General features: G+C 33.7%; 1 protein-coding gene across 1 annotated transcript; it reads left to right on the forward strand.

Annotated features, from left to right (window-relative positions):
* Positions 1-15,197: 15,197 nt before the first annotated feature.
* On the forward strand, positions 15,198-50,464 carry LOC142238789 (uncharacterized). Its single transcript, XM_075310512.1, has 11 exons — positions 15,198-15,329; positions 19,162-19,620; positions 23,410-23,556; positions 24,893-25,268; positions 25,328-25,493; positions 32,617-32,696; positions 39,980-40,093; positions 41,876-42,213; positions 42,942-43,060; positions 49,832-49,940; positions 50,007-50,464. The coding sequence occupies exons 1-11, from the start codon at positions 15,239-15,241 to the stop codon at positions 50,054-50,056; spliced, it is 2,049 nt and encodes a 682-aa protein (XP_075166627.1). The 5' UTR covers positions 15,198-15,238; the 3' UTR covers positions 50,057-50,464.
* The last annotated feature ends 21,625 nt before the right edge of the window (positions 50,465-72,089 follow it).

Raw genomic sequence — 72,089 nt, forward strand, 5'->3', positions numbered from 1 at the left:
ATATAGCATAGTTTGCAGCGCCCAGTATTAAGTTGACATTACCGCTCTAAAATGGTTTGCCTTTTACTTTTCTTTAATAATTCATTTTAAAGAAAATAAATTTTTTCAATTGTTTTAGCTGCAAAACTCGAACTTAATGCCCGCTTTTATAGTTGAAGGTGTCCGTCAACTCCTCTTGGACTACTTATTAATAAGGAGGAACTAAACTTTGTTTTTATACATTTTACTGTTTAATTTTTCATTATTTCCTCCTTTGTTCATTTTAATGTCCCAACTCTAAAAAGAGTATAGTGCCCTTTCGTTATTTTTATGAAGATCCCTTTGTAATTTTTGTATATATTCCACCGTTCTTTTTTTAATTTCCTTTGCCTGAATATTTTGACTTACTCCTCGTACGTTCCGATTTGAACCAAGAAAAAAATTGTGCCTATAATGCCAAAATGATAAACAAAACACATGTCCACACATACACTGAAAAAAATATTTACGTGATATTAAAGATTACGCTACCTCAATTTTAGGATGCGAAATTTACAAAAGATTAAGGTCAACTTTCTTTAAAATAATGAAATTTCAATTAAAATAAAGTTATAATCTTAGCTTCAAAATTTTTTTTCATTAAATTTAGAACACAAATTTTGTAAATTTGCATCCCTCCGTTTGGGTCGCATGCCTTTGAACTAAGGCTAATTTCCCTTAAAGTAAAGAAAAACATTTTTGATTTAAAGAAATTGTCCATAAATTAACTGAAATATAGAAACTTTACATTTAAGATAAAAACGCTTCAAATATAGGCTAAGACTTATTTTGAGGATTTAGCGCTTTTGGTTTAAAGTTTTTTTGGAATAAAGAAAACATTTTTTACTTTGAAGTATCCGTTATAATTTGGATTTTTGAAGTGGCATTTGTTTGTACGTGAGTACCTTTATTAATAAACCGTGAAAAGAGACTGAAAATTAGATAAATGAGATCTGTATCCTAATTTTAATTTTATTGGTCCTAGATTTAAAGCCAGATAGGTCGCTAAAAAATTTCTTTATTTTAAAGAAGCCGCATCTTTGACTCGAAATCAAGACCAAAATCCTTAAGGAAAGGTCAAAATCTTTGGATCTAAGTAAACTTTTTTTGAGTGTACATAAAATGCTGCACTCAAAGCGAAAACACATGCTGTTTTTTCAAATGTCTATTCTCTTGGTTCCGATTGTCTATTCTCTTTACTCCGAATACTCATTCTAATATTCAAATTAAATAATATTTGGACTTAGGCATATCAAATGTTTGGCCTTATCATAAAACAGTTGTCCGAAACAACATACAAGCGGTTTCACAGAAATTGCTTTCTTTTGATTCTCTCGCTGTGTTGTGTTGATATCTTTCGTCAACCCTTCCGGTTTACATCTCTATTTCTTTCTCTATACTCTCTCTGTGGCTCTCTGAATAAAATATCACAACATATATATATGTTTACTCGAAACTTGTAAATTTATATATGTTTATATTCACACATATATTTATGAAACATTCATGCCACAAACATTATATATTCTAACACCGTGGTGCAATGGTTAGCATGCCCGCCTTGCATACACAAGGTCGTGGGTTCGATTCCTGCTTCGACCGAACACCAAAAAGTTTTTCAGCGGTGGATTATCCCACCTCAGTAATGCTGGTGACATTTCTGAGGATTTCAAAACTTCTCTAAGTGGTTTCACTGCAATGTGGAACGCCGTTCGGACTCGGCTATAAAAAGGAGGTCCCTTGTCATTGAGCTTAACATGGAAGCGGGCAGCACTCAGTGATAAGAGAGAAGTTCACCAATGTGGAATCACAATGGACTGATACCTAACATATTAACATATGTGTCCCAAACATTTAGAGTTAGTTTAGGAACATTACATGTTTACACTTAAATATATTGTGTTTAAAAATTGTGCCGGAAACACATTTTGTTTATATCGGAACATATGAAAAACATATTTTTCTAACAGTGTGGTCGGATCTTTGAGCTGATATCAAAACCAACTTACTGACAGTTTATCGAAGAAATTTTACAATTTCAATTTCAATTTAGATTAAATTAAAATAAGCTAGATTATATTGAATTGTTTCGATAGTACCTGGCGAGTTTTCGTGTATTCTACTACAAATAGTTTTGTTTGTTTGTCTTTGATTTCCTTATCGCATCTGTGCGATTTGTCATGTAAGGATGTAATCGGAATAGAATAACAATTCAAATAGCCGATATTGGATTTTTTCAAAATTTGAAAAAGATAACTTTCGACACGAAGGTAAAGTCGACTTTTGACATTTGCGGTTATAGAAAAGTCGACTTTTGTCAGATAACTTTACTTGAATCCCTATTCTCAGACATTACACTCCATAGAAGTTTGTTTCTTAAGTCTTTTGTTTGCCTTTATCAAACGCAGACGACAAATCTACATTTGGCAATTTTTAAATTCACTTCATTGACTTTTGATACCTTCGAAAATCGATTCAGATAACTAATCGATTTTTTAATGTTGAACAAAATCAACTTGTAACGAAAATGTGGTAAAGTTGCCTTTGAATTGAAAGGAGATAATGACATAAATTTTTTATGGAAATTGTGAGAAAATGGATAAACAATATATGTTACGCGCAGCCCAGACTGACGATACGTAAGTCGGTTAATCGACTTTCTCAACAAATCGACATATCAAAATCGGTTTTGACAATCCGAAACACATCGTACTAATCGACTTTTCTGTTTTTACCTTGACCAAAAAATAAAAAACTTCTAACGAAAAATTCAAAAAATAATTGAATCAATTTAATTTAGAGGAAACTGTGTGTACACTGAAAAAAGCATGCCCGGTTCCAAAGATTTTGTCTTTACTTTAAAAATTTTGGTATTGATTCCGAGCCAAAGAAACGGAGAATACAAGTAAGGATACTTTTAAGACACAATTCTCTTTTAAATTTGGGTTTGTGTACTAGGAAGTAAATTTTAATTTTTCGCTTTTTCAGCGCTTTTCTTCATATGACAACAAAGTCCTTTAAAAATGAGTTAAAGACAACTTTATTTTCCAAATTAAGACTCGACTTCCAGTAGAAATTATGGTATGGTATGGACAAGGAAAAAAACTTTATATTAGAGAAATACGTCTTCTACGCTAAGCAAAATTTGCATTCGTATTTTACAGATATGAAATCATTGACCTCACGGCAATATTTTTTTCAGTATAGAATTGGTTTCATTTAGTTTTAATTTACTCTGAATGAAATTATAATAAACTGAACTAAATTTTTTTTAAGTTTAAACGAAAGTAAACCATATAATCAGAATGTCATATAATTGCAATCAATTTTGATAGAAGTATTTTTTGTAGCAATTGTAATTTTTAGAACCACATTACCATTCACTTACTATTAGCATGTCCTTGACAAATTGATGTTCCAAAGAATACCAGGATAAGTAGAAATTTATGACAGAGATATGTCATGGTCTCGTTCCAATTAATTTATTCAATTTCTTTTTAATTTTTAATGCACTTGTAGTAAAATTTGCGAGTTCTTAATATGGAAATTATTACATGAAATATGCCATACTCTTTATGTTTATATGATAGTTTGCCCAAAACTTCCCGTAATTGGAAATGGAATAAACTTTTGTTTAAAAAATTCGAAATACTCTCAAGTGTCTACCGAATGACTTTACGGATGTCTCTACATTGTGCTCATGAACCCCGCCGATTATCAACTGGCCATGAGAATTAAATTTTATGAATTGTTCAAAATTTGTAATATTTCTAAAAAAAAAAAATAAATAAATAAATAAAATTGAAAACAAAATCTCAACTGGATTTCGACCTTTCTAAAGAAACCCTGCCAAAGAACATTTACGGTGAACGAACTGAAAGAGTATAATTATGAGTTTAAAAATGCACTTTCTACAAACTGGAATGGGTTAGAAATTTGCCAATGACTTGATTGAAATTAATTTGTTATAACTTTCGCGAAGTACTTAACCAAAAAACACAAAAATTCAAACAAATATTTTTGTATGTATTTGTTTATTTACTTTTGTTATATTTTTGTTGTTATTTTTACAAAAAAAAAGTTCGTAAAACAAGTGGCCGTACAATGGGGTTCAATGTATTCTAAAGCAGGCCAAAATTTTCGTTTTATTCCCAACAAGTATATACGGCAGATAGAGAAAAAAAGAAGCTGATTACATACGTATATAATTCAGTTTGACAAAATTTTCTATAGAAATAAAATTTTGATAATAAATAAAATTTTGACGAAATTTTCTATAGAAATAAAATTTTGACGAAATTTTCTATAGTAATAAAATTTTGACAAAATTTACTATAGAAATAAAATTTTGGTAGATTATTTTTGGGGATCGGCTATATATAACTATAGACCGATATGGACCAATTTGGCATGGTTGTTAGCGGCCATATACTAGCGCAATGTACCACATTTCAATCGGATCGGGTGAATTTTGCTCTTCCAAGGGGTTCCGGAGTTCAAATCTGGGGTCGGTTTATATGGGGGGGTATATGTAGTTATGGACCGATATAGACCAATTCCTGCATGTTTGTTAGAGACCATATACTAACACCATGTACCAAATTTCAACTGAATCGGATGAATTTTGCTCATCCACGAGGCTGCGGAGGTCAAATCTGGAGATCGTTTTATATGGGGGCTCTATATAATTATGGACCGATGTGGGCCAATTTTTGCATGGTTGTTCGAGACCATATACTAACACCACGTACCAAATTTCAACCGAATCGGATGAATTTTGCTCATCCACGAGGCTGCGGAGGTCAAATCTGGAGATCGGTTTATATGGGGGCTCTATATAATAATGGACCGATGTGGACCAATTTTTGCATGGTTGTTAGAGACCACATACTTACACCGTGTACTAAATTTCAGCCGGATCGGATGAAATTTTCGTTTCTTAGAGGCTCCGCAAGCCAAATCTGGGGATCGGTTTATATGTACTAAATTTCAGCCGGATTGGATGAAATATGCTTCTCTTAGAGGTTCCACAAGCCCAATTTGCGGATCGGTTTATATGGGGACTATAGATAATTATGGAACGATGTGGACCAATTTTTGCGTGGTTATCAGCGGCCATATACTAACATCATGTACCAAATTCCAGCCGGATCGGATGAACGGACGGACGGGCATGCTTAGATCGGCTCAGAATTTCACCACGACCCAGAATATATATATACTTTATGGGGTTTTAGAGCAATATTTCGATGTGTTACAAACGGAATGACAAAGTTAATATGGTGGAGGATATAAAAATGGTAAGAATGAATTGGTTACATGGTTACATGATTATAACTGAATTCTGATGACCATTCCGTTCCGTAAACCATCGGAATATCGATCTCCGATTATATGAAGCATTTATTCTTGAAAGTCCTTTTTTCTGTACATAGATCAAGTTCGCAGATTGGCAATGTCGGTCAAGATTTTGATATATCTCCCGATTTGAATCCTTTATCTTCTTTACACCGCAACTTCTATCCGATTTGATCGAAATTGAATATCTAGAGATGTTTTAGGTCCACAAATATGTGTGCAAAATATGGAGTGTGTGGGTCGATTTTTTGGGCTTCTACATACAGTAGTTTTTTCGATTTGCCAGAAATTGAAATTCTAGACGTATTTTAGGTCCACAAATAGGTATAGACCCTGTAATATGATTTATTGGGCTTCTAGATAAAGCAATCTTTATTCGATTTGTTTGAAATTGGAAATCTAGACGCATTTTAGGTCCACAAACAGACTTTCCGAATATGGTGTATGGTATGTTTATGTTAAATAAAGTTTCTTTACATCGGCTCGTGAACGTCCAAATGCCTTGCTTGTGTGTTGATGGCTATAACGATAAATGTTTGTCCGCGGAATAATTTGAATAATTTCTTCTACATTGTTTGTTTTACAGAAAAAGATGCTACACGGAAAAAAACAGTGAACACGCCAGGAAGAAAAATTTTGGTTAATTTAAAAACAAAATTAGATAATTTCTAGAAAATTTTAACTAAACAGTATTACAAACGCTGACATCACGCCGATATGACAAAAATAAATAAAAAGTAAAAGAATGTTTTTAGTGCCATACGAAGTTCAAGATGGGCGCATTTACAGTAAAATGTAAAAATTTAAAGAAATAAACATAAGATTTCCATGACATAATTTGAGTGTAAGAACTAAAACATCCCGTGGAAGTGTGAACGATGTGAGGGAAGATGCAATTAGCCAGAAAAGAAAAAATGAAGTTGGTCTTTAAGGAACTGTTTTTGCATTCTGTAAAATAATCAAAGTTTATCACAAAAAGTATATACTTTTCTTCCAACAACATCCTCACAGCGAAAAGCAAATGCGAAACGATATTTGTTTGTCTAAAACTTCGTTTGGGGGGAAATAATTATTTTTTTTACGTGTAGTCATCTTTAATCTGCATAAAAATGCGTCCAGAAATATTGCTCTAGACTTGAAGTAACAGGTTGGCTGATAAGTCCCCGGTCTGACACACAGATGGCGTCGCTAGTATTAAATTCATTTTTTTTTATATAGTAACAACCTTTAAATGATTCGTGTCAAAATTTGACGTCTGTAAGTCAATTAGTTTGTGAGATAGAGCGTCTTTTGTGAAGCAACTTTTGTTATTGTGAAAAAAATGGAAAAAAGGAATTTCGTGTTTTGATAAAATACTGGGAAAAATACGGTGGAAGCAAAAACTTGGCTTGATAATGAGTTTCCGGACTCTGCCCCAGGGAAATCAACAATAATTGATTGGTATGCAAAATTCAAGCGTGGTGAAATGACCACGGAGGATGGTGAACGCAGTGGACGCCCGAAAGAGGTGGTTACCGACGAGAACATAAAAAAAATCCACAAAATGATTTTGAATGACGAAAAATGAAGTTGATCGAGATAGCAGAGGCCTTAAAGATATCAAAGGAACGTGTTGGTCATATCATTCATCTATATTTGGATATGCGGAAGCTCTGTGCACAATGGGTGCCGCGCGAGCTCACATTTGACCAAAAACAACAACGTGTTGATGATTCTGAGCGGTGTTTGCAACTGTTAACTCGTAATACACCCGAGTTTTTCCATCGATATGTGACAATGGATGAAACACTACACTCCTGAGTCCAATCGACAGTCCCCTGAGTGGACAGCGACCGGTGAACCGAAGCGTGGAAAGACTCAAAAGTCCGCTGGCAAAGTAATGGCCTCTGTTTTTTGGGATGCGCATGGAATAATTTTTATCGATTATCTTGAGAAGGGAAAAACCATCAACAGTGACTATTATATGGCGTTATTGGAGCGTTTGAAGGTCGAAATCACGGCAAAACTGCCCCATATGAAGAAGAAACAAGTATATATGACCGTAAGTTCGGCCAGGCCGAATCTTATGTACCTCCACCATGGGTTGCGTAGAAACTTCTACGAAAGACTGTCATCCACAATCGAATTATTTGGGTTGTGGTATCTTAAAACTTCTTAACATCGTTTTCTAAATTGTGAGTTAGTCCATACGTGGTATATATTAGACAAAAAAGGTATGTATAGGTAAGTCTACAAATAATTACGACTCGATATGGACTTTTGCACGGTACATAGAGAGCCAGAATTGAAATATGGGGGTCGCTTATATGGGGGCTATATACAATTATGAACTTGATATGGACCAATTTTTTGTGATTGGGGATCGATTTATCTGAGGGCTATATATAACTATAGACCGTTATGGACTTAGTTATGCATGGTTGTTAACGGCCATATACTAGCACAATGTACCAAATTTCAACTGACTCGGATGAAATTTGCTCCTCCAAGTGGCTCTAAAACCAAATATCGGGATCGGTTTATATGGGGCCTATATATGATTATGGACTGATATCGACCACTTTTGGCAAGGTTGTTAAATATCATATACTACCACCACGTACCAAATTTCAACCAGATCGGATGAATTTTGCTTCTCCAAAAAGGCACCGGAGGTCAAATCTGGGGATCTATTTATATGGGGGCTATATATAATTATGGAGTGATATGAACCAATTCCTGCATGGTTGTTGGATACCATATACTAACATCACGTACCAAATTTCAACCGAATCGGATGAATTTTGCTCTTCCAGGGGGCTCCGGAGTACAAATCTGGGGATCGGTTTATATGGGCTATATATAATTATGGACCGATTTCGACCTATTTGTGCGTGGGTGTTTGAGGCCATATATTAACACCACGTACCAAATTTCAACTGAATCAAATGAATTTTGGTTTTCCAAGAGGCTCCGGAGGTCAAATCTGGTGATTGGTTTGTATGGGGGCTATATATAATTATGGACCGATGTGGACCAATTTTTGCATGGATGTTATAGACCATATACCAACAACATGTACCAAATTTCAGCCGGATCGGACGAAGTTAGAGGCTCCGAAAGCCAAATCGGGGGATCGGTTTATATGGGGGCTATATATAATTATGGACCGATGTCGACCAATTTTTGCGTGGTTGTTAGAGACCATATACTAACACCATGTTCCAAATTTCAGCCGGATCGGATGAAATTTGCTTCTCTTAGAGGGTCTGCAAGCCAAATTTGGGTGTCCGTTTATATGGGGGCTATACGTAAAAGTGGACCGATATGGCCCATTTGCAATACAATTCGACCTACATCAATAGCAACTACTTGTGCCAAGATTCAAGTCGATAGCTTATTTCGTTCGGAAGTTAGCGTGATTTCAACAGACGGACGGACGGACGGACATGCTCAGATCGACTGAGAATTTCACCACGACCCAGAATACATATACTTTATGGGGTCTTAGAGCAATATTTCGATGTGTTACAAACGGAATGACAAAGTTAATATAATCCCATCCTATGGTGGAGGGTATAAAAAGTGTTGTTCCACCAAGACAACGTGCCGATCAACAAGTCATTGAGAAAAATTCATGAATTGGGCTTCGAATTGCTTCCCCACACAACGTTTTCTCCAGATCTGGCCCCCAGCGACTTTTTCTTGTTCTCAGACCTCAAAAGGATGCTCGCAGGGAAAAAATTTGTCTGCAATGAAGAGGTGATCGCTGAAACTGGGGCCAATTTTGTGGCAAAACCGAAGGAGTACTACCAAAATGGTATCAAAAATTTGGAAGGTCGTTATAATCGTTGTATCGCTCTTGAAGGGAACTATGTTGAATAATAGAAACGAATTTTGACAAAAAAATAGGTTTTTCTTTGTTAGACCGGGGACTTATCAGCCAACCTGTTAATACTAACAAACAAGTATATACAGCAGTAAGTTCGGCATGGCCGAATCTTAAATACCCACCACCATGAATCAAATATTATAGTTTCCTTTCAAATTACAGGGGGATTTGATGACTCCCAAGCAGATCAGTTCAACCAGTACACTTCCAGAAGATAAATTTAAAGATTTTACCTATGAAGACTATATCAGATTCTGGATTTATAAGAACCATTTTTGTTTGAGTTTTAGATGAATCATTAACATCTGTTGTAAGAGTACAAGAAAATAATGAAATAACGCCTTGATTTGCAATCTAAAATCTATAGAGAAGTAATATCTGGAAATTGTACATTCAGTTTCAAACAATTTTCATTATCAGTGCGCCTTCTATACCCTCAAGAAGTGAAATCGGTCTATATGGAGGCCTTATCAAATGAACCGATAAAAAAACTAAATCCGATACACGTTTTTGTGAGTCTTAAGTACCAGTATATTTACATTTTCAGGCAAATCGGATAAAATCTTCGGTTTCTTTAAACCCAAGGAGTTAAATCGGGAGGTCAGTCTTATGGAGACTATACTAAAATATGCAGCGATACTCACAATTTTCTCTTCAAGCAAATTGGGTATACGGTTTCTAGAATCCCAAACAATAAAATCATTTCTTGCACATCCTTTTTTGTAAATTGGATAAAAAGTACGGTTTATATACAGTGCTGTTCAAAACATTTGCAACCACATTCCCTGTTGAAAATAAACCGTTATTATAATGAAAATAAAAATATTAAAACCAAACTTTTAATGCAATGTTGTTGCTTATTATGTCAATTTTAAATCCATTGTTTTATTAACTTACACTTGTGCTGGAGGTTATGATCGCGCTGAATAACCCATGCAGGCGGCATTATCACAATAGCAATATCACATGGGACAAAATGTTTTTGTATACTTCTGACAGCACAATAGGTTAAAGTGGAAGCCAGATTGAGATACAGGCTCACTTAGACTATTCAGTCCATTGTGATAAACAATACCCTCGACTCTATAAATCGGGTCAATAAGTTTTCCAGAAAAACACTCCCAGACCATAATATTGCCCCCACCATGATTGACGGAACTTTTTGTTTTTCTTCGATTAGGGCTTTCCTTTTAGCCTTCATACTAAATTTCCAGCATCAGAGCCATGCAAGTGAAACTTTGATTCGTGGAAAAATATAACACATTTCCACTGCTCCTCAGACCATTTAAGGTATTTTTGTGAAAATTGAAGGCGTGCAAACCTAATTTTACTGGAAATAAGTGGTTTTTGACATTTTTGTTTAATCGCACTCCGACTTCTAAAGCCCTACATTTGATCGCTATGGTTGATATATCCAGAGTAACTTAATTTTTTACTCCTTTACATGATATTTGAGTGAATTGGTACATAGTTCATTTGATTATATGATCTTCTACAGGGTGCTACACCGAAAAAAAGTGAACTGTTTTATAGGAAGAATGAACTACCTCGCACGAAAATTGAACTAAATTTTGCTCCACATTTTGAGATTTCCACAAAGCGTTGTTAAAACCAGGAAAATTTAGTGCCCTGTTGTACTTTTTAACTGCAGTTCACGAAACTACATCCTCTCATAGAAGAAAAATGAACTAAAAATAAAGAGGAAAATCATTGGCGCCAAATCATCACCATTTTAACTATATAGTAGTTTATTCTTACTATTTTTGGGAATCGTACGAAAATCTTCGTTTGCTTCAGTTCATATTGAACTTATGTGTACGGTCATTGAACTTTATACCCATGCAAATATTTTGAACAGCACAAGAAGTAAAAACGGGAGATCGGTCTATATGGGGCTATACCAAAACATGAACCTATACTCATCATTTTCGGCATACCTTTTTATTGTCCTAAAATATCTCTAGATTTCTAATTTCAGGCAGACTGGATAAAAACTTCAGTTTCTATAAGCCAAAGAAGTAAAATCGGAGATCGGTCTATATAAAAAACATGGACCGATACTCACTATTTTCGGCACAAATTTTTATGGTCCTAAAATATCTCTAGATTTTCAATTTTAAGCAAATTGGATAAAAACTACGGTTTCCATAAGCCCAAGGAGCAAAATCGGGAGATCGGTCTATATGGGGGCTATAGCAAAACATGGACCGATACTCACCACTTTTGGCACACCTCTTTATGGTCCTAAAATACCATAGATTTCCAATTTCAGGCAAGCTGTATAAAAACTACGGATTCTTGAAGCCCAAGACCCCAAATCGGGAGGTCTGTTTATATGGGGACTATATCAAAACCTGGACCGATATAGCCCATCTTCGAACTTGCCTGTAAACAAAAGAAGAGTTCAGCTCGATTGCTTCATTATTGAAGACTATATCGTCTTAGAATTTCTCCCTGATCAGGAATATATCGGCTTTATATAGAGACGGAAATCGATATTTCGATGTTACAAACGGAATGACAAACTTATTATACCCCCGTCACCATTTTATTGTGGTGGGTATAAAAATTTAAAAAATTTGGATTTTGATATAGCCCATCTATATTAATGTGTATCGAACGATTTGCAAGACTCAATTGCGGTGGTACACCAATACTTTGGGATTGGGTTGGTGTAATAATATATAGTTAATTTAATTTTTTTCCTGCTTGGTTAGATAATAATCGTTGTTTTTTTTTTTTTTTTAATGAGATGGAAACATGATTATTGTCCAATTAGTTTTGTATTAAGTTTATGGAATACTAGAATACCTTAGAAATTAATTATTTTTAATTAATTGCACTAAAAAAAAAAGTGAACCTTCTATTTCACTAAAGTCAATTTAACTTTACTTTAGTTCATGCAATTATTTTGTTTGGAGAAAGTCTTCTTTACCCAAATAATTAGATAAATGAACTAAAAAACAAAGATTTACTTAATTTGTATTTCTCACAAAATAGTTAATTATTTCTTTAAATTTGTAAATTGTATTGCGCCCATCTTGAACTTCATATCAGGGATTTGGAGCGGAGCGGTTCGGAGCGAACCCTTTTTTGGCCGGAGCGGAGCGCGAGCGATATTTTTAAAACCCGGAATGGGAGCGGATCAATTTCCAAAAAAACCGCTCCGCTCCGAAAAACAAATATTAGATTTAATCAAATGCGATGATAGTTTCTTTTTATTTCGTTTGCTCTGGTATAAATTTTGCACAAAGAGTACAATTGATAGTGTGGTAATGAGGTCAAATTTGGTTAAAATCGGTTAAAATTTAGATATAGCTCCCATATATATCATTCGCCCGATATCCACTTATACGGCCCCAGAAGCCAGAGGCCAAAGTTGTACTCCAATTTACATGAAGTTTTATACAGGGAGTAGAACTAATATTCCTATTATACAGGGAGTAGAACTAATATTCCTATTATGCATGCCAAATTTGGTTGACATCGGTTCAGATTTATATATAGCTCCCATATATATTTTTCGCCCGATTTTGATTCATATGACCATGGAGACCAAAGTTTCACTCCAAATATTTTGAAATTGTGCGCAGAGAGTACAATTAGCATTTTAGCAAAGTGTGCCAAAGTTGGACAAAATCAGTTAAGATTGAGACTAAACCTCCATATACTATATGTTTTTCCGTTTTAGGCAAATATGGCCAAAATACACACATTTTCAATTTAAAATCGCCACTACTAAGTGCAAAGATTACTCAAATTTTCCCATACTTCTAATACGTATCTAACGACCGATAAATCATAATTGCACACATAATTGTTGTTCTGAGAAACCGACAGAATCTAGACCCCAACCTCCAGATTTCCAATTTCATGCAAATTGGATAAAAAATTCAGTTTCTATAAGCCAAAGAAGTAAAATCGGGAGATCGGTCTATATGGGGGCTGTACCAAAACATCGACCAATACTCACCATTTTCAGCACCCTTCTCTACGGCTCTAAAATATCTTTAGATTTCTAATTTCAGGCAAATTGGATAAAAACTTCTTCTAAGACCCCAAATCGGGAGATCGGTTTATATGGGAGCTATATAAAAACCTGGACCGATATATCCCATCTTCGAACTTAGCCTGTGTGCAGACAAAAGATGAATCAGTGTCAAATTTCAGGACAATAGCGCTATTATTGAAGGCGGTAGCGTGATTACCACAGACGGACGGACATGCTTATATCGTCTTACAATTTCTTCCTGATCAAAAATATACATACTTTATATAGGCGAAAATCGATATGATACAAACGGAATGGCAAACTTATTATACCCAAATCACCATTCTATAATGGTGGGTATAAAAAATAATTTTCTTTGAGAAGCAGCGGAGCGAATTTTTTTCCGGAGCCGAGCGATTTTTTTTCTCCGGAGCGGGAGCGGAGCGAAAAAATGGACCGCTCCGGATCAATTTAGAGTAGCCATTTTATTTCCATTACGGTAAATTTTTGTGTGAAATAATAAAATTTACTTGTTTCAGTAAAAAAAATCCTAAACTGAAAGCAGTTGGGAATAGTTCATTAACTAGAATAAGGCATGGAATTTTACTAATACTGTTTTCTTCGCTGGGTATAAGAATTTACTACTGAACAAGAAAATTTTATTAACTGATAACAAAATAAACAAAAAACCGAACTAAAACCAAGTTTCCTCAAATTTAGTAAAATTTCTTCTAAACTGATAATTCTGACTTCCTTTATTATAGAAAGCTTATCATACATACGAATAACACTTGGCATAGACAAATATCTTAGTTCATTCGTACTAAGAAGTATTCAATCCTTTCAAAACTTAAGGAAACACACTTGTTAGAATATAGAAAATTTTCATATATTTCTTTTATCTACATGTAATCGATACCTGTCATCGATGTAATCGATATGTTTGCGTGTGGGTTGTTTTTTTGTTTTGTTTAGTTGAAATCGTGTTGTTATGGTATACGGAGAGATTGTTAAAAATAATTTAGTAAAATAATATAATAAATAACAAATAAAATATATAAAATATTTGTTATATTAAATTAGTGAGAAAAATTTTCTTTTTTTTTTTTTGAAAATTATTAAATATAAACAACAAACAATACGTCTATCAATGTTCGTGATGGTGTATAAAGAAAAAAAAAAAAACAGAAGAATAACAACCCCTTCATTCGTCTTCATTTTGGAATCTTCAATTATCAGGTAATATCCAGTGACGCCAACCTTTTGTGAAAAAATAGTTTATGATTTTTTTATATTTGTAGGTATTGAAATTGTAAAAGGAGGACAAAATCGTTAGGCAGCAACTTATTTAAAATGTGAAAAGCACAAGAATAAGAAAAAATGCGTTTTACAGTTGACAAGATTACATGGAAATTGGAAATAGTGGAATAATAAAGTAATATTTCAAGGTCAGTCGATGCTGTTGATTCTTAATAAATATATTTAATATATTAATAAAACATGTCTTTTATTGAAGAAAAAATTGCTTATATAAATAAATAAAAATTTTATTTAAAAACGAGGATAAGCAGTTCTAATTTTGAAGCAAAAGGTTTACCACAAATATGTAAGATTTGTCCAAATGAATGAAAAAAGTTCAATAAAATCATTCCACATATAAATTCAATTCATTTAATTTTTTTTTTTCATTCTGTAGTATAGTGGTACATAAATATAGGAAAATGTTAACTAATATATGGAATTCTACATAATTTCTACGAAAATCACATCGTTCAAACAAATACAAAATGTCTTTGGCGCTATAAGTTCAACTTTCAACTTTCTTCACAATGAGTTCATTTTAACTTAAAGAAGGGGTCACTTTTTTATGGGTGTAGTCTTCCTGGTGGGTTCACTGTTTTTTCAGTGTAGTATATTATTATGCAGTGCCCTTAGAAAGAACAGATGCAATTGTGATAGTTTAGATTGTCAGTTCGATTTTATATGTTTAGCTAGGCACAATGGGAAGCGCAATAGTCCTTAAGAAAATTGAATATCAAGCATTTCTATTATTAGTGTTTCTCAACTATTGTAATGCAGAGAACGTTGATGGTAAGTAAACGCCTTAAAAAGCAGAGAAGAAGGATCTAATGCCATCAAGTGGTTAGGGTATAATAACTTTGATTCACACACGAAAACAAGTGCCTCGTAATTTATGACAAGTTTTTAACTTCAATTTAGTTATTCGCTCTTCTACCCAGTTAGTTAAAACTTCAAGAGTTTTATGAAAATCTCGTAATAATTATTATTTTTAATTCTTTTGCAATTCCTGCATCTACTTAAAATTAGTTAAAAATTTTACTTAAAGTGGTGTGCTTTGATATACTTTGAAATTACAAAGATTTGGTCAGATTTTCGTGCCAGTAACAAAATTTTTTACTTACACGTATTGCAAAATGTTTTCATATCAGTCAGTTCAATTTTGTAAAAATTAATGATTGTTTTTCTTAAATGGTAGTAAAAATGACCATGATTTGGTTTTTAAGACCGTAAAACTGTCAGTAAGTTCATAAAACTTTCACTAAGTTCATTTTTTTAAATGGTTCACGAAATTTTTACCAATTTTAAAGGAATAAATAAAAGCCAACCACAAATATTGATTCTGGACCTACTTAGAGTCACGATGCCACACTCAAATAAAGTGAACTCTTTATTTCACTAAAGCCAATTTAACTTTATTTTAGTTCATGCAATTATTAAGTTTTGGAGAAAGTTTCCTTTACTCTAAAAATTTTTTACATACGTTAGTTAAATGAACTAAAAAAATTATACACAAATTAAGCATAAAGATTCACTAATATCGTATTTCTCACAAAATACTTCATTATTTCTTTAAATTTGTAAATTTTATTACCAATGCGTCCATCATGAACTTCGTATGGGACTAAAGACGTACTAGAGTCAATGCACCTTGGTACATTCGAAACTCTGATCTTCACAGAGATTTACAAGTGAAGCCTATTGTAGAAGAAATATCATCTGCTGCGCAGGGTCACGCTAATAAATTACGATACCATGTAAACTCCAGTTTCAACACCATATTCCAAAACTATCTACCGATAAGAAGGTTACAGAGGACAACCCCCATGGGTATAGTCATCTAATATTTATTCAATAAACCAAACTAGAGATAAATTCTTGAACTTCTTCTCAAATTTGTATTCTTTGCTATATATTTTAGCAGTAAGATAATGAACTACGAATTGAAAATTACTAGATGAGTTTCATACTCAGTTGTATTGTAAATAAAAATTAAAAAAAAAAACAACAAGTATATATGGCCGTACGTTCGGCCAGGCCGAATCTTAGTACCCTCCACCATGGATTGCGTAGAAACTTCTACTAAAGACGGTTATTCACAATTCAATTATTGGGTTGCGGCCGATGGCAAGGCATCTTAAAACTTCTTAACATCATGTTCTAAATTGTAAGTTAGTCCATGCAGGATATATAGTAGACAAAAGAAAGTTCGATTAAATACGTATATATTCAGTCCTTGACCGATATATAGGGAAGAAATAATTACGAACCGATATGAACTTTTGTGCGGTATTTATAGTGCCAGAATTGAAATATGGGGGTCGCTTTATATGGGGGCTATATACAATTATGAACACGAGACTACCAAAAATGGCACATTTTTTACTGTTTGGTAGATTGGTAGAATTCTTGATGTTTGGAAGATTTTGCAAAATATTCCACTCCAACTATGAAATGCTTCATAAATTTTTCTATAGAAATAACATTTTGACAAAATTTTCTACAGAAATAAAATTTTGAAAAAATTTTCTATAGAAATAAAATTTTGACAAAATTTTGTATAGAAATTATATTTGAACAAATTTCGGAAAGACATAAAATGTTGACAAAATTTTCTATAGAAATAAAATTTTGACAAAATTGTCTACAGCAATGTAAAATTTTAACAACATTTTCTATGGTAGATTATTTTTAGCTCGAGTGGCAATCGTGATTTTTCTGTGATTGGGGATCGGTTTATTTGGGGGCTATATATAATATAGATCGATACGGACCAATTTTGGCATGGTTGCTATAGGCCATACACTAGCGAAATGTACCAAATTTCAAATGGATCGGATGAATTTTGCCCCGTCAAGAGGCTCTGGAGGTCAAATATGGGGATCGGTTTATATGGGGGCTATATATATTTATGACCATATACTAACACCACGCACCAAATTTCAACCGGATCGTATGAATTCTGCTCCTCCAAGAGGCTTCGGGGGGATCGGTTTATATGGGGGCAATATATAATTATGGACCGATATATACCAATTCTGGCGTGGTTGTTAGAGACCATATACTAACACCATGTACCAAATTTCAGCCAGATCGGATGAAATATGCTTCTCTTAGAGGCTCCGCAAGCTAAATCTCGGGGCCAGTTTATATGTGGCTATACGTAAAAGTGAACCGATATTGCCCATTTGCTAGACCTACATCAATAATAACTACTTGTGCCAAGTTTTCAACAGACGGACATGCTTAGATCGACTGAGAATTTCACCACGACACCATATATATATATATATATACATATATATATATATATATATATATATATATATATATATATATATATATATATATATATATATATATATATATATATATATATATATATATATATATATATATATATATATATATATATATATATATATATATATATATATATATATATATATATATATATATATATATATATATATATATATATTGAACAGGTGAAAAAAAATTAATTACGTCTAATACATTTTCTTGAATTTGTCGAAAAATATTTACCAATTTTTTTTTTGTGATATCGGCGCGATGTCAGCGTTTGTTATACTGTTTCGTTAAAATTTTCTTAAAATATTCAAAATTTTCTAAAATTAACCAAAAGTTTTCTTACTGGTGGGTTCACTGTTTTTTCAGTGCGCCTCGATGCAATAGTTAATCTGTGACATCAGCAAAATTTGAGCCACAACTACATAACTTCTCTCTCGACATCGCTGAGAGGGATGATATTGCTTGCCCAAAATCCAAATTTTCATCAAATATAACTTACTGAACAAATTTTTATAGTTTTTCACCACGCTGAAAAACTAAAAATTTTTTGAAGTGTCATTGGAATTTTTTACATGTGATTGTTAGTAGCAGTTGGATATCACCTCATGGTTAAGTTGGATGTCATCTCATGGTTACGCTCACCATTCACAGTTACATTACGATTGGTATCATCTTTTAAAATGTACGTTCCAATGATGCCCATAAAACGCCACCAAACTATTACTTTTTCTGGGTGCTATGGTGGCTTTTGCAATGCTTCTGGCTTATTTTCACTCCAAAATCGATGATTACCTAACCTAACCTAAGACCATTCATGGGTAAATTATGGACCAAACTGAAGAAAGGAGATATTTGACAGTCAAACAACTCTAACGAAACGTACGTCAGTTCTTTAAGCCAGTATTGCCAACAACATAATAGCAAAAAATCTATCTTTATAACCCTAAGTTAAGTGTTGATTTACACAGGACAAAAATATTACCAACTTTTTCCAATTAAAATTGTAATTGAATTTAAAAAGCATATTCAATTAACAATTTCATTGGTTCAATAAATTGTTTAATTTAAACAAGAATCAAACACAACAACTAATTGCATTAATTATTATTAGTTATTTAATTTTTTGTTTAATAATTAATTTTTTAATTGGCTTTGGTGATTGATACGATCATTTCTGTGATTGAAGACATTTCAATTAAAAATTAATTGGATCAATTAATTTCGTGATTGGAGACAAAAATATAAATTAAAATATAGCATATTATAGAATTATTGAAATGATTGTAATTATTACTCTATTGATTATTTTCAGTTTCCCAATACCACCACCACATGCCCCTATTATATGAAATGGACGACTATAAAGCATGCATGCAACAACCATCTAATACATATTGTTGGATTTATATGGAAATTCAACCCGATAATGATTCAACTTTATTTCATGAAATCAGGAAACACTACAATGCTTCTGTCTTCCATTACCGCTATGATCAATTATATCGCGGAGTGTGTACATCTAATATTAAACGAAGCGTCAAAAGTATTAGCCCACATCAACAGGATTCCGATTATCGCACTACACTGCCAGAAACGGATAATATGCAATGGAGTCGAAAGCTTTTTAAAATTTCCCAAAATCAAAAGTCGATTTCTCAATATCATCACCTTATACATACCCATGTAGATTCGGAAATGCAAAACACATTCAATGTAAGTGTGAAGACTTTTGTTAGATACTGTGAGAACCCAAAGGAGCCCATAGAGAAAGGTAAGACGTGGTAAAATAATTGGGTTAGAGTCAATTCTAAACGTCAAAGTCACGGATACAATAAATAATAAAAACACAAAAACAGTTAGAGTAGAGTTAGCATCCTTTAAGCTATTCTAAATGTCAAATCAGTCTGAACCAGAGAATGAAGCCGCCGAGACGCGCCGTCGATTTGTAAACATGAAAATTTGACATGGTTTACAATCTTTTGTAAAAATAACGTTACTTTTTCAAAAAACACAAATAGAAAACAAACAACAAATATAAAACAAAATCTAAAAAGGAAATGAAATTCAGAAATATACTTTTTTGTTACAAGTCCTCAAAGTGTCGCCATTAACAAGAAACAAGTATATAAAGCAGTCAGTTCGACCGGGCCGAATCTTGAATACCCACCACCATGAATCAAATATTATAGTTTCCTTTGAAATTTCAGGGGGGTTTTATGAGAGATATTCTGCCAAGCAGAGCAGTTCAACCAGTACACTTCCCGACCATAAATATAAAGATTTTACCTATGAAGACTATACAAGATTCTGGATTTATAAGAACCATTTTTGTTTGAGTTGTAGAGAAATCATTAACATCTCTTGTAAGTGTGCAAGATAATGATGAAATTACGCCTTGATTTTAAATCGAAAATATGTAGATCTTCATCCTCATTATTTAAACGATTACGAGAAGTAAAATCTGGAAATTTTAATTCAGTTTCAAGCAAATTTCATGATCAGTGCGCCTTCTATACCCTCAAGAAGTGAAATCGGCCTATATGGAGGCTAGAGTGACCGCAACTTATATGGGACAAAAATTTCGGAATCTTGTTCGTCTTAACCCCACAAAACGAATCCCCTTTCCAGATATTGGGATAGCCAAAATTTGAGCCCGATTAAACGACGTTAACACGTGCCGCTCGTCGCTCAAAATTTGAAAAAAACTAATGTTTTGGCCAAAAAGTTGACGTATTGAGCCATAACTCGAGAACTATAAATAATAAAAACACGCACGATATCACAAACGATGGCTTATTTTGTCCTTAAAAATTTATGTTATGAACAAAATTGTTGTAACTCTGAGTCAAACCGAGTTACGCCAGCCTTATCTTCGAAAACGCGACCTGGTGCCACTAGGAGCATTCGCCTCAACCCCACAAATCGAATACCCTTTCCAGATATTGGGATAGCCAAAATTTGAGCCCGATAAAACGACTTTATATAGTCGGAACAATAATTTCTAAATTTTATTTCTAAAATTTACAAAATTTTATTTGTGTGGATGATAGTTAACCCTTTCACTACCGATGACCACCTAGGAGGACATTTGAAAACGACACCAATCTCTATTTCACCACTTAGTTTCGATTTATTTCTCGATGTTATTTGAAAGTAAAGACTTTAATCTAAATAACCTATAAATATATTCCATATTGGTGAGTACTAATATGCATTTTTATAAACTTCTTTAACAATAAACAAAACATACGAAATTTTGAGTCCATTTTTATACCCTCCACCATAGGATGGGGGGTATATTAACTTTGTCATTCCGTTTATAACACATCGAAATATTGCTCTAAGACCCCATAAAGTATATATATTCTGGGTCGTTGTGAAATTCTGAGTCGCTCTGAGCATGTCCGTCCGTTTATCCGTCTGTTGAAATCACGCTAACTTCCGAACGAAACAAGCTATCGACTTGAAACTTGCCACAAGTAGTTGTTATTGATGTAGGTCGGATGGTATTGCAAATGGGCCATATCGGTCCACTTTTACGTATAGCCCCCATATAAACTGATCCCCCGATTTGGCTTGCGGAGCCTCTAAGAGAACCAAATTTCATCCGATCCGGCTGAAATTTGGTACATGGTGTTAGTATATGGTCTCTAACAACCATGCAAAAATTGGTTCACATCGGTCTATAATTATATATAGCCCCCATATAAATCGATCCCCCGATTTGGCTTGCGGAGCCTCTAAGAGAAGCAAATTTCATCCGATCCGACTGAAATTTGGTACATGGTGTTAGTATATGGTCTCTAACAACCATGCAAAAATTGGTTCACATCGGTCCATAATTATATATAGCCCCCATATAAATCGATCCCCCGATTTGGCTTGCGGAGCCTCTAAGAGAAGCAAATTTCATACGATCCGACTGAAATTTGGTACATGGTGTTAGTATATGGTCTCTAACAACCATGCAAAAATTGGTTCACATCATTCCATAATTATATATAGCCCCTATATAAACCGATCCCCCGATTTTGCTTGCAGAAAAACATGATGTTAGTATATGGCCTCAAACACCCATGCAAAAATTGGTCGATATCGGTCCATAATTATATATAGGCCCCATATAAACCGATCCCCAGATTTGACTTCCGGAGCCTCTTGGAAGACCGAAATTCATCTGATTCAGTTGAAATTTGGTACGTGATGTTAATATATGGCCTCAAACACCCATGCAAAAATTGGTCGATATCGGTCCATAATTATATATAGGCCCCATATAAACCGATCCCCAGATTTGACCTCCGGAGCACCTTGGAAGAGCAAAATTCTTCCCATTCGGTTGAAATTTGGTACGTGATGTTAGTATATGGTATTCAACAACCATGCAGGAATTGGTTCCTATCAGTCCATAATTATATATAGCTCCCATATAAACCGATCGCCAGATTTGACCTCCGGTGCCTTTTGGAGAAGCAAAATTCATCCGATCTCGTTGAAATTTGGTACGTGGTGGTAGTTTATGATATTTAAGAACCATGCCAAAAGTGGTCCATATCAGTCCATAATCATTTATAGCCCCCATATAGACCGATCACGAGATTTGGTTTTAGAGCCTCTTGGAGGAGCAAATTTCATCCGAATGAGTTGAAATTTGGTACTTTGTGCTAGTATATGGCCGTTAACAACCATGCCTAACTAGGTCCATATCGGTCTATAGTTATATATAGCCCTCAGATAAATCGATCCGCAATCACACAAAAATTGGTCCATATCAAGTTCATAATTGTATATAGCCCCCATATAAGCGACCCCCATATTTCAATTCTGGCTCTCTACGTACCGTGCAAAAAGTCCATATCGATTCGTAATTATTTGTAGACTTAACTATATATAACTTTTTGTCTAATATATACCACGTATGGACTAACTCACAATTTAGAAAACGATGTTAAGAAGTTTTAAGATACCACAACCCAAGTAATTCGATTGTGAATGACAGTCTTTCGTAGAAGTTTCTACGCAATCCATGGTGGAGGGTACATAAGATTCGGCCTGGCCGAACTTACGGTCGTATATACTTGTTATTCAATAATATATACTATAATCAACACAAACAATTATGTGTGAACAAAATTGAGAGGTATAATATTCTTTGGCGTCCTTTGTAAATTATCCTTTTTGGGTGAAAAATCCCAAACCATTAAAAAATTGGCAAAATTTTAATTTGCTCAAATTTATTTGTTTTTGGTTTTAGTTCAAGAACTATCACCAATACCTGTACACAATTTTTAACTTGACCAAACATAATTCAATTATTTTTTAAAAATAGTTCTAGTAAAAACAGATAGGAGCACATATTTTTTGACGTTTTCAAAACACTGTGCATCACCGGATGCAAAAATTTAGTGTCTGCCGCCGTCGATAAAAATGGGGCGGCTTCATTCTCTGATAGGAACATAATACCACCTTCACACTAAGCACAAAATTGTAAGAAATTGCAATAAAGGTTTTCTCTATATTTTTTTGGTTAATTTTTTTTCTGTTCCCAAAATTCCAACAGGTTTTGGATACTCGTTCACTATATATTTGTTCATAATCATTATTGGTTTGAATTTATTTTCAACAATTTATGATTTTCATGCGAAATTATGTAACACCGAGAATGCCGAAAACCACAATTATTACGATAAAGACCACAAAACTAATGGTAAGTTGTTTCAATATATTTTAAAAAAATAAGTTATATAAAATAAGTAAGTTCCGCCGGGACGACTGTTACGTACCCACTACCAACTTAACCCTATTCGTACCAACTCAACCCTATTGGTATACAGAGAAGATATCACCAAAATATTTCCAATTAAAAAGGTTATTGAAGCTGAGATTTTTTTCAATTACTATACAATTTACTTCTTAATCAAGATAGAAATATTAAGTTAATTAGTTCAATGATTGAACATTTTTAAATTTTAAATTAAAAAATTAATTGATACAATTAGTTTCTTAGTCAAACTCGGAAGACTACACCAGCTAAAAAAGTGATGGCAATTTTTTTAAATTTTTAATTGAAAATTTGTTTAAAAAACCATTTTTTTTATATTATAAAAACACTAAGGCACTGAAGGATGTAATTGAAAATAGTTACGTTTTCAATTAAAACAGTTTAGGGAGTTTTGCAATCAACATTAATTAAATTTTTAATTGAATATTAGACTTTTAAAAATAATTACCTTAAAATGATTGCATTTTAATTTACCTTATTCTAAATAAAATATCTAGAAATTTTACTTTCATTTTCGAGCAAGGCGCCTTACCTTCCGTCAAAAAGTGAAATAGTGTGATCGATTTATGTAGAGGCTTTAACAAAAATGGACCGATGAAAAATAAATTTGACGCAGGTCTATGTGGGCCTATAATAGCTCTAGATTGCCAATTTTAGGCAAATCGTATACAAGCAACGATTTCTAGAAGCCCAAGAAGTCAAATCGGGAGATATGTCTATATGAGGGCTATATGGTAATGTGGACCGATACTTGTGTGTGCAAGCAAAACGGATTTAAAATTGCGATTCCCAAAAATAGTAATATTAGGTTTTTATACACCCAGAGAAGGAATATGATCACCTCAACCATGTTTCAAGAGCAAAATGTTATTTTTAATGGTGACCATGTAACATGTTTGTCGCAACAATTTTATTTTCTCGGAGATTAAGTGTACTTGTTTTCTTTACTTTCAGTTCATGTTTTATTCCATTAAAGGATTTACAGTTAAAAAGTACAACGGGGCATTAAATTTTCCTGGTTTTAAGAACGTTTTATGGAAATCTCAATTTAGTTCAATTTTCTCTCGTGGTAGTTCATTCTTTCTATAAAAGAGTTCACTTTTTTTTGCTGTATATAAAACTCAGATATTTGTGCAATTAAGCATGAAAGTTAACATATTTAACCATGGGGTAATCAAGCAAATACTGTACTAATAGTTTTAATCTCTTATCGGGACAAAACAATCCAAACCTAACATTATTTACCTTTCTGCCATTTCAGGTAAAAAATTGTTAACTGCCTTCTCTTTGGTTCGTAATTATCGACGCATAGTAGCCCCTAACGTTAGTACAGTGGGTAAAGATTTGAGTTTCATCGATGGTGTAAGAACTTTACTTTCATTTACTATTGTCTGCGAACATATTGGATTTACAATAATATCCATGCCAATCTCAAATCCCAGCACAGTGGAATATTTTTATACTAATGCTCTGTATCATTGGTTGCTTAATATTATAGTATGCATTGAAATATTTTTCCTTTTGAGTGGTCTTTTTCTAAGTATAAAATTCTACAAAAATGAGTATGTAACAGCTAAGACAAGCATGAAGGAATGTTTCTATATTTATATCCGATTGATGATTTCCCGATATCTCAGGTGAGGACAATTAATGCCTCTATTAGCCACGAAACTGAAGTTATTTGTCTTTTATGCAGATATATTCCATCTTTATTATTGTTAATAGTGGTCTCGGCTAACATTTACATTCATCTGCATAATGGGCCGTTGTGGAGAAACACTTTTGAACCCCAAGTTACATTGTGTAGCGACTATTGGTTGTCAAATCTCTTGATGATCAATACAACCAATTTCAATAAAATGGTAAGTCCATATTGGCCGATGTAACTTAATATTTATTTAAAGACACATCAATATACATACCAAGCAAAACAAAAGGCACAACTTTAAAAGCACTTCCAAAATTGTCCTAAATATCTTTTATTCAAACTACACTGAAAAAACAGTGAACCCACCAGGAAAGAAAATTTTAGTTAATTGTTGAAAAATTTGATTAATTGTAAAAAATTTTAACTAAACAGTATTATAAACGCAGATGTCGCTCCGATTTCGCAAAAACAAGTAAAAAATTTTCGACAAATTTGAGAAGATTTATCAGACAAAATTATTATTTTTCACTTATTAAAGAAAATTTCGTAGTTTGAAGGAAAAAATTGGAGTTCAAAATTGCAAAAATGTCTTTAGTGCCATACGAAGTTCATGATGGACGCATTATTGGTAAAATTTACAAATATTAAGGAATTCTGAACTATTTGGTGGGAGACACGAATTTAGTTCATCTTTATACTTCAATTGTGTATAATTTTTTCTTCTGCTTTAGTTAAGTTAACTTACATACGCAAAAAATTGTTAATGGCATGGAAACTTTCTTAAAACGTAATAATTCCATGAACTAAAAGAGAATAAAATCAGCTTTAGTGAAATATAGGGTTCACTTTTTTTTGAGTGTACACAGGAAATTCTTTTAATTTAATTTTTTATAAATCGCTTTTTTCATATGTTTAATCGGTCATTTTAATTTTTATTGTTTCAAATAGGTTAAAAACAGAGTAAGAATTAATTAAATGTTACAAACGAAATCCAAATTTAGTATTTGGTAAATGCTAAATCCATTCTAGAAAAAAGTGCATTTTAAAAATATTTGATTATCGTTAGAATGCATTAAAAATAAAAATTATTAATTATTTAGTTCATATCGAAAACATAGAATTCGGATCAAATCTTAAGAAATGATACAAATTCAGTGCAAAGGCTGTTGAAAACCGTCCTATGACAAGCCCATGTTAAATTCATCGCTTTGGCGTCAATTTTGCACCACTTCCAGATCCAAAAAGAACATTATTACTACTTTTTTGGTGACGCTTGTGTTGCTGGGTAGGTTAAAAACAGAAAAATTCTTTAAACTTTGTATATGGGGAAAAGTGCAATTTGCATTAAAATTAGATGGCAGATATTTTCACAAGCAGATCAGTTCAACCAGTACGCTTCCCACAGATAAATGTAAAGATTTTATCTAGAGAAGACTAGATCAGATTCTGAATTCATAAGAACCATTTTTTTGTTTGAGTTTTAGAGGAATCCTAAACATCTCTTGTAAGTGTGCAAGAAAATGATTAAATAACGCCTCAGGTTAGGTTAGGCTAGGTTATGTGGCAGCCGTATGTATCACGCTCACTTAGACTATTCAGTCCATTGTGATACCACATTGGTGAACTTCTCTCTTATCACTGAGTGCTGCCCGATTCCATGTTAAGCTCAATGACAAGACACATTAATTTGTAGGTCTAGAATGTAGACCCGAAATCGGATGGCCGGTTTATAAGGGGGCTATATCAAAAACTGTACCGATACTCAATATATTCGGCACACCCCTTTATGGTCCTAGAATACCTGTAGAATTCCAATTTCAGGGAAATTGGGGAAAAAAACTACGGATTGTAGAAGCCCAAGAAGTAAAATCGGGAAATCGGTTTATATGGGGGCTATATCGATAATCACCATTTTCGGCACATCTCTTTATTTTCCTAGAGTACCTCTACATTTCCAATTTCAGGCAAATTGGGTAAAAACTACGGATTCTAGATGACCAAGAAGTAAAATCGGGAGATCGGTCTATATAGGGGCTATATCAAAATATGGGCCGCTACTCACCATTTCCGACACACGTCTTTATGGTCCTAGAATACCTCTAGATTTTAAATTTCAGGCAAATTGGATAAAATCTACGGATTCTAGAAGCTCAAGAAGGAAAATCGGGAGATCGGTCTATATGGGGGCTATATTACAACATGGATCGATACTCACCATTTTCTGCACACCTCTTTATGGTCCCAGAATACCTCTAGATTTCCAATTTCAGGCAAACTGGATAGAAAATACACTTTCTAGACGCTCAAGAAGCAAAATCGGGAAATCGGTCCATATGGAGGCTATACCAAAACATCGACCTATAGACACCATTTTCGGTACACTTTTTGATGGTCCTAAAATACCTCTAGATTTCCAATTTAAGGCAAATTGGATAAAAACTACAGTTTTTATAAGCTCAAGACCCCAAATCGGGAGGTCGGTTTATATGGGGACTATGCCAAAACTTGGACCGATATAACTCATCTTCGAACTTGACCTGCCTGCAAACAAAAGACGAATCTGTACCAAATTTCAGGACGAAAGCGCCATTATTGAAGGCTGTAGCGCGATTACAACAGACAGACGGACATGCTTATATCGTCTTAGAATTTCTCCCTGATCAAGAATATATATATACTTTATATAGGCGGAAATCGATATTTCAATGTGTAACAAAAGGAATCACAAAATTATTATACCCCCGTCACCATTCTATGGTGGTGGGTGTAAAAAAAAACAACTTAAAGCCTTTATTAAACTGTTTTCACATCCTGTAAAATAGTCAACTTTTATCACAAATATGTATTTTTTCCCGAAAAAAACTTTTTACGTGTAGCAAACGTTAAACGATATTTATTTGTCTAAAATTTCGTTTCAAAGGAAAGAATTATTTTTTGCTGTATGTTTCAGTCGTAGTTCTATACAAAACGTCACTTTAACACGTGATTGTTATTGACAGGGTAAATTTACTTTTTAGGATACGACTTGGACCCATTTTAATCCTCATGAACCAGTCTGGGACAAACTCGTAGCAAACTGTGTCGTTTTGAGCATCCGATTCGTAGGATAGTCTTGCGAGTGTATATACGAATGTTTATTTATTTACAAAATACTGTTTGAATAGAATCCATATTAATATACTTAATAACATAAACTAATGTAAAAACAAGTAAGGAAAGTCTAAAGTCGGGCGGGGCCGACTATATTATACCCTTCGCCCCTATGTAGGCCAACATTTGTGTTACCATCTCAACTATTTCACATTTGCTGGAAGCTATATAAAGGAGACAATTTTTTTATACCCTCCATCATAGGATGGGGGTATATTAACTTTGTCATTCCGTTTGTAACCATCGAAATATTGCTCTAAGACCCCATAAAGTATATATATTCTGGGTCGTGGTGAAATTCTGAGTCTATCTAAGCATGTCCGTCCGTCCGTCCGTCTGTTGAAATCACGCTAACTTCCGAACGAAACAAGCTATCGACTTGAAACTTGGCACAAGTAGTTGTTATCGATGTAGGTCGGATGGTATTGAAAATGGGCCATATCGGTCCACTTTTACGTATAGCCCCCATATAAAGGGACCCTCAGATTTGGCTTGTGGAGCCTCTAACAGATGCATATTTCATCCGATCCGGCTGAAATTTGGTATATGGTGTTGGTATATGGTCTCTAACAACCATGCAAAAATTGGTCCACATCGGTCAATAATTATATATAGCCCCCATATAAACCGATCCCCAGATTGGGCTTGTGGAGCCTCTAAGAGAAGCATATTTCATCCGATCCGGCTGAAATTTGGTACATGGTGTTGGTATATGGTCTCTAACAATCATGCAAAAATTGGTCCACATCGGTCCATAATTATATATAGCCCCCATATAAACCGATCCCCAGAATTGGCTTGCGGAGCCTCAAAGAGAAGCAATTTCTTCCGATCCGGCTGAAATTTGGTACATGATGTTGGAATATGGTCTCTAACAACCGTGCAAAAATTGGTCCACATCGGTCCATAATTATATATAGACCCCATATAAACCGATCTCCAGATTTGGCTTGCGAAGCCTCAAAGAGAAGCAAATTGCATCCGATCCGGCTGAAATTTGGTACATGATGTTGGTATATGGTCTCTAACAACCATGCAAAAATTGGTCCACATCGGTCCATAATTATATATGGACCCCATATAAACCGATCTCCAGATTTGGCTTGCGAAGCCTCAAAGAGAAGCAAATTGCATCCGATCCGGCTGAAATTTGGTACATGGTATTGGTATATGGTCTCTAAAAACTTTGCAAAAATTGGTCCACATCGGTCCATAATTATATATAGCGCCCATATAAACCGATCCCCAGATTTGGGTTGCGGAGCCTCAAAGAGAAGCAAATTTCATCCGATCCGCCTGAAATTTGGTACATGATATTGTTATATGGTCTCTAATAACCATGCAAAAATTGGTCCACATCGGTTCATAATTATATATAGCCCCCATATAAGCCGATCCCCAGACTTGGCTTGCGAAGTCTCCAAGAGAAACAAATTTCATCCAATCCGGTTGTAATTTTAAACATGGTGTTAGTATATGATCTTTAACAACCGTGCCAGAATTGGTCCATATCGGTCCATAATTATATATAGCCCCCATATAAAACGTTCTCCAGATTTGACCTCCGGAGCCTCTTGGAGGAGCAAAATTCACCCGATCCGGTTCAAATTAGGAACTAACACCAGTTAGTATATGGTCGCTAACAACCATACAACAATTGGTCCAATCACACAAAAATTGGTCCATATCGGTTCATAATCATGGTTGCCCTAGAGCCAAAAATAATCTACCAAAATTTTATTTCTATAGAAAATTTTGTCAAAATTTTATTTCTAGAGAAAATTTTGTTAAAATTTTATTCGGTTCATAATAAAATTTTCATCATTGTCAAAATTTTATTTCTATAGAAAATTTTGTTCAAATTTTATTCGGTTCATAATCATGGTTGCCACTCGAGCCAAAAATAATCTACCAAGATTTTATTTCTATAGAATATTTTGTCAAAAGTCTATTTCTATAGAAAATTTTGTTAAAATTTTATTTCTGTAGAAATTTAAAAAATGTTGACAAAATTTTCTATAGAAAGAAAATTTTGTCAAAATTTTTATTTCTATAGAAAATTTTATTTCTATAGAAAATTTTGTTAAAATTTTATTTCTGTAGAAAATTTTGTCAACATTTTATGTCTACTTTGTCAAACTGAATTATTTACGTATTGGATCGATCTTTTTTGATTTAGTATATACCACGTATGGACTTACATACAATTTAGAAGATGGTGTTAGGAGGTTTTAAGATACCTTGCCATCGGCAAGCGTTACCGCAACTTAAGCAATTCGATTGTGGATGGCAGTGTTTAGAAGAAGTTTCTACGCAATCCATGATGGAGGGTACATAAGCTTCGGCCTGGCCGAACTTACGACCGTATGTACTTGTTTACTTCTACAAAATCTCTAGAATTAAATTGAAATCGGCTAGCGCTATCTAATTAATTGGAGGAAACTTCCATTGAAAATGGGTCTAAAATGTGTAACAGTCTACCATATTTCCCCAACTCTGGTGTACGTATATATGGGAGCTATATATAATCTGAACCGATTTTGACTAAATTTGACATGTATAGTTAGAATAGTAATTCTGCTATCTATGCGAAATTTCACGTAAATGGGACTACAACTTTGGCCCCCCTGCTCATATGATTGCAAATCGGACGGAATATATATATGGGAGCCATATCTAAATCTGAACCGATTTCAACCAAATTCGGCACAATTACCGAGACTACTAAACGTATTCCAAGTGCGAAATTTGAAGCAAATCACGACAAAACCCTGGATTTTGAGGCCATATAAGTTCAAATCGGACGAAAGAGATATATGGAAGCTATATAATATAGTAAGTCAGGGCAAAACTCTGGCTTTTGAGACCATATAAGTCCAAATCGTACGAAATTTGAACAGATTTCAATCAAATTTACCAAGCATGTACCAAATTTCAGCCGGATCGGATGAAATTTTCTTCGCCTAGGGGCTCCTCAAGCCAAATCTGGGGATCGGTTTATATGGGGGCTATATATAATTATGGACCGATGTGCACCAATTTTTGCATGGCTGTTAGAGACAATATACTAACACCATGTACCAAATTTCAGCCGGATCGGATAACCAACTTTCAAATGATACGTGTCAAAATTTGACGTCAATTAGTTTGTGAGATAGAGCGTCTTTTGTGAAGCAACTTTTGTTATTGTGAAAAAAAATGAAAAAAAGGAATTTCGTGTTTTGATAAAATACTGTTTTCTGAAGGGGAAAAAATACAGTGGAAGCAAAAACTTGGCTTGATAATGAGTTTCCGGACTCTGCCCCAGGGAAATCAACAATGATTGATTGGTATGCAAAATTCAAGCGTGGTAAAATGATCACCGAGGACGGTGAACGCAGTGGACGCCCGATAGAGGTGGTTACCGACGAAAACATCAAAAACATCTCAGATCTCAAAAGGATGCTCGCAGGGAAAAAATTTGGCTGCAATGATGAGGTGATCGCCGAAACTGAGGCCTATTTTGAGACAAAACCGAAGGAGTACTACCAAAATGGTATCAAAAAATTGGAAGGTCATTATAATCGTTGTATCGCTCTTGAAGGGAACTATGTTGAATAATAAAAACGAATTTTGACAAAAGCATGTGTTTTTCTTTGTTAGACCGGGGACTTATCAGCCAAGCTGTTATAGAAGGCACATTTGGCTGATATAAAGTTTATTCCTTGTACAAAAGTAGATAAATTATTCAATGAAGTCTTTTTGTCTTTATAATTAAGTAATTCTACTTAAAAGGGGGTGTCATAAATTGAAAGAATATTTTTTGGCTGAAGTCAATTTGACCTTAATAATTCAAAAAAATTCTTTAAAATTGAAGAAATTGTGTTTAAATTTTTTGTCTTTTTACATCATGACTACAAAGAAGTTTGAAAAATGTGACTTTAGTTTAAAGACGTTTTTTACTTCAAACATAACATAATATCTACTGGAAGTCGAGTCTGAAAGGACTCTGATAGTATATGCAGAGAAAAGCTGAAAAATCTTATAAGTTCAAAGATTTTTCCTAGAATAAAGTACACAAACCCTAAATTTAAAAGAAAATTGTATCTTAAATGTATCCTTACTTTGGAACTGGACATGGTTTTGTTTTTTCAGTGTATGTAAGTTATACAAATATCTGAGATAAAGATTATGGTTTTTCTTTACAGTGCTGTGCTCATACTTGGTACATTGGAGCTGACTTTCAATTATATGCCATTTTCCTGGGAATACTCATTCTGTCGGCCAAGTAAGTTTCATATAAAGGTGTTTTCCAAAAAGAGCTGTTATTTTCAATCGCCCAGTATTTCGGTAGCTGACACTTTTGAAGCTTTTATTCTTTCTATAAAAACTACGCCATTGCCATGGTGAAAATCTTGCAGTAACAATTCGCAAAGTTAAAACATTTCGGCGTCGTCGGACCAAAATGTTTTAATGAATTTTAGAAAAATTCGAGCTGTTGATGATGCGAAGAGCAAAACGTGTGCACTTCGTTCATGAACGACTGGAAATATTACTGATGTTTCGCACAGAAAAAAAAAACTTTCCATAGTTAAACTAACGCTAAAATTAACTTATTTTTATTGTAAAAAATTATTTGCTAGTAGTTAAATTTTATTATTTGTTTCGAAATTTTCTACAGCCCAATGAAATTTTCCTCTTCTTAAGTATGTCTCAAATATTTTATGAACTCAACGTGGGTATAAAGTTCAATGGCCGTACACATTAGTTCAATATGAACTAAAGCAAAAGAACATTTTCGTACCATTCCCAAAAATAGTAAGAATGAATTACTGTATGGTAAAAATTGTCATGATTTGGCGCCAATGATTTTCTTCTTCACTTTAATTTAATTTTGTCTTGAATAATTTCTTGAACTGCAGTTAAAAAGTACAACAGGACATTTTCCTGATTTTAATAACGCTTTGTAGAAATCTCAAAATGTGAAGTACAAAACAAGTATAAACGGCCGTAAGTTCGGCCAGGCCGAATCTTATGTACCCTCCACCATGGATTGCGTAGAAACTTCTACGAAAGACTGTCATCCACAATCGAATTACTTGGGTTGTGGTATCTTAAATCGTTTTCTAAATTTTGATTTAGTCCATACGTGGTATACATTAGACAAAAAAAAGTATGTGTAGGTAAGTCTACAAATAATTACGAATCGATATGGACTTTTGCACGGTACGTAGGGAGCCAGAATTGAAATATGGGGGTCGCTTATATGGGGGCTATATACAATTATTGATATGGATCTGAGGTCTATATATAACTATAGACCGATATGGAGCTAGTTAGGCATGGTTGTTAACGGCCATATACTAGCACAATGTACCAAATTTCAACTGACTCGGATGAAATTTGCTCCTCCAAGAGGCTCCAAAACCAAATTTCGGGATCGGTTTATATGGGGGCTATATGTGATTATGGACTGATATGGACCACTTTTGGCATGGTTGTTAAATATCATATACTACTACCACGTAAAAATTTTCAACCAGATCGGATAAATTTTGCTTCTCCAAAAGGCACCGGAGGTCAAATCTGGGGATCGGTTTATATGGGTGCTATATATAATTATGGACTGATATGAACCAATTCCTGCATGGTTGTTGGATACCATATACTAACATCACGTACCAAATTTCAACCGAATCGGATGAATTTTGCTCTTCCAAGGGGCTCCGGAGGTCAAATCTGGGGATCGGTTTATATGGGGGCTATATATAATTATGGACCGATTTCGACCAATTTTTGCATGGGAGTTTGAGGCAATATATTAACACCACGTACCAAATTTCAACTGAATCAGATGAATTTTGGTCTTCCAAGAGGCTCCGGAGGTCAAATCTGTTGATCGGTTTATATGGGGGCTATATATAATTATATACCGATGTGGACCAATTTTTGCATGGTTGTTAGATACCATATACTAACACCATGTACCAAATTTCAGCCGGATCGGATGAAATTTGCGTCACTTAGAGGCCTCGCAAGCCAAATCGGGGGATCGGTTTATATGGGGGCTATATATAATTATTGACCGATGTGAACCAATTTTTGCATGGTTGTTAGAGACCATATACTAACACCATGTACAAAATTTCTGCCGGATCGGATGAAATTTGCTTCTCTTAGAGGATCGGCAAGCCACATTTGGGGGTCCGTTTGTATGGGGACTATACGTAAAAGTGGACCGATATGGCCCATTTGCAATACCATCCGACCTACATCAATAACAACTACTTGTGCCAAGTTTCAAGTCCAAGCATGTTTCGTTCGGAAGTTAGCGTGATTTCAACAGACGGACGGACGGACATGCTCAGATCGACTCAGAATTTCACCACGACCCAGAATATATATACTTTATGGGGTCTTAGAGCAATATTTCGAACGGAATGACAATGTTAATATTCCCCCATCCTATGGTGGAGGGTATAAAAAAAAAAAAAACAAGTATATGCGGCCGTAAATTCGGCCAGGCCGAATCTTATGTACCCTCCACCATGGATTGCGTAGAAACTTCTACGAAAGACTGTCACCCACAATCGAATTACTTGCGTTGTGGTAATATTTACCGGTGGCAAGATATCTTAAAACTTCTTAACATCGTCTTCTAAATTGTAACTTAGTCCATACGTGGTATATATTAGACAAAAACTGGTATATATAGGTAAGTCTACGAATAATTACGAACCGACATGGACTTTTGCGCGGTAATTATAGACCCAGAATTAGAATATGGGGGTCGCTTTATATGGGGCTGTATAAAATTATAACCGATATAGACCAATTTTTGTGTGAATGGGGATCGGTTTATCTGATGTCTATATATAATTATAAACCGATATGGACCTAGTTTGGTATGGTTGTAAGCGGCAATATACTAGCACAATATATCATATTTCAACTGAATCGGCCAAGTGGCTCCAAAACCAAATCTCGGATCGGTTTATATGGGGGCTATATATGATTTTGGACTGATATGTACCACTTTTCGCATGGTTGTTAAATATCATATATTAACATCACGTACCAAATTTCAACCGAATCGGATGAATTTTACTCTTCCAAGGGGCTCCGGAGGTTAAATCTGGGGATCGGTTTATATGGGGGCTATATATAATTTTTGCATGGTTGTTAGAGACCATATACTAATACCATGTACCAAATTTCAGGCGGATCGGATGAAATTAGGTTCTTTTAGAGGCTCCGCAAGCCAAATGTGGGGATCGGTTTATATGGGGGGCTATATACACGCTCACAAAAAATCGCTTCTGTAACATATACTCCCAAACATATTTTGCTTCAAGCATATACATTTTTGGGTATTGCCCAAACATTTATATGTTTGATCTCTTCCAATATATAATATGTTTGAAAGCATATTGGTCTCAACAATATATGTTTGGGTAGTCTAAGTTCCAAACATTTTGTATTTTTGCATCCAAATTCAATAATGTTGTCTTCTAAAAAACAATATGTTATTATGTGAACATATAATATGTTTGGAAGCATTTTGCACCCAAAAATATTATATGCTTAAAAAACATTCTCCCAAACAATATTGTGCTAAAAATTTTATTTATTTATTTATATATTTACAATCATAATGAATTATGAAAATAAACAGGTAATATAGGTGCTAACAACAAAGGTTTTCGACCTGAAATTTTGTTTCTGCCCAATTGTATATTCCCCGACATCTTTTTCACTTCCACGAGACTTTTTAGTTCTTAGCACATTTTTCTGTAATACAAACATCGTAGAAGAAATTATTCAATTTTATGATTTTTTTATTTTAATTTTACCTTTTGCCGGACGGGGACTCGAACAGCGGACCACACAGTTTGTAAGGATCAAAGAAGTAGCTGATCAATTGCCCAAGGAAAAATAAAATGTTAATTTTGTAATAACAAGCAACAACCACCAACTTAATTCAATATCGCTCCCTGTTAAATAGCGCTCCAAGCTACTAAACACATATATGTTTATAGGCTATTTCTAAATTAATATATGTTTGCATCCAAGCATATTATATTTACAAACATTTTATGTCCCAAACATAATATGTTCTAACATATTAACATATATGTCCCAAAAATGTTATGCTAGTTTATGAACATTATATGCTTGCACTCAAAAATATTGTGTTTAAAAATTTGTGTTCCAAACATATAATGTTTATAGCCAAACATATGAAAAACAGACTTTTTCATCTGTGTATGATTATCGACCGATATGGACCAATTTTGGCATGGTTTTTAAATACTATATACTAACACCACGTACCAAACTTCAACCGGATCGGATGAATTTTGCTTCTCCAAAAGGCTCCGGAGGTCAAATCTGGGGACCGTTTTATATGGGGCTATATAATTATCGACCGATGCGGACCAATTATTCCATGATTGTTAGAGACCATATACTAACACCATGTACCAAATTTCAGCCGGATCGGATGAAATTTGCTTCTCTTAAAGGATCCGCAAGCCAAATCTGGGTTCCGTTTATATTGGGGCTATACGTAAAAGTAGACCGATATGGCCCATTTGCAATACCATCCGACCTATATCAATAACAACTAATTGTGCCAAGTTTAAAATCGATAGCTTGTTACGTTTGGAAGTTAGCGTGATTTCAACAGACGGACATTGACGGACGGACGGACATGCTTAGATCGACTCAGAATTTCACCACGACCCAGAATATATATATACTTTATGGGGTCTGAGAGCAATACTTCGATGTGTTACAAACGGAATGATAAAGTTAATGTACCCCACATCCTATGATGGAGGGTATAATTTTTGCACGGTTGTTAGAGACAATATAACAATACCATGTACCAAATTTCAGCCGGATCGGATGCAATTTGCTTCTCTTTGAGGCTTCGCAAGCCAAATCTGGAGATCGGTTTATATGGGGTCTATATATAATTATGGACCGATGTGGACCAATTTTTACATGGTTGTTAGAAACCATATACCAACATCATGTACCAAATTTTAGCCGGATCGGATTCAATTTGCTTCTCTTTGAGGCTTCGCAAGCCAAATCTGGAGATCGGTTTATATGGGGTCTATATATAATTATGGACCGATGTGGATGATGATGGATGGCCGCAAAGGGAAGCAAATTTCATCCAATCCGGTTGTAATTTTGAACATGGTGTTAAATAGTGTATGATCTTTAACAACCGTGCCAGAATTGGTCCATATCGGTTCATAATTATATATAGCCCCCATATAAAACGTTCTCCAGATTTGACCTCCGGAGTCTCTTGGAGGAGCAAAATTCATCCGATCCGGTTCAAATTAGGAACGTGGTGTTAGTATATGGTCGCTAACAACCATACCAAAATTGGTCCAATCACACAAAAATTGGTCCGTATCGGTTCACAATCATGGTTGCCACTAGAGCCAAAAATAATCTACCAAAATTTTATTTATATAGAAAATTTTGTCAAAATTTTATTTCTATAGAAAATTTTGTCAACATTTTATTTCTAGAGAAACGTTTGTTAAAATTTTATTCGATTCATAATAAAATTTTCATCATTGTCAACATTTTATTTCTATAGAAAATTTTGTCAAAATTTTATTTCTATAGAAAATTTTGTTAAAATTTTATTCGGTTCATAATTATGGTTGCCACTCGAGCCAAAAATAATCTACCAAGATTTTATTTCTATAGAATATTTTGTCAAAAGTTTATTTCTATAGAAAATTTTGTTATAATTTTATTTCTGTAGAAATTTTTGTCAAAATTTTATTTTTGTAGAAAACTTTGTCAAAATTTTATGTCTACTTTGTCAAACTGAATTATATATGGATTGGATCGATCTTTTTTGATTTAATATATACCACGTATGGACTTACATACAATTTAGAAGATGGTGTTAGGAGGAGGTTTTAAGATACCTTGCCATCGGCAAGCGTTACCGCAACTTAAGTAATTCGATTGTGGATGGCAGTGTTTAGAAGAAGTTTCTACGCAATCCATGATGGAGGGTACATAAGCTTCGGCCTGGCCGAACTTACGGCCGTATATACTTGTTTTAAATTGAGTTCATAAGCTTCTCAAATGAGTATTTTTTTCTCAATTTGTGCCTGTCTTGAACTTCATATAGCGCTAAAGACGTTTGAAAAATGTTATATTCCAATTTTTTGTTCTTCCAAAATATCAATTTGACAAAAATTATTAACTAATTTGTATGATGTTGCAATTACTAAAATATTTTTGTTAAAATGTGTGTAGTTGTTACTAGTGTAGGTCAGATGCTATTGAAAATGGGCTATATTGGACCACCCAGCAAAAAAATTTGGAAGTTCTTCCAAAGGCACAACTTTAAAAATACTTCCAGAAGATGCACTCCCAATGATGTTCTTTATTTTAACTACCCAGGAAGTTCTTTTAATTCAATTTTATATAACTTGATTTTTTCATACTTTTAATGGATAACTTTAACTTTTTTTGTTTCAAATAGGTTAAAAACAGTGTAAGAATTCATAAAATGGTACAAATCATTTAAATTTTGTCGAGAAAAATGCTAAATCCATTCTGAAAAAATTGTGAATTTTTGAAAATATTTGAGGTCAAACATTTCCCGCAAGCATTAGAATACATTAAAAATTATAGAAAATTATAAAAATTATTTATTTGACAAAATATCATAGAATTTTTTAATTTAGATCCAAAACATTGAATTCGGATCACATCTAAAGAAGTGATGCAAATTCTGTGCAACGGCTGTTGAAATGGAGGACTTCCGTCCTATGATAAGCCAATGTTAAATTCATCGCTTCTGCGTCAATTTTGCACCACTTCCGGATCCAAAAAGAACATTTTCATTACTTTTTTGGCGACGCTTTTTTTGCTGGGCACTTTTAGGTATGACCCCCATATAAACCGATCCCCATATTTAACTTCCGGAGTCTCTTTGATCTTGTTGAAATTTGGTACGCGATGTTACGCTAACAACGCAAAAATTGGTCCATATCGACCCATAATTGTATATAGCGCCGTATAAATCGACCTCTAGTCATAATTATTTATGGACTCGTTTATATACAGGTTTATAGAGCTATATATAAACTGAAGTTGATTACATATGTATTTAATCCGCCTTTTTTGTTTTACATAGTCTACATATGAACTAACTTCAAATATAGAAGACAGTGAAAAGAAGTTTTACGAATAACATCAAACAAAATGCATTTAGGAGCATTTATGGATATTATTGATCAGGAATATACAAATAAATTAATTTTGAATGTACTTTAGGTCCCATTTTAGAACTTAAAAATTGTTGTCCGCTAGACCACAAAGTACAAAAATATAACAGCAAACAGGGAATGCCGATTTAAGCAGAATTTTTGTATGAGGGTACGAAACAAACATTTGATCATTTATCTCAAAAAATTATATTTTTTTTTTAATACCATGATAACACTCTTATTGGAAACTCCTTTATTAACCCTTTATAGATTTCTAAAATTAATACTTTAAATACTCTGTACATTTCAGATTTCCCCAATATAAAAAATTCATATACACATCAATTGGTATAGTAGGAATAGCATTACCTAGCATAATAAGCCACATTAAAAAATTAGACGCCCTGAGTTTAGTCACATTCGAGTAAGTTGTCTCTTATAGCCCATTCACATTAGGCTCAAAATCGACTAAAAGTGGGTTTTAAATCCCTTTTCTATAAGGCAAATGACAATTGATATCTAGTTAAAGTGGATTTTGGAAGTGTAATGTGAATGAAATTTTAGTAACCCAGCAAAAAAATTGGATGTTGTTCCACAAACATTTCTTTTTAAGAGCATACCGTAATCTTCCATCAATTTTTTTTACTTTTGGATCAGTCTTATAAAATGCCCCAGCAAAAAAATTTGGAAGTTGTTCTAAAGGCACAATTACTTTAACTACAATGGAAGTTATTTCGATTCAATTTTTTAAAATATGTTAAAAACAGAGCAAAAATTAATAAAAGTGTACAAATTCTTTAAATTTTGTCGAAAAAAAAATGTTAAATTCATTCTAGAAAAGTTTCGAAGTTTTGAAAAAACGCTTCGGAAAAGCGTTAGAATACGAGTACATTAAAAACCATAAAATATACAAAAATTATTTATTTGGTCATTGTTGTTGTTTTTTTTTTATTTCAGCTTAAAACCATGCCTTGACTAAACTACAAGTTTACCTTAACCAACAGGGGAAAAGAATGTTTGTCAAATCTATTTGGGCAAAGCCCTATAGACTGCAAGATGGTTGGATGGACGCACGTTTCGGAATTACCAAAAAAGGAGGATGCACGCTCAAAATAAGCCCTGCCAACTGCACTCAAATCGATGATTTGACGGTGGTAAAGGAAAAGAGATATGTTTGTACGAATTTATTTCGACATAAGCCGGCTATCATGTAAAACCTTTTTTCGGAAGGTTCAAGTGTGGTTTACTTTTGGGCTTAGTGAAATGCCTGAATTTATTCTGATAATTGGTTGATAGTTTTGCTGCAAGTAGAGGATGCTGATGAGGAATGTGGTAATTCCGAAACGTGCGTCCATCCAATCATCTTGCAGTCTATAGGGATTTGCGCAAATAAATTTGACAAACATTCTTTTCCCCTGTTGGTTAAGCTACACTAGTAGTTTAGTCAATGCATGGTTTTAAGCTGAAATAAAAAAAAAACAACAACAATGATTAAAGAAAAAAATCCAACAATAACAAAACAAAACGGATTATTTATTTGGCAAATATCTCAATATTTTTAAATTAATATCCCAAACACTAAATTCGGATCGTATCTCAAGAAGTGGCGCAAATTCATGGTGCATCGGCTGTTGAAGTATTGGGCATCCGTCCGCATCACAATATTTTAAATAAATATTTGGAAAAAAATATTTGTCGCTGGTGAGATTTTTTGTGTTCTTTATTACTTCATTCATACTAATAAAAAAACATCTCAAGAAGTAGTTATAATGTAATGCCTTGGTTTCATAATACGACCATATCAAAAACATTTGAATTGACTTTTCGATGCATCGTATTCAATGGCGTTTGTGGCCGACTGTGCTAAGGCGTTCTCTTAAGGTGCCAACAGACCAAAGTTCAACGTAAAAAGTTTTTCAAATCGTAGAAATTAGATAATAAGAAAATAAAAGTGTAATAAAAATATTGATAAAAGTAAAAAAATGAACTTCCAAGGCAAACTTCTAAAGCAATGCAAATGATCCAAGAACGGAGTACTTCCATCCTATGACAAGCTCAAGTAAAAGTTATTGAAGATGATCCAAGTTTATGCTACTTCCGGATCAAACATTGGGGATCCAAAACTACATTTTTAGGAGCTCTTTTTTTGCTGGGAACTTATGAATATTTGAAATAACAAGTTCATGTATTACAAATTGCTTTATAGGAGTTTTCGACACATGTACTGGAAAAATATTGAAACCGGAAAGGTATTATATCTTAGTACTTATAGTAATCTGACTGGCTTTTTTGTTGGCATCATATGTGGTGAATTGTATTTCAAGTATCTAAGACACGATAAATATAAGCGATTTGTCGCGAACATATTAGAATCAGCGCCACTGTATGGCCTCTTAGCCATATCTGTCATATGGAGCTTAGGATCAAAACTTTTGTTCAAAGAGCATACTATTTGGACGGCCCTATATCCTCTGTTACACAAACATCTAACAGTGACAATTGTGGCCATCATTGTGATTTTGAGAAATATGTCTCGCATAGGAGGTATTTGTTTTGGTTTTCGTTTTTCTACAAAAGCTACACTGAAAAAAATATTGTCGTGAGGTCAAAGATTTCATGTCTTTAAAATACGAATACATATTTTGCTTAGCATAGAAGACGCATTTCTCTAAAATAAAGTTATTTTCCTTGTCCAAAAGTCGATAAACTTTTCAATGAAGTCCTATTGTCCTTATAATTAAGTGATTTGACTTAAAAATGGGTATCTTAACATGAAAGAAAAAATTTATAGGCTAAGGTCAACTTGACTTTAATAATTCAGAAAAATTCTTTAAATTTAATGAAATTGTCTTTAAATTTGTTGTCTTTTTGCATCTTGACTACAAAGCAAAAAATCGTTCAAATATAGGACATGTTTTTCAAAACTTTATTTTAAAGAAGTTTTTTACTTCAAACATAGCATAATTTCTACTGGAAGTCGAGTCTAAATTTGGAAAATAAAGTTGCCGTTAACTCGTTTTTAAAGGACTTTGATAGCATATGAAGAAAAAAGGCTGAGAAAGCGAAAAATTAAAATTTGCTTCCTAGAAGCAAGTACACAAAACCTAAATTTAAAAGAGAATTGTGTCTTAAAAGTATCCTTACTTGTATTCTCCGCTTCTTTGGCTCGGAATCAATACCAAATTTTTTAAAGTAAAGACAAAATCTTTGGAACCGAGTATGCTTTTTTTTCAGTGTAACTACAAAAAAATACTACATGTTTTTACTTCAAGGATTCTTAGCTTGGCCCATTGCACGGATTTCTTACCAAATATATCTGTGGCATTTGCTCATTATGTTTATGATCTATGGAAGTTATACCGAGCCGATGAATGTATCATTTTTATTTCTGGTAAGTATTAACGTATAACATTCTTAATCTATTCAATAACAGGTTAATCGAAAAGTCCACAGCATGGATTTTAAAAATGGGCGTCTCGGCAGTATTCGAACTCGAACTCCAAGATATGATGTGTGTTCGTAATCGGCGAACGGTAACTGGTAGTTATTGTGAATGTTAACACATTAAAACTTTTGTAATGCTGAAAGTAGTACGATTTGCAAAGTACAGCTCGCAGTTTTAGTCCGATTGTCCTAAAATTTGGTATGGGGTCCTGTTTCGGCTCAAAGACGATCCCTATTGATTTTGGAAAAAATCGGTTCAGATTTAGATATAGCTACCATATATATTTTTCACCGATCTGGTCATAATTGGCGTGTATATCAACCGATCTTCCTCAAATTCCGTACATCTCAATATTTTATGAGTCTCGAAAAACTTGCAAAATATCATCCAAATCGGTTCAGATTTAGATATAGCTCCCATATATAGCTTTAGCCCGATTTACACTCCTTTGTCCACAGAGGCCAATTTTTTGCTCCGATTTAGTTGAAATTTTGCACAGGGAGTAGAATTAGCATTATAGCTATGCGTGTCAAATTTGGTGGTAATCGGTTCAGATTTAGATATAGCTCCCATATATAGCTTTCGCCCGATTTACACTCATATGACCACAGAGGCTAATTTTTTGCTCCGATTTAGTTGAAATTTTGCACAGGGAGTAGAATTAGCATTGTTGCTATGCGTGCCAAATTTGGTTGAAATCGGTTCAGATTTAGTTATAGCTCCCATATATATGTTTTTCTGATTTCGACAAAAATGGTCAAAATACCGACATTTTCCTTGTAAAATCGCCACTGCTGAGTCGAATAGTTGAAAAAATTACTCTAATTTTCTTACACTTCTAATACATATATATCGAGCGATAAATTATAAGTTTCCTTAAGATTGCGAAGTTTCCTTAAGATTGCCGCAGATTTAAATGTTTCCCATATTTATACCCTTCACCACTACTGTGGTACAGGGTATAATAAGTTTGTGCATTTGTATGTAACGCCAAGAAGGAAAAGTCTTAGTATACCGATCGTCTTAGAATTAAATTCTGAGTCGATTTAGCGATGTCCGTCTGTCTGTCTGTCTGTCCGTCTGTCTGTTGATGTATTTTTGTGTGCAAAGTACAGCTCGCAGTTTTAGTCCGATTGTCCTAAAATTTGGTATAGGGTCCTGTTTCGGCTCAAAGACGATCCCTATTGATTTCGGAAAAAATCGGTTCAGATTTAGATATAGCTGCCATATATATTTTTCACCGATCTGGTCATAATTGGCGTGTATATCAACCGATCTTCCTCAAATTCCATACATCCGAATATTTTATGAGTCTCGAAAAACTTGCAAAATATCAGCCTAATCGGTTCAGATTTAGATATAGCTCCCATATATAGCTTTCGCCCGATTTACACTCATTTGCCCACAGAGGCCAAGTTTTTGTTCCGATTTAGTTGAAATTTTGCACAGGGAGTAGAATTAGCATTATAGCTATGCGTGCCAAATTTGGTTGAAATCGGTTCAGATTTAGATATAGCTCCCATATATAGCTTTCGCCCGATTTACACTCAAATGACCACAGAGGCCAATTTTTTGCTCCGATTTAGTTGAAATTTTGCACAGGGAGTAGAATTAGCATTGTAGCTATGTGTGCCAAATTTGGTTGAAATCGGTTCAGATTTAGATATAGCTCCCATATATAGCTTTCGCCCGATTTACACTCATATGACCACAGAGGCCAATCTTTTACTCCGATTTAATTGAAATTTTGCACAGGGAGTAGAATTAGCATTGTAGCTATGCGTGCCAAATTTCGTTGAAATCGGTTCATATTTAGATATAGCTCCCATATATATGTTTTTCTGATTTGGACAAAAATTGTCAAAATACCAACATTTTCCTTATGAAATCGCCACTGCTTAGTCGAAAAGTTGTAAAAATGGCTCTAATTTTCCTAAACTTCTAATACATATATATCGAGCAATAAATCATAAATAAACTTTTGCGAAGTTTCCTTAAAATTGCTTCAGATTTCAATGTTTCCCATATTTTTTTTTACTAACATTGTGTTCCACCCTAGTCCATTAGCCGACTTAAATTTTGAGTCTATAGATTTTGTAGAAGTCTATCAAATTCTGTCCAGATCGAGTGATATTATGGTATCGAAAATTTAGATCTACAAAGTGGTGCAGGGTATAATATAGTCGGCCCCGCCCGACTTTAGACTTTCCTTACTTGTTATTACTGGTAATGATAAAAGGAAATATTGAAAGAAGTAAGTAGTTTTCATTACAGGTAATGCTGGAGGAATCACTAGGGGTTACCCAGTTTTTGCTGGGACCCTGCCTGACATAACTTTTGATAAAACACCAAATATTGTGAAGGCATATAAAATTCTGTACATCCACACCTTCTTTAAATGCAAATTGACTGATTTGTACATATGGTAATTCTCGTCTTACAAAAAGAAATTGAGTCACTTGACTTAGATGACTGAGCACTGAAAATAAACAAAATAATTGTGAATTGTCATAAGACGTCTATACATTTTCTTTGCCTATGGCTAGTGTTAAATTATTAGCATACACCAAAAAATGTATAGACATGCCATCTACGGTGTGCAGCAAACTACAGCGCTGTATATGGACTTGAGACGTCTATATCTTTCTCGGTCTATAGATGGGTACTATGTTCGGTTTTCGGGTTGAAACACATTTTATTTTCGCGATTACTTTTCCTTAAATAATCAAAATTATAAATGAAAACAAACTTATTCCTGTAAAGTCTTCCCGAAATATAGAGGAACAAGAAACTGCGTATCAATTGAGTTAATTTATCTGCTTTGTATTGAACTGTTTTAACCACGAAAATTTCAACGTGAAAAGCGAACATAGTACTTACCTTCTGTTATTATTTTATGAATTACACCATATTGTGCAGGATGTGCAAATAACCGGGTTTTTGAAACAAAGGTTTTCGGTTTATCCCAAAATCTAATTTGTATACCGATTTTTGTTTTTTTCCAAAACTGGTTAAAGGTGAGTACTATGCTTGGGTTTTTCACCAAAACACTAAATTAAAAGTGCAAAAATATATATATGAAGACGATTACATTTTTATCAAGTCTTCTCAAATAATGGATGGAAAAGATTCAATGCATTGATTGCGAACCATTTAATATTTCTAAATTAATTTATTACAAAAAAGTAACCGTGAAAATAAGCTGGGTTTCAGCTAGAAAATTGAACATTGTACTTACTTTAACCGGTTAAAGCCGAACTTATCAACTTTTTCCAAATTTTCGGTTAATCGAATTTTTTTACCCATTACCATAGAATGACATCGGTTCATATTTCGCTATAGCATAAAGGGATTGGGCATCTAACATAGACATCACAATTTCTATGCAATTGTCCTGAAAATGCAATTCAGAGGTTATGGTTTATATCGGTAAGGGTTTGATTAATCCTCATTTTCTTCGGTCTCCCGATTTAACTTCTTGAGGGAAAGTAAATAGTTCCCGATAAAGGCCGGTACTATGTTCGATTTCCGCTGCAAAATCCCATACAAAACCAAAAAATGTGAAAAACTAGTGAAATTTTTTCCATTTGGGGTACTTTGTTTTTTCGAGTTGAAAAACTGACGTTTATAGCATGGCTCCATTTGTAATGTGAATTAAGAAATTATTTATTTATTAAAATTAATTGTTTGGGTTTATAACGCAATGTATTGCGTAGAAACTTCTACTAAAGACGGTCACCCACAGAAATAATTCAATGACCGCTAACATTGAATTATTTGGGTTGCGGCCCATGGCAATGCATCTTAAAACTTCTTAACATCATCTTCTAAATTGTACATTAGTCCATGCGGGATATATATTAGGCAAAACAAAGGCCGATAAATGTTCTTGATCGGTATATATAGTGAAGAAATAATTACGAACAGACATGAACTTTTGTGCGGTAATTATAAAACCAGAATTGAAATATGAGGTTGAAATATGGGGTGAACACGATTCTACCAAAAATGGCAGATTTTTTACAGTTTGGTAGATTGGTAGAATTCTTGATGTCTTGGAAGATTTTGCAAAATATTCCTCTCCAACTAAGATGTGCTTTATTCATTTTCTATAGAAATAAAATTTTGACAATATTTTCTACAGAAATTCAATTCTGAAAAAATATTCTATAGAAATAAAATTTTGACAAAATTTTCTATACAAATAAATATTTAACAAAATTTTCTATAGAAACTACGTTTTGACAAAATGTTCTACAGAAATAGAATGTTGACATAATTTTCTATAGAAATAAAATTTTGACATAATTTTCTATAGAAATAAAATTTTAACAAACATTTCTATAGAAATATAAAATTTTTACAAAATTTTCTATGACAATAAAATTTTGGTAGATTATGTTAGTTTTGGCTCAAGTGGCAATCGTGATTATGAACCGAAAAGGGCCAATTTTTCTGTGATTGGTGATCGGTTTATCTTGGGGCTATATATGACGATACGGACCAATTTTGGCATGGTTGTTATCGGTCATATATTAGCGCAATGTACCAAATTTTATCCGGATCGGATGAATTTTGCTACTTCAAGAGGCTCCGGAGGTCAAATTGCATGGTTGTTAAAAACAATATACTAACACCACGTACTAAGTTTCCCCGGATCAGATGTGTTTTGCTCCTTCAAGAGTCTCCGGAGGTCAAATCTGGAGATCGGTTTATATGGGGGCTACATATAATTATGGACCGATATGGACCAATTTTTGCATGATTGTTAGACACCATATACCAACACCATGTACCAAATTTCAGCCGGATCGGATGAAATTTGCTTCTCTTAGAGGCTCCGCAAGTCAAATCTGGGGATCGGTTTATATGGGGGCTATATATAATTATGGACCGATATGGACCAATTCTGGCGTGGTTATTATAGACCATATACTAACACCACGTACTAAATTTCAACGGGATCGGATGAATTTTGCTTCTCCAAGATGCTCCGGTGGTCAAATCTGGAGATCGGTTTATATGGGGGCTATATATAATTACGGACCGATATGAACCAATTCTGGCGTGGTTGTTATAGACCATATACTAACACCACGTACCAAATTTAAACGGAATCGGATGAAATTTGCTTCTCTTAGAGAATAGGCAAGCCAAATCTGGGGATCGGTTTATATGGAGGCTATATGTAATTATGGACCGATATGGACCAATTTTTGCATAGCTGTTAGAGACCATATACTAACACCATTTACCAAATTTCAGTCAGATTGGATAAAATATTCTCTTAGAGGCTCCGCAAACCAAATCTGAGCGTAGGTTTATATGGGGGCTATACGTAAAAGTGGACCAATATGGCCCATTTGTCCAGCCGACCTAATTCAATAACAACTGCTTGTGCCAAGTATCAAGTCGATAGCTTGTTTCGTTCGGAAGTTAGCGTGATTTCAACAGACGGACGGACATGGCTAGATCGACTCAGAATTTCATCACGACCCAGAATATATATACTTTATGGGGTCTTAGAGCAATATTTCGATGTGTTACAAACGGAATGACAAAGTTAATATACTCCCCATCCTATGGTGGCGGGTATAACATATGATCTTGAAACACACGATGAAATTACAACATTTTTCAAAGAACCAATGAAGGGGAATGATTCAAAGCAACGACTCAAAAAGGTTATTTCATTTAAAATTTATTGGTAAAGAAATCTAATCGTGAAAAATTGTTATGCTACATTTAATTTGCATTAATTGCTAATTTTTTTTTATTTTAGTTTGTTTTTAATAGTTTTTAAGAGCTTTTTCGTAAGCCAATGATTTTATTTTTAATCCAAGTATGTTTCAAAAATGTTGTCAACATAAAAAGGACCACATCAAATTCTCTTTTCTACTTCTCGAAGTTTTCTTAAAAGTCGATTATGGACAAAACCAAAATTGGATTAATCTATTTGGATAGATTTTCAAAAAAATGTTAAATAAAATCTAACTTGTTTAAGCAAATTTTATCACAACTTGATGGGGAATGATCCAAAGCAAAAATTGAAAAAGTTTATTCTCTTTAAAATGAATTATTAAAAATAAATAAACTATTCATACCAGCTTTATACAAAAATATATTGACCAATATTAATTATCTTATTTAAACATCTTCCAACTGTATGAAACAAGCAATGGTCATCTTACGAATAGTTCGTGTTTAGTTCTCCAGTTGGTATAACCCTCTATAGTGGGAACTTCTCCGATGCCAATGAGTCTAGGCCGAAAATAATGTACAAATATATTATTGTCTTCCATGTTTCCATTTTTTTCCATATTTCTATATGTTTTCCATTTATTATTGTTTTCCAAACACAGAAAAAAAATTGTTTTTGTCTTCAATCACAAAATTAATTTATAATAAATACATTATTTAAACAAACAAAGATCGAATTAAAAACAAAATGACTCAAAAAAAGTTAATTTATCCAATTAATTTTTAATTGAAATTTATTCAATCACAAATGATGCAAAGCATAGTATCACTCACCATAGTTAAATTAAAAACTTAATTGGTCCAATTAAAAAATTTAATTGATAGAATTAATTTTGTGATTGACTTTTGTTTTAATTAAAAAAATTGTTGAATCGATTATATTGTTAGTTGAATGTTTGTAAAAGTCCAATAAAAATTTTAATCGGAAACGTGTTTGCAATATTTTTTTCTGTTTAGTTTAAACTTCTTGGAAACACATATATTCTGGCCGTGATAGCATCATTTTTCATAGCTTTAATGGTGGAATACCCGTTCGCCCAAATAGTCGATATATTCGATTTAAAAAGTGAGTTAATTTCATTGATTATGCATTAAATAATGTATTAAATATTTCTATATTCTTTTATTTCAGGAAAATCAAAAACAGTAATCGATTGCGATACTAATAATGTTGGTTCTTAAAAGATTTGCTATGATAATATTTGTATTATTTTAAGGATGGTATTAAGTTCGTGTTTCACTAGTGAAAACCAATGTTGCAAGTATAAAATAAATAATAAATGTCGATGATGGCACCCCTAAAGATGGCAACACTAAAATGGACAATGGGAGTGGGTACGACGGGGTTTGAACCGCATCCACTGAACAATAATTTTATTGATGTTCATATTATACAATATATACTTTTATTTGTATTCGTAAATTTTTAGTGTTCCTTTTGTCATATAAAAGCCCTTCAGGCCTTGATTTTGTCCCATTCTGCTGTTCACAAAAAAAAAATGTAAGCATTGTAATAATTTTTAAATTTTCATTGTACTTTATATAATTATTTTATAGCAAATAAACAATACTCATCCTTTGTACATCCAAGCAATTAGAGTTTTCATTGGAATTGCATTACCGCCAAGATTGGTATACTTTGGGTGGTTTATTTCGTATCAGATGTAGAGAGGACAATTCATGATACTTACTTTGAAATTAATATTAAAACCATTGTATAAAAAGTGAATAATTGAAATACAAAATGAATTAGAAGAAAACAATTTTATACATCATAATAGCTAAAAATTTAGGTCTTATTGAAGTTTTTGGATTAAAATTATTTGTCATCAAAATGTATTACCACCAGTTATCCCTGCTGAATGTTCGACATGGTTCAGTAATGTGACGCCAAAATGGTTCATCAGAAAATTTAGTCAATACAGTGTCATTGATTAATATTAATAAACCTATGGTAAAAATCTAAAAAGAAGAAATTATACCATAATAAATCAAGTATATATGGGGACGAACCATATGTACCCATCACCATGGATTGCGTCAGTCAAATGCGAATTACTTGGTTTTTGCTAACAATTGCCCAGCAAAAAAATTTGGAAGTTCTTCCAAAGGCACAACTTTAAAAGCACTTCCAGAAGATGCACTCCCAATGATGTCCTTTATTTTAACTACCCAGGAAGTTCTTTTGATTAAATTTTTTATAACTTGATTTTTTCATACTTTTACGGCCATTTTCATGTATCTCCGTTAGACTTTAACTGCCAGTTAACAGAAAGCAAAATGGAAATATCATCTCTCCGGTTAACTTTAACTGAAAAATTTTTAGCAGTTAGGTGCCTAACTGATGACAGATATGTCTATAGTACGGTTTAAAAGTTCGTTAGCTAATGTAGCACTAACGGAGCTTCATGAAAATGGGGGTTAATGTGTAATTATACCCTCCATCATAGGATGGGGGTATATTAACTTTGTCATTCCGTTTGTAACACATCGAAATATTGCTCTAAGACCCCATAAAGTATATATATTCTGGGTCGTGGTGAAATTCTGAGTCGATCTAAGCATGTCCGTCCGTCCGTCTGTTGAAATCACGCTAACTTCCGAACGAAACAAGCTATCGACTTGAAACTTGGCACAAGTAGTTGTTATCGATGTAGGTCGGATGGTATTGAAAATGGGCCATATCGGTCCACTTTTACGTATAGCCCCCATATAAAGGGACCCTCAGATTTGGCTTGTGGAGCCTCTAACAGAAGCATATTTCATCCGATCCGGCTGAAATTTGGTATATGGTGTTGGTATATGGTCTCTAACAACCATGCAAAAATTGGTTCACATCGGTCCATAATTATATATAGCCCCCATATAAACCGATCCCCAGATTTGGCTTGCGGAGCCTCAAAGAGAAGCAAATTTCATCCGATCCGGCTGAAATTTGGTACATGACGTTGGTATGTGGTCTCTAGCAACCATGCAAAAATTGGTCAATATCGGTCCTTAATTATATATAGCCCCCATATAAACCGATCCGCAGATTTGGCTTGTGGAGCCTCTAAGAGAAGCATAATTCATCCGATCCGGCTGAAATTTGGTACATGGTGTTGATATATGGTCTCTAACAATCATGCCAAAATTTGTCCACATCGGTCCATAATTATATATAGCCCCCATATAAACCGATCCCCAGATTTGGTTTGCGGAGCCTCAAAGAGAAGCAAATTTCATCCGATCCGGCTGAAATTTGGTACATGGTGTTGGTATATGGTCTCTAACAACCATGCAAAAATTGGTCCATATCGGTCCATAATTATATATAGACCCCATATAAACCGATCTCCAGATTTGGGTTGCGGAGCCTCAAAGAGAAGCAAATTTCATCCGATCCGCCTGAAATTTGGTACATGATATTGGTATATGGTCTCTAACAACCATGCAAAAATTGGTCCACATCGGTTCATAATTATATATATCCCCCATATAAACCGATCCCCAGATTTGGCTTGCGAAGTCTCCAAGAGAAGCAAATTTCATCCAATCCGGTTGTAATTTGGAACATGGTGTTAGTATATGATCTTTAACAACCGTGCCAGAATTGGTCCATATCGGTCCATAATTATATATAGCCCCCATATAAAACATTCTCCAGATTTGACCTCGGAGCCTCTTGGAGGAGCAAAATTCATCCGATCCGGTTCAAATTAGGCACGTGGTGTTAGTATATGGTCGCTAACAACCATACCAAAATTGGTCCAATCACACAAAAATTGGTCCATATCGGTTCATAATCATGGTTGCCACTAGAGCCAAAAATAATCTACCAAAATTTTATTTCTATAGAAAATTTTGTCAAATTTTATTTCTAGAGAAAATTTTGTTAAAATTTTATTCGGTTCATAATAAAATTTTCATCATGTCAAAATTTTATTTCTATAGAAAATTTTGTCAAAATTTTATTTCTTTAGAAAATTTTGTTCAAATTTTATTCGGTTCATAATCATGGTTGCCACTCGAGCCAAAAATAATCTACCAAGATTTTATTTCTATAGAAAATTTTGTCAAAAGTTTATTTCTATAGAAAATTTTGTTAAAATTTTATTTCTGTAGAAATTTCTGTAAAAATTTTCTTTCTGTAGAAAATTTTGTCAGAATTTTTATTTATATAGAAAATTTTGTGAAAATTTTATTTCTATAGAAAATTTTATTTCTGTAGAAAATTTTGTCAAAATTTTATGTCTACTTTGTCAAACTGAATTATATACGTATTGGATCGATTTTTTTGATTTAATATATACCACGTATGGACTTACATACAATTTAGAAGATGGTGTTAGGAGGTTTTAAGATACCTTGCCATCGCCAAGCGTTACCGCACCTTAAGTAATTCGATTGTGGATGGCAGTATTTAGATTAAGTTTCTACGCAATCCATGATGGAGGGTACATAAGCTTCGGCCTGGCCGAACTTACGGCCGTATATACTTGTTTTAACTTTTTTTTTGTTTCAAATAGGTTAAAAACAGAGTAAGAATACATGAAATGGTACAAGTCATTCAAAATTTGTCGAAAAAAATGCTAAATCCAATCTGAAAAATATGTGAATTTTTGAAAATAATTGAGGTCAAACGTTTCCGACAAGCGTTAGAATCCATTAAAAATTACAAAAAATTATAAAAAAATATTTATTTGAGAAAATATCACAGAATATTTTAATTTACATCCAAAACATTGAATTCGGATCACACATAAAGAAGTGATGCAAATTCAGTGCAACGGCTTTTGAAATGGAGGACTTCCGTCCTATGACAAGACCATATTAAATTCATCGCTTCTGCGTCAATTTTGCACCACTTCCGGATTCAAAAAGAACATTTTCATGACTTTTTTGGCGACGCTTTTTTTGCTGGGTGCCGCACGCTCACAAAAAATCGCTTCTGTAACATATACTCCCAAACATATTTTGCTTCAAGCATATACATTTTTGGGTATTGCCCAAACATTTATATGTTTGATCTCTTCCAATATATAATATGTTTGAAAGCATATTAGTCTAAACAATATATGTTTGGGTAGTCTAAGTTCCAAACATTTTGTATTTTTGCATCCAAATTCAATAATGTTGTCTTCCAAAAAACAATATGTTATTATGTGAACATATAATATATTTTTGGAAGCATTTTGCACCCAAAAATATTATATGCTTAAAAAAAATTCTCCCAAACAATATTGTGCTCAAAATTTTATTTATTTATTTATATATTTACAATCATAACGAATTATAAAAATAAACAGGTAATATAGGCTCTAACAACATAGGTTTTCGACCTGAATGCTCAAAATTTTGTTTCTGTCCAATTGTATATTCCCCCACATCTTTCTCACTTCCACGAGATATTTTAGTTCTTAGCAGCTTTTTCTGTAATACAAACATTGTAGAAGAAATTATTCAATTGCATGATTTTTTTTTTATTTTAATTTTACCTTTTGCCGGACGGGGATTCGAACAGCGGACCACACAGTTTGTAAGGATCAAAGAAGTAGCTGATCAATTGCCCAAGGAAAAATAAAATGTTAATTTTGTAATAACAAGCAACAACCACCAACTTAATTCAATATCGCTCCCTGTTAAATAGCGCCCAAGCTACTAAACACATATATGTTTATAGGGTATTTCTAAATTAATATATGTTTGCATCCAAGCATATTATATTTACAAACATTTTATGTCCCAAACATAATATGTTCTAACATATTAACATATATGTCCCAAACATGTTATGCTAGTTTATGAACATTATATGCTTGCACTCAAAAATATTGTGTTTAAAAATTTGTGTTCCAAACATATAATGTTTATAGCCAAATATATGAAAAACAGCCTTTTTCATCCGTGCGATGGCGAGATAACTTAAAACTTCGAAACGTGGTCTTCTATATTTTGAGATAGTCCCTATGGAGTCGATGTTAAATCACTTTACACTTAAAAACAAAAAGAGAACCCTCTAGGGCACTAAAGCCATGTAGGTCTTACTTACTTACCCCCATTTTCATGAAGCTCCGTTAGTGCTACGTTAGCTAACGAACTTTTAAACCGTGATATCTACATATCTGTCATCTTGCGTATATATTCCATGTGCCACACGGACGAAAAAGATTGTTTTTCATATGTTTGGGCGTAAAAATTATATGTTTGGAACTCAAATTTTTAAACACAATATTTTTATGTGCAAGCATATAATGTTCATAAACAACCATAACATGTTTGGGACATATATGTTAATATATTAGAACTTATTATGTTTGGGACATAAAATGTTTGTAAATATAATATGCTTGCATGCAAACATATATTAATTTAGAAATAGACTATAAACATATATGTGTTTAGAAAGAGAGACATAAAGTGTATGCTGGAACTAAAATAATGAAAGTAACCAATTGGAGCCTTAAAAATATATATACACAAAGAAAATTTCATTAAAGATTGGAAAAATACTATGTGTATATGCTTAAGTAAAAATATTAAAATGAGTATTCGGAGACAAAATTCATTCGGAACCAAGAGAAAAGACATTTGAAAACAAGTAAGTAAAGCTGAAAGTCGGGCGGGGCCGACTATATCATACCCTAAACCACCCTTACTGAATTAGTAATCATAAATATTTGTGGGGTAACATTGATATAGGTCTGGGAGATAAACCGCAGTTGCATATTTAAGAAAATTTGTCTCAATCTGACTATAGCTCATAGTCAATGTTGCCAGGGAAAATGTTCGGTTTACCCTACAAGGACAAAAAAAGTTCCCTACTTTCCCATACAATTTTCCCTACAATATTTTTCGTTAAATTTAAAAAAGTTTACAAAACAAAAATGGTTCTAAGTACTTTATTATCTTAAAACATGAGTATGCAACGTATATAACTTAGAATATACCACCACGGTTGCCACAGTTGGTAGAATTTTACCCAAAATAATACTCTTTTTTGTTAAATCTCTATAAAAAGAAAATTTTGGAAAAAGTTCGTTTGGTAGATTTGTGTTACTTTGTGGTAATCTTCAAATTTTGTTAGATTTTTTTTTTGGCTCGAGTGGTAACTGTTGTTACCACACATTGTTAACCCTTTCACTACCGATGTCCACCTAGAAGGACATTCGAAAAAGACACCAAATTCTATTTTTCCAGTTAGTTTCGATTTATTTCTCGAAGTTATTTTAAAGTGGAGGCTTTAATCTAAATAAGTTATAAATATTTTCTTTATTGGTGAGCACTAAAATACATTTTTATAAACTTCTTTAACAATACACGAAAAATATGAAAATTTGAGACAATTTTTCTACTGTATGTTTCTAGTAAATGGTCATTCATATAAAAATTATAGCTGATACTTTTTCGGGTTCTTTTTTGTATTTTTTCTCACACTATCAAAAATATTATAGGCCAAAAAGCGCCTATTTTCGTAAGGCCATTTGGTCACAATTCAAGAATCAAGTTTATAGAACAAGCTCATATAGCTCTTGAAGTAATTGAGGTAAGTTCTCAAAATGACAACTTTTCTTTTACATGCTGTTAGTACTAGTAAAACCAGATGAAAAATTAAAGTTTTTATCATTAGGTTTATTTCGGTAGTGAAAGGGTTAAAGATCAAGCCTTGCCGGCTTCTAACTTCTCTAAAGCCACCAAAATGTTAAAATTATTACAAATTGTGTTGAGTGAAAATGTCCCTACATTATGGACCTACGTCCCTACAAGACGCTAGATATTAGAAAAACCCTACATATAGGGAATTTCCCCTACTTCTAGCAACACTGGCTGTAGTTGATATTGCACCTACGGAGTTAGTATGCCACTAATATTGGGCCCATTATTAAAAAAAAAACAAGTATATACGGCCGTAAGTTCGGCCAGGCCGAAGCTTATGTACCCTCCATCATGGATTGCGTAGAAACTTGATCTAAACACTGCCATCCACAATCGAATTACTTAATTGCGGTAACGCTTGCCGATGGCAAGGTATCTTAAAACCTCCTAACACAGTTCTTCTAAATTGTATGTAAGTCCATACGTGGTATATATTAAATCAAAAAAGATCGATCCAATACGTATATAATTCAGTTTGACAAAGTAGACATAAAATTTTGACAAAATTTTCTACAGAAATAAAATTTTAACACAATTTTCTATAGAAATAAAATTTTCACAAAATTTTTTATAGAAATAAAAATTTTGACAAAATTTTCTCTAGAAATAAAATTTTCACAAAATTTTCTATAGAAATAAAAATTTTAACAAAATTTTCTATAGAAATAAACTTTTGACAAAATTTTCTATAGAAATAAAATCTTGGTAGATTATTTTTGGCTCGAGTGGCAACCATGATTATGAACCGAATAAAATTTGAACAAAATTTTCTATAGAAATAAAATTTTGACAAAATTTTCTATAGAAATAAAATTTTGACAATGATGAAAATTTTATTATGAACCGAATAAAATTTTAACAAAATTTTCTCTAGAAATAAAATTTTGACAAAATTTTCTATAGAAATAAAATTTTGGTAGATTATTTTTGGCTCTAGTGGCAACCATGATTATGAACCGATATGGACCAATTTTTGTGTGATTGGACCAATTTTGGTATGGTTGTTAGCGACCATATACTAACACCACGTGCCTAATTTGAACCGAATCGGATGAATTTTGCTCCTCCAAGAGGCTCCGGAGGTCAAATCTGGAGAATGTTTTATATGGGGGCTAAATATAATTATGAACCGATATGGACCAATTCTGGCACGGTTGTTAAAGATCATATACTAACACCATGTTCCAAATTACAACCGGATTTGTTGAAATTTGCTTCTCTTGGAGACTTCACAAGCCAAATCTGGGGATCGGTTTATATGGGGGCTATATATAATTATGGACCGATGTGGACCAATTTGTGCATGATTGTTAGAGACCATATACCAACACCATGTACCAAATTTCAGCCGGATCGGATTAAATATGCTTCTCTTAGAGGCTTCGCAAGCCAAATCTGGAGATCGGTTTATATGGGGTCTATATATAATTATGGACCGATGTGGACCAATTTTTGCATGGTTGTTAGAGACCATATACCAACATCATGTACCAAATTTCAGCCGGAGCGGATGAAATTTTCTTCTCTTTGTGGCTCCGCAAGCCAAATCTGGGGATCGGTTTATATGGGGGCTATATATAATTATGGACCGATGTAAACCAATTTTTGCATGGTTGTTAGAAACCATATACCAACACCATGTACCAAATTTCAGCCGGATCGGATGAAATTTGCTTCTCTTTTAGGCTCCGCAAGCCAAATCTGGGGATCGGTTTATATGGGGGCTATATATAATTATGGACCGATGTGGACCAATTTTTGCATGGTTGTTAGAGACCATATACCAACACCATATACCCAATTTCAGCCGGCTCGGATGAAATATGCTTCTCTTAGAGGCTCCACAAGCCAAATCTGAGGGTCCCTTTATATGGGGGCTATACGTAAAAGTGGACCGATATGGCCCATTTTCAATACCATCCGACCTACATCAATAACAACTACTTGTGCCAAGTTTCAAGTCGATAGCTTGTTTCGTTCGGAAGTTAGCGTGATTTCAACAGACGGACGGACGGACATGCTTAGATCGACTCAGAATTTCACCACGACCCAGAATATATATAGTTTATGGGGTCTTCGAGCAATATTTCGATGTGTTACAAACGGAATGACAAAGTTAATATACCCCCATCCTATGATGGAGGGTATAAAAAGAGAAAATCGTTCAATTAGTGTGGGTAATAAATCCAAATTTGTAAAAATCAAGTAATATTCTTATGTAAGAGCTACAACTACGTATAAATACGATCGGCTAGTACATCAAAATTTTAAATTTGAGTAACATTGGTTAATAAATAAGAGCATTATGGCCAAATTTGGGAAAATCGAGCGATGCATACATATGGAAGCCATATCTAAATCTGAACCAATTTGCATAATATTTTGCGTGTTTGATTAATACCAGAAAAGTTTACCTTGTACAAAATTTGAGTAAGCTCAGTTAAAAAATGAGGTATCTACGGTCAAAAATAAGGTTATTAGGGGCGAATTTTTCAAAATCGGGCGATGCATATATGGGAGCTATATCTACATCTGAACCAATTTCGATGAAATTTTGCACATACCGTTAGTACTATAGGGGACTGGATCTAGCCAACTTTGAGTAAGATCGGATAATAAATAAGGGATTTATGGCCAAATTTGGGAAAATCGGCCTATAGATATATATGGGAGCTATAGCTAAATCTGAACCGATTTCGATGATTTTTTGCACATATAGTTAGTGCTATAGAAGATTACATTTAGCCAACTTTGAGTAAGATCGGTTGATAAATAAGGGTTTTAATGCCCAAATTTAGAAAATCGTACGGTACATATATAAGGGAGCCATAGCTAAATCTGAACCGATTTCAATGAGTTTTTGCGCAAATAGTTAGTGCTATAGCAGGTTATATTTCGCCAACTTTGAATAAGATCGGTTGATAAATAAGGGTTTTATGACCTAATTTGGCAAAATCGGGCGATACATATATATGATAGCTATATCTAAATCTGAACCGATTACGATGAAATTTTGTAAACTTAAAGGGTGATGCAGAAGATTATTTTGTGCTAAATTTGACGACGATCGGTTAGTAAAAAGTGCAACGTGGCCCCATTTGTCGAAATCGGGCGATACATATATATGGAAGCTATATCTAAATTTGATCAGATTTCTTCCAAATTCAATAGCGTTCGTCCTTGTGCGAAAAAAACACCCTGTACCAAATTTCAACAAAATCGGTTAAAAATTACGACCGGAATTCTGTGAAAAACAAATACATGGACAGACGGACGGACGGACACCAAGCGCTAGATCGACTCAGGAGGTGATTCTGAGTCGATCGGTATATATTTTATGGGGTCTAAAATCAATATTAATGGTAGGCACATTTTTTGGCAGATCAAACTTATTATATCCTGACCACTATGTGGTTTAGGGTATAAAAAGTGAATAATTGAAATACAAAATGAAGAAAACAATTGTATACATCATAATAGCTAAAAATGTAGGTCTTATTGAAGTTTTTGGATTAATATTATTTGTCATCAAAATATATTGCCACCAATTATCCCTACTGAATGTTCGACATGGTTAAGTAATGTGACGCCAAAATGGTTCATCAGAAAATTTTGTCAATACAGTGTCATTGATTAATATTAATAAACCTATGGTAAAAATCTAAAAAGAAGAAATTAGACCATAATAAAACAAGTAACAGTTGATAAGTCCCCGGTCTGACACATAGATGGCATCGCTAGTATTAAATTTTTATATAGTACCAACCTTCAAATGATTCGTGTCAAAATTTGACGTCTGTAAGTCAATTAGTTTGTGAGATAGAGCGTCTTTTGTGAAGCAGTTTTTGTTATTGTGAAAAAATGGGAAAAAAGGAATTTCGTGTTTTGATAAAATACTGTTTTCTGAAGGAAAAAATACGGTGGAAGCAAAAACTTGGCTTGATAATGAGTTTCCGGACTCTGCCCCATGGAAATCAAGAATAACTGATTGGTGTGCAAAATTCAAGCGTGGTGAAATGAGCACGGAGGACGGTGAACGCAGTGGACGCCCGATAGAGGTGGTTACCGACGAAAACATCAACAAAATCCACAAAATGATTTTGAATGACCGTAATATGAAGTTGATCGAGATAGCAGAGGCCTTAAAGATATCAAAGGATTGTGTTGGTCATATCATTCATCAATATTTGGATATGCGGATGCTCTGTGCAAAATGGGTGCCGCGCGAGCTCACATTTGACCAAAAACAACAACGTGTTGATGATTCTGAGCGGTGTTTGCAGCTGTTAACTCGTAATACACCCGAGTTTTTCTGTCGATATGTGACAATGGATGAAACATGACTCCATCACTGCACTCCTGAGTCCAATCGACAGTCGGTTGAGTGGACAGCGACCGGTGAACCGTCTCCGAAGCGTGGAAAAACTCAAAAGTCCGCTGGCAAAGTAATGGCCTCTGTTTTTTGGGATGCGCATGGAATAATTTTTATCGATTATCTTGAGAAGGGAAAAACCATCAACAGTGACTATTATATGGCGTTATTGGAGCGTTTGAAGGTCGAAATCGCGGCAAAACGGCCCCATATGAAGAAGGAGAAAGTGTTGTTCCACCCAGGGCTGTGGAGTCGAGCCAATTTTGCTCGACTCCGACTCCGACTCCAGCATTTTTCATCAGCTCGACTCCGACTCCGACTCCGGAGTCGACTCCGGGTAATATAACTAAATCTCATTTTAATACCACTAATTTGTAGTTCTATTGTGGGGGTACCGTAAGTGGACGATATAAAGTATCGTGTTTATTTATGTGTGCCAAAAAAGATCTTAATTTCACATTAGATGCCAATTGAATTCTATATTTCAAATTTATGGCAATGTTTAAAAAATAAAATAATGATATAAATACCCATCATAATATGAGAATATACCAACAGTATATGTATTTGTGGACCAAAATTATTGATACTATTTCAAATCCTTTACATTTGTTGCGAGCTATATAAAGGTTTATATTTCCAATATACATGAATCTGAAGACAAAATTGTATATACTTCTACAAAATCTATCTACTTAAAATTTAAATCTAACGTTATGGGACGTAACACAATTTTAACGAAAAATAAAAATGCAAGGAAAGTCTAAAGTCGGGCGGGGCCGACTATATTATACCCTGCACCACTTTGTAGATCTAAATTTTCGATACCATATCACATCCGTCAAATGTGTTGGGGGCTATATATAAAGGTTTGTCCCAAATACATACATTTAACAAGTAAGGAAAGTCTAAAATTTTAAGGAAACTTCGCAATAGTTTATTTATAATTTATCGCTCGATATATATGTATTAGAAGTTTAGGAAAATTAGAGTCATTTTTACAACTTTTCGACTAAGCAGTGGCGATTTAACAAGGAAAATGTTGGTATTTTGACCATTTTTGTCGAAATCAGAAAAACATATATATGGAAGCTATATCAAAATCTGAACCGATGTCAACCAATTTTGGCACGCATAGCTACAATGCTAATTCTACTCCCTGTGCAAAATTTCAACTAAATCGGAGTTAAAAATTGGCCTCTGTGGTCATATGAGTGTAAATCGGGCGAAAGCTATATATGGGAGATATATCTAAATCTGAACCGATTTCAACCAAATTTGGCACACATAGCTACAATGCTAATTCTACTCCCTGTGCAAAATTTCAACTAAATCGGAGTGAAAAATTGGCCTCTGTGGTCATATGAGTGTAAATCGGCCGAAAGCTATATATTGGAGCTATATCTAAATCTGAACCGATTTCAACCAAATTTGGCACGCATAGCTACAATGCTAATTCTACTCCCTGTGCAAAATTTCAACTAAATCGGAGCAAAAAATTGGCCTCTGTGGTCATATGAGTGTAAATCGGGCGAAAGCTATATATGGGAGCTATATCTAAATCTGAACCGATTTCAACCAAATTTGGCACGCATAGCTATAATGCTAATTCTACTCCCTGTGAAAAATTTCAACCAAAGTGGGGTAAAACTCTGGCTTCTGGGACCGTATTAGTCCATATCGGGCGAAAGATATATATGGAGCTATATCTAAATCTGAACCGATTTCAATAAAATTTTGCACACTTGACTATAGTACTAATTGTTCTTCTTGTGCAAAATTTTAAGCAAATAAGGGTAAAACTCTGGCTTCTGGGGCCATATAAGTCCATATCGGTCGAAATATATATATGGGAGCTATATCTAAATCTGAACCGATTTCTTCCAAAATCAATAGGGATCTATTCTGAGCCAAAACACATACTTGTACCAAATTTGAAGCCGATTGGACTAAAACTGCGACCTAGACTTTGATTACAAAAATGTGTTCACGGACAGACGGACATCGCTATATCGACTCAAGAGCCCACCCTGAGCATTTTTGCCAGACACCATGTATCTATCTCGTCTCCTTCTGGGTGTTGCAAACATATGCACTAACTTATAATACCCTGTTCCACAGTGTTGAGCAGGGTATAAAAATATTTCTATAGTAATAAAATTTTGAATAAAATTTTTATAGAATTAAAATTTTGACAAAATTTGCTATAGAAATAACATTTTGACAAAACTTTTTATAGAAATAACATTTTGACAAAATTTTCTATAAAAACAACTTTGAAAAAATTTTCTGCCAATATTCTACATATGTATATTGCCTTAAAATAAAATAAAAATAATATCGATTGTTCGAAACATTTCAAATAAATTAATATGGGCATTAAAATGGATCGATCCAGCCCATCTGCTAGTCAAACATTCTAGGAAACATAAAAAGATAGCCGTAATTGGAAGTTGATTTTCATTTACAATCATGCTGTACATTGATCGAATGAATAACGCAATGGAAACTAATTTGCGTAAAAACTTGCTTAGTTACAAATATGTGAAGTGTTTTAAAAAATTTGGTTTAGCCGGAGTCGGAGTCGAGCAAAATTTTTACGACTCCGACTCCGACTCCAGCAAAATCTTCAGACTCCGACTCCAAGACTCCGACTCCGACTCCACAGCCCTGGTTCCACCAAGACAACGCACCGTGCCACAAGTCATTGAGAAAAAAAATCATGAATTGTGCTTCGAATTGCTTCCCCACCCACCGTATTCTCCAGATCTGGCCCCCAGCGACTTTTTCTTGTTCTCAGACCTCAAAAGGATGCTCGCAGGGAAAAATTTGGCTGCAATGAAAAGATGATTGCCGAAACTGAGGCCTATTTTGAGGCAAAACCGAAGGAGTGCTACCAAAATGGTATCAAAAAATTGGAAGGTCGTTATAATCGTTGTATCGCTCTTGATGGGAACTATGTTGAATAATAAAAACGAATTTTGACAAAAAATTGTGTTTTTCTTTGTTAGACCGGGTACTTATCAGCCAACCTGATAAACCACTATTTTGAAGACCTTGAGGAAAACTATTTTAATCAAGGGATAGATTTGCTAGAAAAGCGTTTGACTAAGTGTATTGAAGTTTCAGGAGATTATATTGAAAAATAAAAATATTTTTGAAAAACTAACTATTCTGTTTCATTGATAGGCTAAGAAGTTTCCGAACCGCCCTCGTATACCAAGAGTTTCGTTTTGAGTATCCATGTGGATCGAATGCAAACATCTTTCCAAACACACACCAAAGAATAGTTTATCATAATGACAATTAAATCTATGCGATTTATGTGTTTCTAGTTTTTTTTCCAAAGTTATCCGGCTGAACTTAGAGCATAGACCATGCATAGGTGGAAGAAAGGGCAGACTTTCCATTACTGAAACAGGTGTCGTAATCATGTATACAAGGGCCAGTTTATTTTAGCTCCGTTAGCCTCTAACTATTTAGACCGGTATACACTTATTATCAAGATCAAGAATATATATATATATATATATATATATATATATATATATATATATATATATATATATATATATATATATATATATATATATATATATATATATATATATATATATATATATATATATATATATATATATATATATATATATATATATATATATATATATATATATATATATATATATATATATATATATATATATATATATATATATATATTCTTGATCTTGATAATAAGTGTATACCGGTCTAAATAGTTAGAGGCTAACGGAGCTAAAATAAACTGGCCCTTGTATACACTTATTATCAAGATCAAGAATATATATATATATATATATATATATATATATATATATATATATATATATATATATATATATATATATATATATATATATATATATATATATATATATATATATATATATATATATATATATATATATATATATATATATATATATATATATATATATATATATATATATTCTTGATCTTGATAATAAGTGTATACCGGTCTAAATAGTTAGAGGCTAACGGAGCTAAAATAAACTGGCCCTTGTATACATGATTACGACACCTGTTTCAGTAATGGAAAGTCTGCCCTTTCTTCCACCTATGCATGGTCTATGCTCTAAGTTCAGCCGGATAACTTTGGAAAAAAAACTAGAAACACATAAATCGCATAGATTTAATTGTCATTATGATAAACTATTCTTTGGTGTGTGTTTGGAAAGATGTTTGCATTCGATCCACATGGATACTCAAAACGAAACTCTTGGTATACGAGGGCGGTTCGGAAACTTCTTAGCCTATCAATGAAACAGAATAGTTAGTTTTTCAAAAATATTTTTATTTTTCAATATAATCTCCTGAAACTTCAATACACTTAGTCAAACGCTTTTCTAGCAAATCTATCCCTTGATTAAAATAGTTTTCCTCAAGGTCTTCAAAATAGTGGTTTATCAGGTTGGCTGATAAGTACCCGGTCTAACAAAGAAAAACACAATTTTTTGTCAAAATTCGTTTTTATTATTCAACATAGTTCCCATCAAGAGCGATACAACGATTATAACGACCTTCCAATTTTTTGATACCATTTTGGTAGCACTCCTTCGGTTTTGCCTCAAAATAGGCCTCAGTTTCGGCAATCATCTTTTCATTGCAGCCAAATTTTTCCCTGCGAGCATCCTTTTGAGGTCTGAGAACAAGAAAAAGTCGCTGGGGGCCAGATCTGGAGAATACGGTGGGTGGGGAAGCAATTCGAAGCACAATTCATGATTTTTTTTCTCAATGACTTGTGGCACGGTGCGTTGTCTTGGTGGAACCAGGGCTGTGGAGTCGGAGTCGGAGTCTTGGAGTCGGAGTCTGAAGATTTTGCTGGAGTCGGAGTCGGAGTCGTAAAAATTTTGCTCGACTCCGACTCCGGCTAAACCAAATTTTTTAAAACACTTCACATATTTGTAACTAAGCAAGTTTTTACGCAAATTAGTTTCCATTGCGTTATTCATTCGATCAATGTACAGCATGATTGTAAATGAAAATCAACTTCCAATTACGGCTATCTTTTTATGTTTCCTAGAATGTTTGACTAGCAGATGGGCTGGATCGATCCATTTTAATGCCCATATTAATTTATTTGAAATGTTTCGAACAATCGATATTATTTTTATTTTATTTTAAGGCAATATACATATGTAGAATATTGGCAGAAAATTTTTTCAAAGTTGTTTTTATAGAAAATTTTGTCAAAATGTTATTTCTATAAAAAGTTTTGTCAAAATGTTATTTCTATAGCAAATTTTGTCAAAATTTTAATTCTATAAAAATTTTATTCAAAATTTTATTACTATAGAAATATTTTTATACCCTGCTCAACACTGTGGAACAGGGTATTATAAGTTAGTGCATATGTTTGCAACACCCAGAAGGAGACGAGATAGATACATGGTGTCTGGCAAAAATGCTCAGGGTGGGCTCTTGAGTCGATATAGCGATGTCCGTCTGTCCGTGAACACATTTTTGTAATCAAAGTCTAGGTCGCAGTTTTAGTCCAATCGGCTTCAAATTTGGTACAAGTATGTGTTTTGGCTCAGAATAGATCCCTATTTATATATATATATATATATATATATTTTATATAGTCGGAAATCGATATTTCGATGTGTTACAAACGGAATGACAAACTTATTATACCCCCATCACAATTTAATAAAAAACAAGTATATACGGCCGCAAGTTCGGCCAGGCCGAATCTTATGTACCCACCACCATGGATTGCGTAGAAACTTCTACGAAAGACTGTCATCCACAATCGAATTACTTGGGTTGTGGTATCTTAAAACTTCTTATTCCTGCATGGTTGTTTGATACCATATACTAACATCACGTACCAAATTTCAACCGAATGGGAAGTATTTTGCTCTTCCAAGGGGCTCTGGAGGTCAAATCTGGGGATCGGTTTATATGGGGCCTATATATAATTATGGACCGATATCGACCAATTTTTGCATGGGAGTTTGAGGCCATATATTAACACCACGTACCAAATTTCAACTGAATCAGATGAATTTTGGTCTACTAAGAGGTTCCGTAGGTCAAATCTGGTGATCGGTTTATATGGGGGCTATATATAATTATGAGCCGATGTGGACCAATTTTTGCATGGTTGTTAGAGACCATATACTAACATCACGTACCAAATTTCAGCCATATCGGATGAAATTTGCTTCTCTTAGAGGCCTCGCAAGCCAAATCGGGGGATCGGTTTATATGGGGGCTATATATAATTATGGACCGATGTGGACCAATTTTTGCATGGTTGTTCGAGACCATATACTAACACCATGTACCAAATTTCAGCCAGATCCGATGAAATTTGCTTCTCTTAGAGGCCTCGCAAGCCAAATCGGGGGATCGGTTTATATGGGGGCTATATATAATTATGGACCGATGTGGACCAATTTTTGCATGGTTGTTAGAGACCATATACTGACACCATGTACCAAATTTCAGCCGGATCGGATGAAAGTTGCTTCTCTTAGGGGCCTCGCAAGCCAAATCGGGGGATCGGTTTATATGGGGGCTATATATAATTATGGACCGATGGGGACCAATTTTTGCATGGTTGTTAGAGACCATATACTAACACCATGTACCAAATTTCAGCCGGATCGGATGAAATTTGCTTCTCTTAGAGGCCTCGCAAGCCAAATTTTGGGGTCCGTTTATATGGGGGCTATACGTAAAAGTGGACCGATATGGCCCATTTGCAATACCATCCGACCTACATCAATAACAACTACTTGTGCCAAGTTTCAAGTCGATAGCTTGTTTCGTTCGGAAGTTAGCGTGATTTCAACAGACGGACGGACGGACGGACGGACGGACGGACGGACGGACGGACGGACGGACATGCTCAGATCGACTCAGAATTTCACCACGACCCAGAATATATATACTTTATGGGGTCTTAGAGCAATATTTCGATGTGTTACAAACGGAATGACAAAGTTAATATACCCCCCATCCTATGGTGGTGGGTATAAAAAAACAAGTAAGGAAAGTCTAAAGTCGGGCGGTGCCGACTATATTATACCCTGCACCACTTTGTAGATTTAAATTTTCGATACCATATCACATCCGTCAAATGTGTTGGGGGCTATATATTAAGGTTTGTTCCAAATACATACATTTAAATATCACTCGATTTGGAAAAATTAGATAGACTTCTACAAAATCTATAGACCCAAAATTTAAGTCGGCTAATGCACTAGGGTGGAACACAATGTTAGTAAAAAACAAGTAAGTAAAGTCTAAAGTCGGGCGGGGCCGACTATATTATACACTTCACCACCATGTAGACCAACATTTGTGTTACCATCTAAACTACTTCAAGTTTGCTGGGAGCTATATAAAGGTTTGCATTTCCAGATACAAATAACATGCTTATAATGGAAACAATTTTTTGTACTTCTACAAAATCTCTAGTATTAAAATTGAAATCGGCAAACGCCCTGGAATGAAACACAATGTTAATAAAAAATATGAAGCGAGATAAATTTTAATGCAATTGTACAAAAAAGCATTTATGATTTACCAGACGATACTTAAGTATTCGAGATTTGGGACAATTTGAGAAACATTTACAATTTTTGCTACTCAGCAGTGACGATTTTACAAGGATATTGGTTAGATCTTGCCAAGATATGTGGTCAAGTGTTGGTTGTAATATATTATTTGGTCAAGTCGGGCGACTTATTTAAAACTCAACCGTTCTGTGGAAAGTCTGGCATTACAGTGTGTAGGATATAACTAAGATATGGGGAAATCATCACAGAATTTTGTGTAAAGTGTGGGAATTCGGCCATATTTGTATAAACCGAGGAAAATCACATTGCAAATGTGTTTAAAATATCAAATAGTCTACTATATTTTCCCAACTCTGGTGTACATATATATGGGAGCTATATAATCTGAACCAATTTTCACTAAATTTGAACTGCACAATTAGAATAATATTTCTGCAATCTCTGCAAAATTTCACGTAAATGGGAGTATAACTTTGGCCCCGTGGTCATATGAGTGTAAATCAAGCGAAAGATATCTATGGGAGCTATATCTAAATCTGAACCGATTTCAACCAAATTTGACACACTTACCGATACTATTAAACGTACTCCTTGTGCAAAATTTGAAGCAAGTCAGGGCAAAACTCTGGCTTTTGAGGCCATATAAGTCCAAATCGGACGAAAGATATATATGGGAGCTATATCTAAATCTGAACCGATTTTAACCAAATTTGGCACACATAACGACGCCTTCAATCCTACGTCTCGTGTAAAATTTGAAGCAAGTCAGGGCTAAACTCTGGCTTTTGAGGTCACATAAGTGCAAATCGGACGAAAGATATATATGGGAGTTATATCTAAATATGAACCGATTTCAATCAAATTTACCAAACATTGGTAGAATGCCAACTCTACTCTCTGTGCAAAATTTCACGTAATTTGGAGTATAACTTTGGCCTCCGTGGTCATATGAGTCTAAATCGGACGAAAGATATATGGGAGCTATATTTAAATCTGAATCGATTTGGCTGATATTTTGCAATTTTTTCGAGACTCATAAAATATTCGGATGTACGGAATTTGAAGAAAATCGGTTGATAAACACGCCAACTATGACCAGATCAGGGATAAATATATATGGCAGCTATATCTAAATCTGAACCGTTTTTTTCCAAAATCAATAGTGATTGTCTCTGTCCCAAAACACCACCCTATGCCAAATTTGAGGACGATCGGACTTAAACTGCGACCTGTTCTTTGCACACACAAATACTTGAACCGACAGACAGACAGACGGACAGACGGACATCGCTAAATCAACTGAGAATTTAATTCTAAGACGATCGGTATACTAAACGAAGGGTCTCAGACTTTTCCTTCTTGGCGTTACATAGAAATGCACAAACTTATTATATCCTGTACCACAGTAGTGGTGAAGTGTATAATGAGTGAAAATTTTCGCGGTTTTTATTAAACAAATAATTATTCCAATTAACAATTTAATCGATGTCGATTGCAAAACTCAACTAATTGTTTAACTGATTTGAAATTGGAAATTTGATTAAAGTTTAACTAAATAATTAATTGAATCAATTAAAATTGTTTAGTTGAATCAGTTTGATAGTTCCATTGAAAGTTTCAAATCAATTAATTTTTTAATCAAATATTTTCTATGCCCAATTAAAATTGTGATACTATCATTTTTGTGATTGAAGACATTTCAATTAAAAAATTAATTGGATAATTTAATTTCGTGAATGAATCATAAAATGTTTCTTGTGTGTAGAATCAAGTACGCAAAACTCAAACTTAAAAGAGAATTTGTCTTAAAGGTATCCTTCTTAACTTCGGAATCAATACAGAATCATTAAAGACGAAACCTTTGGGACCGGGCATGTTTTTTTTTCAATGCAATAATAAAAGTTTACCATGTAATTCTTAAAGGGCAAAACATCGAAGTCGACTTTTTTTAATGTTAAAAATCGTATAATTAACTTTTCATGCTTTCAAAAAGTTGATTTTATGTTAACATGATGTGAATTATCGTTTGTGTCTTAAGTCTTTTGATTCCATTTATTGGAAATATGCTCGATATGGCTGATTTTCGCGACAGATTTATTTTAGTCAACTGAATGTTAAAGTTCGATGATGGCTATACTTTTTTATTTAAAGTCTTTAGATACAAACATCCTCACCGACTAACATCTACATTTATCTACACTGTAAAAAATGGAGACCTAATATGAAAGAAATTCATTTAAAGAATATTAAAGACAACCTATTTTATATAAAAAAATTTCATATTTAAAAAGATCATAATATTGGCATTAAATTTTTTCTTAAACCAATAACACGAATCCTTTAAATGCGTATGTCCTTGAAGTAAGGTAAATTTTCCTTAAAGTAAAGAAAAACATTTTTGAGTTAAAAAAATAATCCTTCAATTAACTGAGATATTGAATCTTTGGATTAAACATAAAAATATTTAATCCATTCGACCATAAATTTGCCTGTGGGCAACATCTTGTGTTTTGAGACTATGTTGTTGAGACGTGGTTTTTGTTCATAAAACTGTAACGGTATCGAAAACTACAAGTGTTTTCTTCAAGTTGAATAAAAAATCAGCTAATTTGGTTGTCAATTAGCAAATTTTTTTTTCATTAGTACCCACGTGCCACAAGAAAAAAATATTTTCGAATTTGGAAAAAGGCTTTTATAGTACATGAGACTTTGCTTCAAAAATTGCAACCAAAATATTGAAAGTTTTTATTAAATCTGTTATAGTACATGTCAAATAAAATTTTTGTGGAAGTCAACTTTTAGAATTGCAAAAAAACAAAAAGAAATTTTTAAAGTTGTAAAGTTGCCAGTGGGCAAATTTGGGCAATTGTGGTAGTAAAATTGCATATTTTCGGACATAAGACCTAGAGAAAAAAGGTTTGAAAAACAATGATTTTAAACAAATTTTGAACTTCGATTGATGATGTTGGGATGGAAAACATATCTGCAGTGCTGGAGAGGAATTTGGAAGGTGTCATAAAATGAGAGGAAGGCATAGATATCGCCCAAAGTTGCCCACAGGCAACATTCTCTACCGCATAAACGAATGGGCGTGGCGATCCGAAATTTTGGCTAGACACTTCTTAAATGACTTCAACATGATTAAAAGTAAAAAAAAAAAACAAGTATATACGGCCGTAAGTTCGGCCAGGCCGAAGCTTATGTACCCTCCATCATGGATGGCGTAGAAACTTCTTCTAAACACTGCCACCCACAATCGAATTACTTAAGTTGCGGTAACGCTTGCCGATGGCAAGGTATCTTAAAACCTCCTAACACTATCTTCTAAATTGTATCTAAGTCCATACGTGGTATATATTAAATCAAAAAAGATCGATCCATTACGTATTCAGTTTGACAAAGTAGACATAAAATTTTGACAAAATTTTCTACAGAAATAAAATTTTAACAAAATTTTCTATAGAAATAAAATTTTCACAAAATTTTCTATAGAAATAAAATTTTCACAAAATTTTCTATAGAAAGAAAATTTTGACAAAAATTTCTACAGAAATAAAATTTTAACAAAATTTTCTATAAAAATAAACTTTTATGTTTTTTGTTGATATTGTTG

Source organism: Haematobia irritans, chromosome 5 (genome assembly GCF_050003625.1).
Source record: "Haematobia irritans isolate KBUSLIRL chromosome 5, ASM5000362v1, whole genome shotgun sequence".
In the NCBI taxonomy this organism is placed as follows: domain Eukaryota; kingdom Metazoa; phylum Arthropoda; class Insecta; order Diptera; family Muscidae; genus Haematobia; species Haematobia irritans.

Excerpts from the sequence above, each read along its gene's own strand:
- LOC142238789 (XM_075310512.1), top strand. The coding sequence starts at position 15,239 with ATGGGAAGCGCAATAGTCCTTAAGAAAATTGAATATCAAGCATTTCTA. Across the intron at positions 15,330-19,161 it reads TAATGCAGAGAACGTTGATG|TTTCCCAATACCACCACCAC; the intron begins GTAAGTAAACGC and ends GATTATTTTCAG. Across the intron at positions 25,269-25,327 it reads ATGATTTCCCGATATCTCAG|ATATATTCCATCTTTATTAT; the intron begins GTGAGGACAATT and ends TCTTTTATGCAG.